General features: G+C 44.3%; 1 long non-coding RNA gene across 1 annotated transcript; it reads right to left on the minus strand.

Annotated features, from left to right (window-relative positions):
* Positions 1–9,940: 9,940 nt before the first annotated feature.
* On the minus strand, positions 9,941–36,336 carry LOC112060049 (uncharacterized). The gene is made up of 3 exons (XR_002889353.3): positions 36,205–36,336; positions 14,938–15,056; positions 9,941–10,140 (listed from the first exon to the last, which is right to left on the minus strand). It is a non-coding gene; the product is annotated as an uncharacterized LOC112060049 (long non-coding RNA).
* Positions 36,337–55,680: the final 19,344 nt, after the last annotated feature.

Consider the following 55,680-nt stretch of genomic DNA (forward strand, 5'->3'; position numbering starts at 1 on the left):
CTTACCAGATCCAGGGGTCAAGTTGGAGTCAGAGCCAAGAATCAAAGCTGAGGGTCAGAGCCGAGGTCAGATACCAAATGCCAGAGCCAAGGGTCAAGCCAGAATCAGAGCCAGTGTGGGGACTGATAAATGATAGTCAGAAGAGAGGCATAATAGCAGGTACCGGAGGTGAGGCAAGGATCAGGCATGGAGCCAGAGCACAGCGCGAGCTAGGAGCAAAGGCAGGGCTGAGGCAAGAGCCGGGAGCAGGGCAGGAGTGGAGCAGGAACCAGGAACAGGGTTGGGTGTGGAATGCAGGAAGCAGGCACAAGCAAGGTGCAATGCAGCAGCAACAGGGAATCATTTAGTGGCTCCAACAACTTCCTGTGCCTCCTTCTGGCTTAAATAGCATGGTTGGGCCAGTCAGTTGAGCTGGGCGATCCTCCAGTCAGGGCTCCCAGGAGTGGTGCTTTGGCTGAGGCTGTAGTCCTGCTAGCTCCTCAGCCTGCCAGGTTTCAGCAGATATTGGCTAGTGGGTTTAGTTCCCAGTTCTGCCACAGACTCATTATGTAACCATGGGCATGTCACTTCATATCTCTGGGCTTTGTCCCTTCATTTGTACAATGGGGTTAATAGTACTTTCTTTGTTTGTCCTATTTCAACTATTTCAACTGTCAGCTCTTTGGGAGAAGGACTGTCCTTTGCTATGTACAGTGCCTAGCACAATCGGGCTCTCATCTAGGTTGAGGCCTCTAAGCAGGACCGCAATAATAATAGGTGAAAATAGGGTATGACTATAAAGGACCCCAGAGCAGCAGCATCACCATTGACCACGGCAGTCTGCATCGTGGCAGGGCCTTGGGCCAACATTACAAGATCATGCAAGAAAAACAGAAATGTGTTAGTTAACTGCATCACTGTTTTGCAGGGGAAATTCACTGATGTTGTTCCAAAGCCCTCAAGCCAAGTGCACCTTTCAGCAATATGATCCCATACCAACTTGCTTTTATTAAAAAGAAAACAACAAATACTTTACAGGTGATACAAGGGCTGCCTTCTGCAATTTCTCCAGCATGTGAGGTTTTTTTACAATCCACATGATTGGGCACTTCTGACCTCCATTGAAGCAGGATCTGATGATTTCATAAGCAAGGGATGTCTACCAGATTCCCAGACAGCCCGCCTATATAATCCAGTCACACCTTCACCTGTACAAAGGAAAGAGTCACTCTGATCTGGTGATATGCAAAACAGGGATAATATAATATTTGAATGCAAATCAAAAGCACAGAAGGAATTGCCCAGTCACTGAATGGTGAGTGCAGATATTCCGGATAACGCCAGAGCAGGGAATTCGTTTTCCCTACAGCAACATTTTGCTACAGAATGTTAATGGAGTTAGTCATATGTATCCAAACAGGTCAACAGGCTGCCTACCTGGTTTTAACAGGTAAATACCAGCCTTCTGAACATGGAATTTCCCCTCCTGTCCCCTCACTTCACCTCTAACTCTCTCGTAAAGAAGGCAGGTTTTCTGCCTTTTTTTTAACAGCTTCCCTATCTGCATTCTATGAAGCTCAAATGATGATCACAGAAATAAATCTTGCTGTCACACGATAGAAAAAAGAACCATGACTAATTAAACATCAGAGCTAGTCAAAAACCAATCCATAGTTCTAATGGAAATTGCACGCCTGTTTGTTGAAATTCAAAATTCTACTGAAAAAATTGAAATTACATCATGCCCATGATAAAAAATGTGTTGTAGAACTACAAGATTCATATCCAGGCACAGCTGTTCTATCAAATACAGCTTCGTCCATCGCAGAAATGAAAATGACAAACATGTATTTAGGTGATAAATAAGTAATTCTGAGAGAATGCAGGGAAACTCCAATTCTGCCCCAAAGTCTGCCCATATTCTTCTGGCAGCCATGGCTGGTGACAACAGGGACCTCTGCACATGCTCAGTGAACCAGCCAAGAGAGGAGCTCTGAAGCTGCTAGTGTGGCAACTCCCGAATAGGTCGCTGGCTCCCCTTCTGTAGGCCCAAGGAGCTCCCGGCTTCACATCGCCTGCCCCCAAGTTGCTTTTCTGGTGTTTTCATTTTTCAGCTCTAATTGGAATGTATCTTGCTGGCCATCCTCTCTCTCTCTCTCTCTCTCTCACACACACACACACACTCTCCTGGAAATTTTACTTTTGTTCTTTCCTGTTGTTTTTCCTATTCTAAAATGCAACAACAATGTAGATGGAGGAGTGAGTTTGGCCCTAGTCCCTGCCCATATGATACTGCTCTGGCATCATGCAGGGGGTTGTAAAAGGAGCTGGGGGAGAACTATCCCAATGTGTAGGCAACACATGGCTGAAATAACTGGCCCTCTACTGTCCTTCTGGCAAGCACTGTCCTGGGGGTGGTGCTGGAGATGGTGCTGCGGGGGCGGGGGAGGAGGGTATCAGGACTCGGGGTGTGTCTACTCTGAAAACTCTACAGCAGCACAGCCGTAGTGCTTCAGTGCAGACACCACCTATGCTGATAGGGGGGTCCTCCCATCAGCACAGGTGAGCCACCTCCCCGAGAGGGGGTAGCTAGGTTGATGGAAGAATTCTTCTGTCGACCTAGTGCTGTCTCCATGGGGACTTAGATTGCCCTGACGATGCCGCAGAGGGGTGTGGATTTTTCACACCTCTGAGCAATGTAGTGAAACCATTTTCTAGTGTGGACAAAGCCTCAGAGGGACAATCTCTGTAACACTGAGCGTGAAGGAGATACTGGGCTGCTCCAGGCCGCGGAGCTGGCCACAGGCAGCCTGAATAAGGGGACTGTAAGCAAGAACAGCCACTGAAGTTGTTCTAGTACATGTTCAGGCCAGCCCGGCTCAATCCAGTAGAATGCGATTGTAAGATTTGTAACTTTTCAGTCATTGCTAGTATGATCATTAAGTTCTGTCACCTTTTGCAAACTTTGTAACTTGTAGTCATTGTTAGCATAGCCATTTACATTGTGTAACTTTCGCAAGCTTTGTAACCTTTTCAGTTACCACTTATATAACCTCCAAGCTTTGCAATATTCCATCACGTGATCAGGAAGAGTGTGAACAAGGGAGTGTGTGTGGGAGATAAGGGAGTGTGAACAAGGGAGCGTATGTGGGATTGGGCGGAGATGAACTGCAAGGAGAAAAGAGCTTGGAGACAGGAGACGGGTGTGTCTGATGTAATCTGCCCTGAGAAGGCAATCACTGGGTGCTGTAAAGAAAGAACCTGGTATGCATGAAAAGAACGAGGTCTGGGGATGCTTCTCGGTGATGAACACAGAAGGAAAACTCACTCTACGTCACAGGAGCCACCCAGTTCCAATAAAAGGAAGAAAGCATGCTCACAAGCTCTCTTCTTCTTGACTTGCTTGCTGGCCTAGATCTGTGACCACAGGTGGACACACCAGATCTACTATGCTTTGGCTTCTCGGCTTCCTCTGCTGTCTCCGGTAACTCTCCGCCTGCGTGAGTGTGTGGGTGCATGAATGCGATGAATGTGTGCATGAGTGAATAAGCTCCATCTCTTTTCTGTTTGATCCAATAGCGGCATTTCATAAAACCAATGTAAGTGTAACCCTGGGTTGGTTTCTAGTGAAATTGAGGCAACATTAGTGGTGGAGAAAGAGGGCAACCACCGATAGGGTACACTAGTGGAAAGGGGTGGCACAAAGCATGTAGACAAAGGAGTAGACAAAGCGTGTGCGGCACCTGTCCCCCCTTCCAGGTACACTAGTGGAAAGGGGTGGCATGGAGTACAGAGCGTGTGCAGCACCTGCTCCCCCTTCCAGGTACACTAGAGGAAAGGGGCAACACGGAGCAGAGAGCGCATATGAGTAGCCTAGGAAGCCTGGTGTGCCTGCTCCCCCTTACTCATTTTGGGCACGATGCCACTGTTCAGAAAGGGAAAGATCCCCCCCCCAATCCACAATGGAGGGGTAGGTGGCAAAATTTCCCCTCCTCCTCTTCTGGGCACATTCCAAGGGTGTTGACCCAGGAGCGGTTTCACCAGGGGACACTATGGCGGACGTAGAAAATACATGCCAGATATATTGTGAGTTTTATCATCTGGCTTCAAAGACTAAGGATCAGGCGGCGGCATGGTTGTTGTGGGAAACGTTTTGTGCTTGGCAAACTGCTAAAGCTGATTATACTTCTGAAACTATGCAAGTGAAGCAGGAGCTGGAGTGCGTAAGGGTGGAAAGGGATATGGGTTTTGATCCTTTCTGACTCCTAATAGTGATATAACAGACAGTGTCATCAATTGGCTGGTTGGCCGAGCAGGGTTGAACTGGCTCATCACAAGGTTGGATGGCTACAACTTTTAGAAATAGAGGGGTTTGAACAAGTCACCTCTGGTCTGAACACCCAACTGTCTGTGAATCTTTGTGCCAGAATTCTCGTGAAGACACAGTACTCAGGAATAGTTTTTTCATGGCCAATACTAATCCAGCCAGCAGTATCAATTAATATGTTTCTTTTTCTGAAATTAATCCATTTTATTCTTATATTTTATCAGTAGTCATTCCTTGGAATTTAGGATGTGTCGAGGCATGTGTTTCCTAATAATAAGTTTTGCTGAAATACTGAAATGCAAGAAGCCTCCCGGCCTGTAAGGTCAGGTAAGATCTGCTATATAGCAAAAAGTATAATCAGTTATGAATATGTCAGCATAAAAGCTGGCAACCTTCGGCACAGATAAGAATGGTCCCTGAACTATAGGGAACCAAAGGGAGGAACTATCCATATCACATCACAGGTTTATCCGGCATCTACAACTGGTTGGTAACCGCTGGGTACTCCACAACTAGGAGTTCATCAAGAGAGCCTCAGTTGGCAGTTTTGGAGTGAGATAATCTTTATTAATATATTTAGAAAGTGAGTGTCATAATCCACTAACCTATAGGAGAAGGGTACCCATAAATTTCTTAGTGTACGGAAATAAGATTTGGGTATAGTAGGTTGGGCCTGAATTACATAGGTCAAGATCCTATAAAATAGCTTGTAAGAGAGCTCTTTTTAGCTCTTAAGCTCTTCTAAGTTCTTGCTCTTTTAACTCCTGAAGCTTCGGTTTCTTGGAGTGCTTTTTCCAGTTCTCCTATACTCTAGAGCAGTGGTTTCCAAAGTGGGGTGCGGGGTGCGTGGCAAGAGGAGCGCCGCCGGAGCAGCGCCGCTTTTTTTTCCCCGCCTCCCTCAGCAGTTCGGCCGGGAGTCCGAGCAGCTTTTTTTTTGCTTCGACCGTTCGGCCAGGAGTAGGGGGTGCGTGCTCAAAATTTTTTTACTGATGGGGTGTGCGATCAAAAAAGTTTGGAGACCACTGCTCTCATCTATCCATCTGTTCTATCTGCTATCATGCTATCAGCTTAGCTTGTGCAGTATAGTATAACGACTCAACATTCCTTGGGGAAGCCAGCACCATCGCTTAATCGGGCATGCCAGGAGTGAGGCTGGTCCTTCACCTTCTATTACCGGGTCCTCAAGGAAGGGTGTGAGTATGTTAGGTTAAAGTACTTATAATAGAAATGTTACCACCAGGAGTTTTGGAATTCTTTTACTGTTTTGCAGTTATAAGTTTCATTGCATTTCTTATTTTTATGTTAATTTCAATAAAGTTTTATCAATTTGGTATTGTCCTCAGTGTACGCGTTCTTGCCAAGCACCCTGAGAGTCCTCTCCTGATATAGAACTCTCTGAGTTCTTGAACTCTGTAGTCAGAATTGGACAAGAACCTATAAATCTTTTGGTCGGATGCAATCAGTAGCAAGCCATAACAACTAACCCATCAAATTCAGGTCAACATTTATTTTAAACTTATGTTTTGTTTTTATTTACCCTGAATTCTATGCACGTCAACTTTTTTCAGTAAATAGGTCTCTTTTCTTAAAGACACAATAGCTGGGTTCTCACCAATTATTTTTAATTAAAAGACATGCAATCCCTTGGGGGGAAAAAAGAAAAAAAACAGATGCCCCATCAAAACTTTCATCTTAGTTAACGACAACACAGACCTTGTAACAGAAACACAGAAAGTTAAAAAGACCTTTTCAATAGATATTTTTATTTACAGATACCAAGTTTTGTTATATTTTATATCACATTTGTCCTCTCATCATTCACTGGTGGTAGATGACAGAACAAGAAACAGTGGTCTCCTGAGGTCTCATAGAATCATAGAAGATTAGGGTTGGAAGAGACCTCAGGAGGTCATCTAGTCCAACCCCCTGCTCAAAGCAGGACGAACACCCACTAAATCATCCCAGCCAGGGCTTTGTCAAGCCAGGCCTTAAAAACCTCTAAGGATGGAGATTCCACCACCTCCCTAGGTAAATGATTCCAGTGCTTCACCACCCTCCTAGTGAAATAGTGTTTCCTAATATCCAACCTAAACCTCCCCCACTGCAACTTGAGACCATTGCTCCTTGTCCTGTCATCTGCCACCAATGAGAAAAGCTGAGCTCCATCCTCTTTGGAACTCCCCTTCAGGTAGTTGAAGGCTACTATCAAATCCCCTCTCACTCTTCTCTTCTGCAGACTAAACAAGCCCAGTTCCCTCAGCCTCTCCTCATAAGTCATGTGTCCAAGCCCCCGATCATTTTCGTTGCCCTCCACTGGACTTTCTCCAATTTGTCCGCATCTCTTCTGTAGTGGGAAGCCCAAAACTGGACTCAATACTCCAGATGAGGCCTCACCAGTGCCGAACAAAGGAGAATGATCACTTCCCTCGTTCTGCTGGCAATGCTCCTACTAATACAGCCCAATATGCTGTTAGCCTTCTTGGCAACAAGGGCACACTGCTGACTCATATCCAGCTTCTCATCCACTGTAATCCCCAGGTCCTTTTCTGCAGAACCCTAATCTTCTACGATTCTATAATTCTCTAATTTAATCATTTTTTTTTTCAAATAAAAGCAGGGTTCTGTAACTTATTGTGTGGATCAGACAGTCAATAAAATGCACTAAATGGGTATCCTTTGGTTTGATAATCTTGTTTAAAACACTGTTGGATTCTCGAGCGCTTTGCACAGCATTTACCAAGGTCACCCTTGGGCAAAATTTTCTTGGATTAAGCACAGACATTGCATTGCATAACTTATGGCAATAACCATGTTTAATAAACTTTTCAGACACAGATCAGCAGACAGGGCCTGGAGCTTCCAGTTTATATCCCCTGATGTCCAATTCACATAGTAATGATACCACTGGCCTGGCACGTCTACAACACAGCCCTAGTAATCTTCAGAAAGCTTTTCCCTAAAACAGTGATCAAGGCTAACATAAACGGAAACACTTACATTAGATGCCAAAACACTTTTACACTCATGACGTGGCACAGGATCAGTTAGATCTATGCCAAAGGCCTTCCTTAAATCCATCTAGCCATCATCCTCTTCATACATGATGTCTTCTTGAACAATTTATCTTGGTGTGCAGGAAACAGAAGTTTGGCTTGATTCAGCTTCACCCTCTGATGTCCAGGGGCTCTGGATCTTCTAAAAAGGCCTTGTCAAGCTGTCAAAAGATTTTCAGAAAAGAAACAACTGTAACCCCCCCTGTTTTTTAGATTCACAGAATCCCAGGTCAATTCCTACCCCATCCTTGACCACCACTTTATTATTTTCTATTTCTTCAGCAACATCTTCTCTGTTCACCTGGTCGAACGGTAACTCCGACAACAAGCTGTGGTTGCCTTCCTCCCGGGGGCGGATGACGGGGGACTGGCGGGGGGCGGGCATTACATTTGCCATACAAGCACTTGGGCCTTGGGGATAGGTTCTGGCATATCCATCAACTGCTGGGCCAGAGGGCTCCCCTCAGCAGCTCCCTCGTCCTCCAAACTGTCACTAATGTAGCACTTTCTCCACAGGTGACGGGAGCTCACTTGGAGCTCAAACAAATTTTGTAGTTTTCACAGAGTATGAAGGAGGCCACATTTCCTCCCAATGTTTCCACAATTTCTGAAAAACACGCTCTTGAAATAAGATGGCCTCTTCCACACAGTGATAGGGGGCAGTGCTGCCAATCAGACTAGAACCTTCTGCTATACCTGTTCTGACTGGTACAGGTTTCACTTTGTTAGGGTCTATATGGCTGAAACACATTTCAGTTCATAGCAGGTAGTGGGAGGAGTTCTTAGAGAGGTCTCGTGATCCTTTTTCAGATGGGTCAACCCACCCCAGAACTGATTGGTCAAATCCTCTCTAGGGGTGGTCCTACAGGTCTGAAACCCTTTCCATTTGGTAGAGAGCAGTGGGAGGAGTTTTCAGAGGGGTGACAGGACACGACTTGCTTCCGCTCACATGTCAGTCTCATCATGGAACTTGTCCTGATTGGTCAAAGTCCTTGGGGTAGTCCTACAGGCTTGAAACATAATCTGATTGGTAGAGGGCAGTGGGAAGAGTTCTTAGAGGGGGGTCACATGCTACCCATTGTTTCTGGTCGCATGTCAATCTCAGCCCTGGAAGTAATAACCCCAGGGATGGTGTTTATTGTGACCTGTGGGCGTAGCCTCAGGGATCAAGGGATGGGATAAACATCTGATTATCATTAGACCCCTAGACTACTAAGGGCATATTAAGTAGGGTTCCACATGGACTTGTCCTGGGTCCAGTTCCAGTCAATATCTTCATAAATGACTTGGATTGGATAATAGCATAGAAAGTATACTTATCAAGTTTGTGGACAATACTGAGCTGGGAGAGGTTGCAAACACTTTGCGAAACAGGATTAGATTTCAAAATGATCTGGATGAACTGGAGGAATGGTCCGATATAAATAGGATTACATTCAATAAGGACAGCTGCAAAGTACTAAATTTAGGAAGAAATAATCAATTGAACACATAGAAAATGGGAAATGACTGCAGAAAAGGATTGGGGGATAGTGAATCACAAAGAAAATATGAATGAAAAATGTAATACTGCTGTAAAAAGGTGAACATCATTCTGGGATGTATTTGCAGGAGTGTTGTAAGCAAGACTCGAGAAGTAATTCCACCACTCTATTCAGGACTGATAAGGCCTTAACTGGGGCACTGTGTCCAGTTCTGGGCACCACACTTCAGGAATATATGTAAATGGTTGTTATAAAGAGGAGGGTGACAAATTGTTCTCCTTAACCACTGAGGTAATGGGTTTAAATTGTAGCCAGGGAGATTTACATTAGATTGAAGAAAAACACTTCCTAACTCTCAGGGTGGTTAAGCACTGGAACAAATTACCTAAGGAGCTTGTGGAATCATTGGAGGTTTTGAAGAACTGTTAGACAAACACCTGTCATGGGCCCACTTATCTCTCTTATGCCAGTACTGCATCAGTATAACTCGGTGGTAAATGGAACAAGGAGTAGAATCAGACCTCAGAGCTTAAAGTAGCTTGGCCTAATTTCTTCTGTTCTTGGTAAGGACTTGTTTTGGGGATGTCTCAGCCTCCCTGAGATCCCACAAGAAGCATGCAAAGTTTCGGGGATTTGTGCTGCCATTCTGATTCCTGCAAGGGAGCCTGCTGCACATGGCCATGTCTGGAACTGCAGGTGCAAGACAAGGGGTCCGGGTGGTGGGGAGCTTTGAGAGAACAGGGGAGCAGAGAGAGGGCTGAGGTGCCATGGAGCACCAAAGTGGGCGTTACACACCGTGCAGCCAAGCTGTGACTGAAACCAACTCCTCTCACAACAACACAAACCAAATGGATTTGTAAAAGATGTAAGGAACAGCTAAAGATTTGCCGATGTGAGCTCACTGAGGCATATAAATATGTATGCCCTCTGTCTAGGAACATCCCTGTGGGTGTGGGTTTAACACACTATAGTGGCCTTTTATTTTATTTATTTATAATTTTAAAAAGAAAGAAGAAAGGGATCTTTATGGAAAAGAAATAGCAAAATTGCCGCTCACAATCAAAACACTCACAATCATGTTTCAGCAATATGCCACCGCAACCAATTACTTTTATTAAAAGGAGAATAACAAGTTATTGTGAGTGACACAAGGCTTCCTAATGGATTTTTTTCCAACTTGTGAGATTCTTTACCACCCAGATGAAAAGGATCCAAGGATTTTAGAAGCAAGGTGTCATCTGCCAGATTCCCAGAGATCCTGCATTGGCAATCTCTGCCGACATCACCACTTTTGGAACTGCGAAAAGGAAAGAAACTCTCAGACTCTATCTTTATATCCGTTAAAACAGGGATAAAATAACATTACATTTCAAATGAAAGATAGAGCAGGAATTTCAGTTTAACTCCAAAGCTGGGAATTCATACATTCTGCTACAGAGTTATAGTGAAGATAGTCATATATATCTAAACATGTGATCTGGCTGCTTATCTGGTGTATCAGTTAAATATACCAGACTTCTGAATGTGGCTCTTCCCTCTCTTTACTCCAGCTAGAAAGAAAGAAAGAAAGAGTGGACATAAAAACAAGGAAGAACCTCCCCCGCTAGAAATTAAATATTAGAACTGCAGGAAATATGACGCAAAGTTTTCATTGAAATGTTCATCAAAATGAATAAAAAAATCTTGAAATTTGAAATTACATTGAGGGATTTAATCAAAATTGTGAATATTAAAATTTTTGACTAATTCTATTACATAGAGAAGAATAAAACCTCAAATACATAGAGCGTACAACAATATGACACATCCAGGTACAATTTTTTTATCAATCACACTTTTGCCATATCTAAAACTAAACTAACAAACACGTAATTACATGCTCAATAAGTTATTCTTAAAGAATGCCTGGAAATTCGAAGTCTGCCTCCCAGTTCAAGTAAGCCTAAAGCCTGATCATATTCTCGTGGCAGTTTCATACTTGCAGCCATGCCTCCTGGTTGCAGGGTTCTCTGAGTATGCTCGGTGAACCAGCTGAAAGAGCAGCACCACAGTTGCTAGCATGGAGAGTCCAGCTTCATTTCCCCTGCCTTCAAGCTGCCTCTCTGGTGTTACAGTGACTCTCCCTACTGCTTCTCTGGGACCTGCCTATGTTATAACATTAATTTCACCATGCTGGGCAGCCTGTATAGTTTATGGTACATGCAGCAGGTAAAAAGAAGAACAGGGACAGGAACTGCTGCAGATTTGCAGTGTGGCCAAGTTCATTTTATTGTAGGAGCCTTCATGTTCAAACCATTCAAAATAAATTCTGAGCAATGTTAACATTCAAGTCACCAAGGTTTGTAATGGCCCTGGAATTCTAAAAGGAGAAATGCAAAGGCTCAGAGTATGTACTGAGCTACCTTAAGGACTGAAAGTAGCATCATTCCTCAAAGTGGACTGTTACTTATTGAATTGCATTGAAGAGTGAGCGCTTCTGATGACATGCATCTCTCACCCACTGGGTAGTATGTGTTACACACATACCCCCCTTTGTGGAAGCTGAGAGTTCTGTTACATCCTCCTCTCATCAAAGGTGGATCCCAGCTTTCTGAACTGGTCAAGAGCTGTAAGGACTAACCATTGGGTGAGAAATACATTATTAAACAGGAAAGTACCTTGTTAATAACTACAGGCTATAGATTGTGCTTTATGTTTTCCTTTTAGCTGTAACTTTATGTTTCCAAACCTTTATACTTCCTTGTATTTGAATCTATATCTCAACCTCTGTTAGATTAACTTCAATTTGGTTTTCCTATAAACACATCTAAATGCCTGGTGCAAAGGGGGTGGTGAACTGGGGTGCACTGCAGCAGATTGGTGTACATTGCAGGTGTCTAGAAGCCTGGGGAATGGGCACTCGAGTAGAACAAAGTGCGGTATGTAAATTGCTAGCCTGCATTGGGAAAGGGCAGGGCTTGCAGAGCCCAGAGCAGTTCACGTGTGTTGCAAACTGCCGGTCGTTGGGCAGGAGTTCCCCTGGGGGACACACATAAGGCGCTTTCACTCTGTAAACAGGTGGTGGTGATTGACCTTAGGCACCTTGGATAATCCCCCAAAGTGTCACATTTATACACTGTCGCAAGTCATCCCTTAACCGTCTCTTTGTTAAGATCACTAGATTGAGTGCCTCGAATCTATCAGTATAAGGCATGGTTTTTAATCTTTTAATCATTCTCATGGCTCTTCTCTGAACCCTCTCCAATTATAAACATCCTTCTTGAATTGTGGGCACCAGAACTGGACACAGTATTCCAGCAGAAGCCACACCTGTGGCACAAACAGAGGTAAAATAATCTCTCTATTCCTATGTGATATTTCCCTGCTTATGTATCCCCAGCTCACATTATCCCTTTTGGCCACAGCAGTGGCACTGGTAGTTCATGTTCAGCTGATTATCCACCACTTCCCTCAAATCTTTTTCAGAGTCACTGCTTCCCAGGATAGAGTCCCCCATCCTGCAAGTATGACCTACATTCTTTGTTCCTAGATGTATACATTTATATTTAGCTGTATTAAAACGCATATTGTGTGCTTGCATCAAGCTTACCAAGCGATCCAGATCTGTCTTTAGTAGTGACCTCTTCATTATTTACCACTCCCCCAATTTTTGTGTCATCTGCCAACTTTACAAGTGATGATTTTATGTTTTCTTCCGCATCATTGATAAAAATGTTAAATAACATAGGGCCAAGAACCAACCCCTGCAGGACCCCATTAAAAACACACTTGCTCAATGATGATTCCCTATTTATAATTACATATTGAAATCTATCAGTTAGCCAAATTGTAATGTACTTAATATGTGCCATGTTAATGTTATATCAATGCATTTTTTTTAATCAAAATGTCATGTGGTACCAAGTCACATGCCTTACAGAAGTGTAAGTCCATTACATACATTATAGGCTACTTTTGCAAGCTTCATTTTTAAGCCATTTCCCCTTGGGTTGATCTGCCCTCATGCTTTTACATGTTCTTCTTTCCAGAGAGACTCACAGTAGGTCCTACCAGCTCCCCTCAGACTGAGGACAACAAGCCTTTCATATCCAGAATGCTTTGTTAGACGTCAACAGTTGTTATGATTGCTTGACTACAAATCAAAGAATCCCTGGTTTTGACAGAGGCCATTTCCCAGGGGGGAACTGAACTTGTGTAAAACATATTAAACAGTAGCTGTGGCTGAATGAATTTTGCTCAAACGCTTCAAGCAATATAATCCCATTGGTCCTGGAGTGAGTATGGATGTTTCCCTTAAAGAGGAGACTTTTCCAGAAATGGACAAATATGCAAGAAGATGGAATTATTATGGAAACAGACTGGGGGCTGTCCTTATTTTGAGTGCTACCAAGAAAATGCTATGACTGAATCTGTCCTCAGACTCCAACGAGAAACTGCAGAACTGGAATTCGTTTGCGAACTGGACACCATCAAATTAGGCCTGAATAAAGACTGGGAGTGGATGGGTCACTACAAAAAATTAATTTCCCCCTGCTGATACTCACACCTTGGTAACTGTTTAAAATGGGCCACCTTGATTTCATTGGCCTCCTTAGCACTACAAAAGTGATTTCCACCCCTTCTTGTCAACTGTTGAGAATAGCCCACTTCCACCTTAATTGAATTGGCTCGTTAGCACTGACCCATGCAGAAAAGGACCTAGGGGTCACAGTGGACGAGAAGCTGGATATGAGTCAACAGTGTGCTCTTGTTGCTAAGAAGGCTAATGGCATTTTGGGCTGTATAAGTAGGGGCATTGCCAGCAGATCGAGGAATGTGATCATTCCCCTTTATTCGACATTGGTGAGGCCTCATCTGGAATACTGTGTCCAGTTGTGGGCCCCACACTACAAGAAGGATGTGGAAAAATTGGAAAGAGTCCAGCGGAGGGCAACAAAAATGATTAGGGGTCTGGAGCACATGACTTATGAGGAGAGGCTGAGGGAACTGGGATTGTTTAGTCTCCAGAAGAGAAGAATGAGGGGGGATTTGATAGCAGCCTTCAACTACCTGAAGGGGGGTTCCAAAGAGGATGGAGCTCGGCTGTTCTCAGTGGTGGCAGATGACAGAACAAGGAGCAATGGTCTCAAGTTGCAGTGGGGAAGGTCCAGGTTGGATATCAGGAAAAACTATTTCACTAGGAGGGTGTTGAAACACTGGAATGCGTTACCTAGGGAAGTGGTGGAGTCTCCTTCCTTGGAGGTTTTTAAGGCCCGGCTTGACAAAGCCCTGGCTGTGATGATTTAGCTGGGAATTGGTCCTGCTTTGAGCAGGGGGTTGGACTAGATGACCTCTTGAGGTCCCTTCCAACTCTGATATTCTATGATTCTATGATTCTATGACCCCCCCACACCACACACACTTGGTAAGGCAACTCCCATCTTTTCACATGCTGTGTATTTATACCTCTCTACTGTATTTTCCACTCCATGCATCTGATGAAGTGGGTTTTAGCCCACGAAAGCTTATGCCTAAGTAAATTTGTTAGTCTCTAAGGTGCCACAAGGATTCCTCATTGTTTTTGTCCTCAGCTAGTAATTGAAAATAGGATCCTTCCATCAGACACTAGGAAAGTGACATATAAAAATCCTGAAACATTTAAAAGTATAAGCCTTGATTAGAAGCCAACAAGACACTAATTTTCTAATTGGTTTGTCATAGATTCAGTGGTCATGTATGTGGCAACCCCTCCCAGCCTCCACACACACCTGTGGTGCTGGAGATAATGTTGGGTGTTATCAGGTGTCAGCATCCAAGCACTATGGATGCTCCAAGCTGGGAACTGACCATAGGCAGCCTGGGTAAGGCAGCTGTAAGTACAAGTCAATCAAGTTGTTCTAGTATATGCGTGGCTAACCATATGCTAGGGCCAATCTTGCCCCCAGACAGTCCAGAATCAGGGCAGCACAGAGGCCTCCTTTGCCCCCCTGCCGCTGTGCTGTGCAGTATGTGCAAAGCCTCCAAGGGAATTAAACAACAGTTTGGACATATAAAGAAGAGAAACAACTATTTATAATCACAGAGACATTTTACCCTTCTGGAATCCTGCACTTACCCTCCTACAGCAAAATAACCGACCACAGCAGCGTCCAATGGAATAAGTTCCGAAGGGACACCTATAGTAGCATCGACCCCCATTTTGTATACATCGCCTGGAACAATTCTGGGTGAATCCTGCACAAAGAGAAAGGATCTTGATTTTCATTCACACAGCAGGGTAAACAAGAGCTGTGACTGCAGCAAGACGGGAATTTCCCTTTCATTGAGACCCAGCCATGTCAGCAGGGCCAGCTCTGGCTTTTTTGCCACCCCAAGCAAAAAACACCCGGCCAGCCGGGGCAGCAAAGAGGTGGGGGGAGGGGAGGAGGAAAACAAACCTGCCCCTGGCCGGAGCAGCAAGGGGGGGAACAAACTGGCCAGCCGGCCGGAGCGGCAAAGGAGAGAAAAAACAAAAACAAAAAAAATACCTGCGGGGTGGCGGGAGCGTGGGTGCAGGGGGACTCCCGGCCCTGCAGACCCCGGGCAGCGGAGTGCGCACCCCAACTAGCGGGGGCGGGAGAGAGAGAAGGGGGGCGGCCAGGGCTTCCTTAAGCGGGGTGCTTGCCACACGGCCCCTCCCGCTGCGCCGCCTGCTGGGAGGGCTCCGCGCAGCTCCGGTCGGCTGGGAGGGAAGGACGCGGGCTGCCCTGCTGGGCTTGCTGCAGGGCGCTCCCCTCCTCCACCCCCTACAGGGTGGCGGGAGCAGCAAACCAAAAAGAAAAAACCTGCAGGGGAGACCAAAGCGGTGAAGCGCAAAACAAAACAAAACAAAACAAAAAAGGATTAGATGGAATGCCGCCCCTTGGAATCTGCCGCCCCAAGCACGAGCTTGCTCGGCTGGTGCCTGGAGCCGGCCCTGCATGTCAGCCCAATTATCTTCATATACACTGTTGTACTTTATCTTTAATGGCTGTAATATGTGCACATACAATGGCTGCCCCTCAGAAGAGAACAGAATGAGAGAATTAAGCAGATGCTCGGGCTCCCTGGCTGCACACTGCAGAACCCTAGCACTGAGCATGGGTGTCCTTCACAGCCCCACACCTTTAAGGGATAGAAAAGCAGGTAGCTATCTTCATCGTTAACTTCCCTTAATGGCCGCTGCAGTGGTTTTGACTCTTTCTTACTCCTAACAGTGAAGTATCATGCAGTATCAGCAATGGGCTAGGTTGCTGCAACGTTTAGAAACAGAAGAGTATGAACAAGTCTTTTTCAGTCCTAACTGTCTGTGAGACCCTGTGCAGGCAGCCCTTGGGAATAGATTCTTCTTGACCAATTGCCAGGTTTGGACATGCCAGACGTGCCAATCCTTTTGAGAATGGAAATATTCACCTCCTTACCCTTTAGAATATTTAGATTAGAATATTTTAAAGTAGATTAGTTGTGCTTTGATTAATGTATCCACTCTGCACAGATATCAACCCAAGACCTAAACAGTATTGTCTCATTGCTTCCTTGTGCTCCACCTATCTGTCTCTGTTTTCTCACTCATCTTATATTTGAATTGTAAATTCTTTGATGCAGGGAGTGTATCTCTGTTGTACTGTAGAACAGAAACTGACACAATGGAGTCCCATTGTGGGAGTGGGGCTTCTAGGTGCTAATTCAATAATAAAGAATAATAATACAGATACATTGTCATTTCTGCAGGAACTGTTCCAGCCCTGCACAATAGCATTTCTAGTAATGAAGCCAAGCACAGATATGGAAAATTATTTCTGTGACACAGTGTAGCTAAAACATTGAGATGTAGGTCTGCCATATTAACAATCCGGGTTCTATTCCCAAACAGCCTAGACTCTTGTAGGGGCAGGAGATATTACTTAACAAAAGGGACATTAAAGCCCTGAATAATTAACTTTTATAATCACCTTTAATTTCATTAAGAACTTACCTGGAGTGCTTTGCAGCACCAAGAAGAGGACAGCAAAGAGAAGGTAGAGAATCTTCATAGTTGAAGTTTGGCTGGGAGCTCAGTGTCAGGAGAGAGAAGAGACACAAAGCTAGACAGGAGACAGAGAGTCTCTCTATTTATAGGGTGCTGGGAATTGTGATCTGTTGAAATCTCATTTTGATGTAAATCACATTAATAACATGTATGCTGCAATCTCTTTGTTATAATGATTATTATTTGTACAGCACCATAAAAGTTCAAGGGGGATTTCTGGGAAATGCAAAAGACAAGTCCCTGCCTTCAGGAAGTTACAATACACAAGTTATACCTGGAAAACATGTATTTCCTGGTTGAAAGAGCCTTGAAGCCAATGGAAAGACTCCCATTGAATTTAAATGAGGGACCTACTGCAGAGAGGAATTCCAGAACACAGCTCTATCTGGGAAGCCATTGGCAGTAGGGAGTATGTGTGTTTGTGGATTTATTTTGTACAATATTTATAAATATTTACATGTATTTAGGGAATTTTCCTAATTTCATGCATCAAAACCCATTACAAAGAGGTCAAAATCCTTTTAAAAATGAGAAATAAAGTGAATAACATTGCAAATACTGTTTGCCAGGAATGCATAGGTTTGGTTTCTTTCAGTAAATCTAAACTGAGGAATTTTTCAGTTAGTGATGGGAGAAAACAATGAATTTCCCCTTTGTTTTCCCTCCATAACAAGCATCAGCCTTAACAATAACCATCTAAAGTAGAGACATAAAATGTTAATGCATCAAACATGTGGAGGCCAATGGCATTTGCAGGTGCTAATCCCCTCTCAAGATTTGTCTCATTCTCTCAGGAAGGAGAAAACAAGAAGTGATTGGGCTTAAACTGCAGCCAGGAAAATGTAAGAAAGCTTCTAAGGGGTCTATAGAGGCGTTTGACACCTCAACGTTCCCTGAGTGATTCATTCTAACTAGGGCCCAGAACCTTACAAAATACAATCCCCACAAAAGCTTCAGAACCCCCTTGGGAATCTCCCTCCAGTCATCACCTTCCTCTCCCCCCGCCCCATTTCCACTCATTTGCAGGCACCAGATACAAAAAGATGAAGGAAGGGGACCAAGAATGACAATCCATGCAGATGAGGACAAAAACAGGGCAATGAGGAGCTCTGACAGGGCAGTGAGCTGCCCCTCTCATCCCCCAGTCAGTGCCCTCTGTTTCAACTGTCTCTCTGCTGTTGGAAGGTGTTAGTCTTCTCACCTGCCACTTTCTCCACAAAGAAAGGACAAGGAGCACTGCCCAGAGCAGACACAAGGAGAGGGCACGTCCCCCTGGCTGGCCACCTCACTCCTCTTCTTTCCCTGTCATGGTCTTGCCATACGCACAGAGACGTTAGATAAAAACAGCAATACTCTTGCAGGAAGATGGCTGGTAGAACCACAATTAATAATGGCTTTATTTTGTCCTATATGATTTATAAAGATATTGTGGTTAAGGGTACACACTGTATGTTGCTTTTATAGATTTAAAGAAAAGCTATGGAAAATTTCTTCACAACTTTGTTGTTGCCCATGGAAATCTGGAGCACTGGAAGATCTACCTCGTTATCTTTTGGACTGTAGAATTCCAAAGTGCACACTAGATTTTACCTCTCGTACACAAAACTATTTTGTCACTATCTCAAATGGTAATGTTTTTATTTTTTTCAAAGTCCTCGTCATAATGACATCAGTGGCAATTTTTGCTCGTTTAGTGTAGTGCTGAATAAGAGAGATTTTATAATATTCTGAATGACATTTTAATGTATTATATGGATGTTGCTGTTGTTTTAGATTGTGCATGTATTTCTTTTTATATTGCCAAAAGACATAATTGAATTGCAAGAAGGTAACAGTCCTTTATCTTAGAATTCAGAACAAGAATACATAAAAATGCAAAAACAGAGGGACAAAGCAAGCTGCTCCCTATAACAGAGAGACACAACTCATCCCAGATTTCTCAAAGATGGCTGGCTGACTCTACTAAGCCCAGAACACATGCTCCCTATAGAGCCCTCTAGCTTGAAAGCAGGACCAAAACAAAACCCTGAACATTTAAAGTGATAGCTCTACAATTTTAATACAGTTTTCAATACACCGCTGTTTCCCCACAGATAACAATGATCCATCTGGTCCCATCCAGCTGCTGACTGGAACTCAAAGATCTTCCCTTAATTGGCACATGGCTGTTACACTGATGACCACACCTGGCTTTGGGAAAGGCTGGAATATGTGGGTTTCACAGGTGGGGATGATTGAGATAAAAGAAACACCTCCCTTCATAAAAAAATAAAGAATGCCTCCTCTTCCCCTTCTGCTGCCAACAAACCCCACCTTGACCTCTTTTCGGAGCCAACTGCAAGTGGGAGTGAACCTTGGCTGAAGTTTAAGGAAGATTCACTTACCCACTGGCAGCCATCCATCTTACTTACCCATAGGTCTATTCCTAAGGGAAACAGGCAGTCTAAATATTCTCCTTGTATCCCATAAAACCTCATCTCCCATAGGTTTCTGATGGTGGAACCCTCTCTCCCAACACCCCTATGTTTCCTCCTTGCTTTGTGCTCTGCTCTTGAGGGAAGACCCGACCACCTCCTACCCTCCCCTGGAGCATCTTGAGGAGATGGCCCATCGCTCTGCTGACTTTCCGAGGGCAGTTGGTGGCCTATTCCTCCTCCCACTATCTTAGAGGTCTGTCCAGACCCCCCTCACAGACTGAAGTTACCAATAGCTTCTCAGGAACAGGTGCCTTCATCCTTTAGTAGCAGGATGTGGCTAATCTTTTTTACAACAACATAAAGTGATTGATTGAGCAGATCAGCTATTTTCTAATACTCTAATGCACTGTCAGTATTGAACCCAGGTTATTGCAGATTAATTTGAAAGGGGAAAATAGCACTGGGCCTCTGCTCTTTTCTGCCTTTTTATAAGGTATCAAGAGACCAGAAGGGATTTATGTTTTATAAAGTTTTGTTTTGTTTTGTTTTAATCTGCTTTGTTTTTTTCTCCTTGTTATTTACCTTAGAAGTATCAGGAAAACCAAGTCTGGTCTTCCCTCTTTTGCTAGAAGGTTCTTTGGAAACCCCACAGAAATGTCTTCTGGGTTCCTCAAACCAGAACTGAAGGGTGGGGTTCTTGAATCTTTAACAAGGAAAGTTTTTCTCTTAACTAGTTCAAAGACATTTGAATAAAATAGTTGTTATTAATAATAAAAAAACTGAATCTCAGTGAGAGTTCATTGAGCTCGGTGACATCTGTGAGTGGGGGAAAAGCCCCACAAGGCAGACCCTGGTACTGGCTCCCTGGGAGTTTTGGCAGCCAGGCCTTATGGTCCCTCTGTTTATATTTGAGGCTCTCCAGCTGTCAGGGTTGGGAGGCCTAAGCACTCAGTCACTGCTAGATCTTCCTCCATGTGGGCAGCATTTCCAGCAGTCCTCTGTTTCCATGTCTGGCTAGCCCATGCATGAGTATCTGGGGGTCTCATTTCACACAGGTCCGGCCCCGCCCTGATCTTCGGGCCATTAGCAGCTATTGAATATCTAGCTTTAAATGTGCCCCATGATGGTTGTTCACTACCTCCTGAGGGAGAGGAGGTGATGAAAGGGGGCAGCTGGCCTGACCTCAAGATCAGAGCACAAGGTGAGGGGGAAGCATGGCCTGTTGGCAAAGGGGGCTCTGTTGGGTGGGGACTATGGGACAAGAGGTTGGGAAGGGACAGGGAGAATGTTTAGACCCCGACCACCTCCCTGATGGGCTGGAGATGTGAGTGGGGAGTCAGTGAGTAACTAAAACAACTTCCCAAACTTCAGCCAAGGTTGGTTCCAACCTCAGGGAGGCTCTGAAAAGGGCCCTGGTGAGATTTTGGTGAGGAGCAGGGGTAGGGAACAGAAGGCAGGAGGCCTCTCTTATTTTTGTGCACGGGTGTGTTCCTTATACCATTAGGAGCAGTTAGCCCATCTCTAAATGTGACAGTCACATACTCCAGTTCTCCCAAAGCCAGCCATAGTCATCAGAGCTAAACCAGATCTCCACATGGTGGTGTGTGTCAGGCTATCTGGAGTGGCTCAAGACCATGAATACCAACCTCAGGGTAGACTGTTAATCAGTATGGCATAAATCCCAATTTGGGTGTGAGTCCTATTCTTAGATTTCACCAACCGAGTGTTAAGTATAAACTCCTCAAGCACTATAACAGCCTAACCATGGAGTCACAGACAGTCCCCTTGGGTATACTTCGATCTATCTTGCCAACTAGGCAAGCTTGCCTTTGTGGTAGATGGTCCCTTACACCAAAAATCACAACAATGTTCAGGTTACTCTCTGTCCCAAAGGACCTGTGACTTACCCCAGGTCAATTGCACCTTAGATCTCACATGAAAGACAATAATTGTAGATAATCCTGTAATAAACTAGCTAAAGATTTATTAACTAAGAAAAAGAAATAAAAGAATTATTTATAAGGTTAAAGCAGGTACGCAACACACAAAGGTACACAGTCAAATGGTAATAGAAGTTTTTGTAAGTAAATTCTGTATATCCCTTCGGGCTAATCCAGCAGCTGGAGATCCCTTGCATGTACCTAGAAATCTTGCCCTTACAGAACCCAAGCAGCATAGAGATACCATTTCTTCTTGCTAGGAATTTTTATTCCCTTCCCTCAAGCTGAAGGGATGAGTCTATTTGCATGTCTCCTCTTCATAGGGAAGTGTGGGAGGAGAGAAAGCAATTATCAAAGTCTTTGTTCTTTGATATTCCACAACAGCTGGTTTGGTTTCAATGGGCCTTCCTGGTGGGGAAGCACCTAACAGCTTCTGTAGGTAGCCAGAATTTTACATACATTAATATTTCTCTCCTTTCTGGTGATATACACAGTTCCAGAGGTTTACAGTGCAAATGCTTAAATGTTACCTTACAATATGGTATACAGATGTTATAAGTGAGATTAATATATGCAGCAATTTAAAAGCAGTCACACCTCTATAATCCTAATGCATATTTTAACAATACTAACACAGGTGAGCCAAACTGGTTCTAGGTATGTATTTGTTAGTGTTCAGTTGAGACACAGGGACCTTGGCATGAGCTGGCGTCTGGTTTGCCAGCATCACAGTGTCAACAGGAAAACTTGAGTGAGTGAGGGAGGCAGAATTTGCCCCTTTCAGGGGAGACTTTCATGCGATGCTGCAGTAAATGCCTTGGAATTGAAACACATTACATCTATTGCATGCTGCTGAGCCCCTAAGGTTATAACCGGTCAGGTGTGTCTGGCAAGGATTGTGCTTTCCAAACCCAAGTGGTGCGCTGGCTCATAGTTCCTTTATCCACTCTCTAGAAGTGTCATCCCCCCCTCCCTTTTACAATTTGATCTACGGGGATAGAATTTGCTTCTCAGGTAGCAATTGCCAGGATCACTCTGCTTTCCTTTTCTGTAAAGCTTGGGATTGAAGGATGGTCTCATTGTTCAGTCATGAAATTAGAACTTTGAGGGAAAACAGACACATGACTCCTGCCAGTCACTGAGGGGGTCATGATGAGTTAGCCAGGAGATGCCCAGAATCAGGAGAAAATGTGGGAAGTGTATCCCATTAAATTGCAGTATCCCTAAGTGCCCCTGGATTGTAGTCTCCAAGGGGAGTGTTTCAGTGACTCCAGACCTGGTCGGAGACGGACTTGAACTGGAAGGGGACCAGTAGGATCTGGGCTGCTCTCGTCCATAAAGTTATCTGTGGTGCCAGAATGAGGGAGTTACTGAGGCTGGCTCAGCCTGGCTCAGGATCCTTGGCCTACTGGGTACTTGTAGCTGTGGCATGACCTGGCAGGATCTGGGGCATGTCCTGGTCAGGATTAGGGTTTGGGGCTCGGGGTTATGCCTGGCTTTCATGCCCAGCTTGGACCAAGACTTGTGTCAACTTGTTCTCTGGAATCTCTAGGGCCAGGCTTCAGGCCAGGCAGGTGGAGATGGAATGGCCCAAGTGGCTGCAAATGAAGCATAGATTGGGATGTCACTGACTGTCTTTTTCTTTGGGAGTAAGTTGCTGGTAGGCAGAATCTATCTGTCTGTGCTTGTCATGTGCGAACAGGGTGCGGTAGGCACAGGCCAGGCAACTGGAACCACCCCTTCTTTCTTCATGCCGCTCACACCACTGATTCTCAGATCGTTCAGTCAGCTCAATAAAGAGTGCACTTGCAGCTGCAGTAGGAACTGGAGGCAACACTGATTTGTAAACCAGCGGAATGTCTCGTGGCGCCCACTGAAACGTTCTGGTAATGGAGTCTGTTCCCAGATTTGCCCGTTACTTTGGGGTATGCTCATTTATTCGGGTTACTCTCCTGGGGGGAGAGGGGGTTTCTGTAATTCTATCATGTACTGCTTGTGTCACGTGTGTTTTCATATGGCGCTCTACTTCTCCCTTCTGCAAGTCCTCTCCCAGTGGAGCTATCCTGCAGGACCTAGGTTCCCTAGGGCTGGGTTCCTCCAGCCCCAGAGCCGGATGAACACACCCACACATACATTAACAGAGCAAGTCTGAGCGGACCAGGTCAATCAGCACTTTTAAGCTGACTCCTTATATGTCTCTGGACTCACTGGCCTGGATGAAGCAGCACTTTCAAGCTGCCCCCCCTTATATGCCCCTGGGCTCCGTGGACTGGGTCAAGCAGCACTTTCAAGCTGGTACCCTTATGCGTCCCAGATTCAGCACGTCCCTGTCCCCACCCGCACATCACAATTTTACTGGTAGTAACCTACTTGATGAGCAAACCCCACAGTATTTTCGGCGCTGCAGGGATCTTTAGCTTAGGTAAAAGAAGCGTTGCTGTAAAGTAAATGGGGGAAGCTAAAAACACAGAAGAGTAAAATTCAGCAAGAGAGAGAGAAGCAACCAACTTAACCATACAAGTTATTTATTGAATAACAGTGATAACTATTGGCTTAACCAACATAACATACATTATTAAAGGTTAATACCTAAGGTAGAAAGGAAAACAGAGAGAGAGAGAAAGAGTGATCTCACCCACTCCATGAGGCTTGAACGGGTCAGGGTTCCCAGATGATGGTGGTAGCTCAGGGTCCTGAGTGCTGGAGACAGGCAGAGCCCCCAGCATGATCAATCAGGAGAAGATGGAGTCCTAGTGGAACTTATGCATAGTTTGGATCTAAGCATCAGAACACTTACTGGAGGGTGAGTAGGGATTTTTGTAGCGAAAATACAATGGTTCAAGAGAGAACACTAGATTTGTTTATAGGTAAACCGATGACTTAAGGGTTTTCTTTAGGCTAGACAATAGGAGCTGATCACTCTTGGCTATAGGTGGTGTTTCCTTCCAGGGAGCTCACAATGCAACTAGGCTGCTTCAGTATTTTGGATATCAATCAAGGATTCACTACTAGAATTGGTCTGATAACTGCTGAGCTGGGTGTGGGCAGGTGTAGGTTCATTAGCATCTGGAGCAGAGATTCCCATGATGCAGTGCTTCCCTGCTTTTCCTGGTCCCAGAGTTCAGTGCGGTTTTCTGTTCTCTATTCTGTATGCAAATTGAGATGTCTCCCTGTCCCATCTTTCATGCAGATGAGGCTAGGGGAGTTGTCTCTGTTCTTCATTCTGTATGCTAATGGAGATGTCTTAATCTTGTCACACTTGTCAGGAGGGGTCTAGGTGTCTCTCCCATCCGCCCTTCATTGCTCTCTGTAAGTCTTTTCCTCTGATGGGTTTTGGTTTAAGCAGAGGCTGGGGGTGGGGTGGGGGGAGGTGTCTTTCATGAGGCAGGCTGGATACTACACTCTGGTTCCCCAAGAACACAGAGCTGACTGCTATCAAGTCACAAGTCCCTGCTCCAGGGGCACTGCAGCAGGTGGGATCCGGGGGCCAACATGCTGTGTGTGGAGTTGAAGAGCCTGCAGGCATAGCACCTGATTCTCTGCAGTCAACTTGGTAAGATGGACCTGCGCTGCCTGGAAGACCACCTGGAGGCAGGCTCCCTACTCGGGTTTTCCAGTTCCCTTTGGGAAGGAAAGGTGAGCCCTGCTGGTTCCATTCGGCAGGGCCCTTCCGAAGGGAAGTGGTCTGAGCAAGCTGTTAGGTCCTGGGACATAGGTGGTCTGGCATAGAGGTCAGAGAAGTCAGGCATCCAACTTAGGGAATGAAGTGGAGGGTCATAACCAGAAACAACTACTGATTACCAGAGCCAGGGGTGAAAGCTGAGGGTTCGAGCTGGGATCAAATGCCTGAGCCAAGGATCAAGCCAGAGTCAGTCAGAAATCAGAGCTAGAAGTAGTAACCAATAGTTGGAATAGAGGCATAAGGGCAGGAACCGGAGGTGAGGCAAGGATCAGCATGCAGTGGGAGCATGGTGGGAACTAGGAATGAAGGCAGGGGTGAGGCAGGAGCTAGGAGCAGGTTGGGATGGAGCGGGAACCGGGAATAGGGTTGGGTGTGGAATTCAGGAAACAGGAACACGCAGCAGTAACAGGGAATCACCTCTAAGCACAAACCATAATAATAACAGGTGAAAATAGGATTTGACTCTAAAGGACCCCAGAGTGGCGTAATAATCACCATTGACCATGACCAGTTAATGAAACAACAGCTGGGATAAAAAAGGAGAATAATAAATATTTCTGCTCACACTGTAATGTCTCCCATCGGGAATCCTAAACCGACTTTTGTTTTGCACAGCAATAGCTCCTTCAACTGCAGCATCCAATCAGTATAGTGTGATGGGGGATGGGGGAGGGAGGAGGGTTGACAGGCATTATGGTAACAATTACCTCCCAAATGTGTACATTACAAGGTGTCTCTGGCACCCTGGGTGAATCCCGCAGAAAGAGAAAGAGTCGAATTTTCATTCACAGAGCAGCGTAAATAAGAGTTGTGATTGTAGCATGATGGGCATTTCCCCTTCACTCAGACTTAGCCAAGTCAGCCCAACTGTCTTCCCGTGCACCATTTCACGGCAGCTTGAATACGTCAGAAATGGCCGTGATTCAGTACGAATTCAACGGCCACCCCTTAGAAGAGAACAGAGTGAGGTTAAACAGACAGGTATGTTGGCTCGCTTGCTGCAGAGCTGAGCATCACAGATGTGAGCATAAGTGTCTGTCACCTCCCCATGCCTTTTAGGGATGGAAAGCAGGTAGCTGCCTGCATCACCAACTTCCCTTCATGGCTGCTGTTTTGATCCGTTCTGCCTCCTAACAGTGATATACACCTCTACCCCAATAAAACGCGACCCAATATAACACGAATTTGGATATAACGCGGTAAAGCAGTACTCCGGGGGTGGGGCTGCGCACTCCGGCAGATCAAAGCAAGTTTGATATAACGCAGTTTCACCTATAACATGGTAAGATTTTTTGGCTCCCAAGGACAGCGTTATATAGGGGTAGATGTGTACCAGGCAGCATCATAAATGCTGATTGGCTGAGCAGGACTGAACTGGCTCAACACAGTGTTGGATGGCTACAACTTTTAAAAAGAGAAAGGTTTGAACAAGGCACTTCCGGTCACACACCCGATGGTCTGTGACTCTGTGAAGATGTTCTTGTGAAGATTCAGCTCTCAGGAATAGTTTCTTTATGGCCAATTTCCAGTTATAGATGTAAGCAGAGTCAGAATAAGTTCCACCCTGACATCTGGTGGTGAGCTGTGGAAAAGGATTTCTGGGGCTGATCTCGTTTGCATGGGCACACCCACCCTGCCTAGCATGATGGGACTGCTTGCCCAAATGGTCACTTGGCTGCCGTGGGACCCCCAGTCTCTTTGTTATTGGGGTAGGAGTAATAAAGTGTTGTTATCCTGGGTATATGAATCAAGGACAGTAGAACTGTATTTGGCATTTTATGATGGAAGGACTCGCCCTCAGCTAAGTAGCTCTTGCTAGGCAAGAGACATGGGTTCCAAAGTCCAATGAATAGAGAGATATGCTGGTGATGAGTATGTGTAGGCTGTTTCTGAAGGTCTGAAATACCACTTTGACCTTTTATTTTCCCACAGTATAATAGCTGAGCTAATTTTGACTCTGTTAGGAGTCTTGTTACATGCTGTAAAGCTGAAATCAAAGTCAAGGCATTACTTTAAACAATACTTGGGCTAGTGGTTCTGAGTGTGCCAGCACTCAGGCTCCCTACTAACAGCTGGAATCAATTAGAGCTGTGTTAAGAGGTGGGTGCTGATGGTATATTGGTGAGCAGCTAGCAGGATGGCTGGTGGAGAGGCATGAGTGGTGGTGAAGACTACAGCAGAACCCCCTGGAGAGGAGTGGCAGTTGCCTGTTGACCCGAGCAATGGGACATGTAAGGTACCCCCATACGTCTCCACCCTTCCACTCAGGCTGGGACGTAAACTCTGCAGATGAACTTCTGAACTCTGGGGCTGCACTGACCAAGGATAGAAACTGTAGGTGGGGTGACTGTTGGGTTGCTGGACTTAAGACCCTAAGGGGAAAAGGACACTGCCAAACTTATTTGGGGGTGGGTCTTTTGCTCCTGGTTTTTGTTATGAATCCTGTTTGTGGTGTTTCTCCACATAATGCCACATTGTTTCCCTCCTTTATTAAAAGGCTTTTACTACACTCAGACTCTGTGCTTGCGAGAGGGGAAGTATTGCCTCCTAGAGGTGCCCGGGGGGGTGGCATGTAATTGTCCCAGGTCACTGGGTGGGGGCTTGAGCCGGTTTTGCATTGTGTTATTGAAATGGAACCCCTAGATACTGAACCCGGCCCTTGTTGCTGCCAACTTTGACGGGCAGAAGGGTTACATAGGGATGCCAGAAAGGCTGATCCTTGTGAGAATGTGGCTCGAATGTCCATCTCTTCACCCTTTAGGTAGGTAGGTTAGAATATTTTAAACTAGATGTGAGCTGTGCTGTCATTAACATCTGAACAGTGGCCACAGCCCAGGAGTGAGCTGAATTTATATCACATACAAAGGTTGCTCAAGACAGTCGGCCACCCTAGGCAGAACGTCAGTGTGTCGTCCCTTTGGTATGAACTCCTTACAGCAGCATTCTCCTCCATCAACAGGCTCCCCTGTAAAGCCCCCCACTGGGGTCCCCCACACCGAGGAACCAGCTACCTTTCCCAACCCCACATTAGGGATTGAGCACCATAGGCTGGGACTCGCAGTGTGGGGCTCCATCTGCCCCCCCCCCCCGTTGGATCTGTCCCCCACCATCCAAAGCAAATATCTCTGGGTGTCCATCTGAAGGGGACCCTAGGGTGGAGGAGTAGCTGCACCAGGCCAGGCTGGGGAGGACACAGGTGACAGCTAGCATGATGTTCAAGATGCAGTGGAGGATGGATGACCTTGCACGCACACATACACACACCTCTGAGGTGTAATTAAGCTCAAAACTCTTAGACTTTTCTTTTTTGTGTTCTACAATTTAAAGTTCTAAACACTGTTATCTAAGATACACTAGCTAACATACATATCTATTAAACATTAAGAACACATTAAAATCTAGCAGTTACAGAGCATAAATCTGTCTGTACGTTCGTTCACTTATTCTAAGCATCCCAAGACCTTCCATTACCTAAGGTAAGCTTTGGCTTAAGTAGATTGGAAAACAGTTAGTATCAGGACATATAATTGTTTCCTTATAGTAACAGAAAGGGTGTTGCCCTCACAAACCTATTTATTGTGGTAAAGACCTAGGAGGTGTCTTCATGCACCTTAGTACCTGGAATGCATGTACCCAAAACAAAGATAAAGGTGCATCGTGACCTGGAATGCATGGTTGGCTCAGAACAAAGCTAAGGGGTACACCATGGTACCAAAGCAAAAGAAACAAAAGCTAATTGGTTGAATCTACTTTCCAATGACGTATATGTTACCTTTTACAGGTAAAGTAGGGTGGCTTTAGAGGCTTAACTTTGGTGGAGCACACCTGCATAAGGTGAATGTAACATGATTGCATGGGACGACTCTTCAGAGACTGGTTCGTAAAGAACCTTTTTTCTGTACCTTATTAATACACCTGACTGACATTGGTTATTTGGACTCAAGTATATTTCATAACAAACCAAAGTGTGGTCAAGCAATCGAATATACAATTTATCAACAACACACTGCCTATCTACCGAGAGCAGCCATTTTGTTCTCAGAGTTGCTGCAGACTGATTCTGAGGTGAAACACAGCCTGCACAATGTCCTGGGGATTTTCCTTTGAATCTTCCTTGTTGCTTTCTCTATTCTAAACAATGTAGACAATGTAAACAATGTAGAACCCCCCCCCCCATGTGTCCCGATATTTTCTTCCCCTCATCTGGTCACCCTACCCCAGTGACATTGCAATAGAGAGCTGTGAGCTTGGATGAATTCTGTATAAATAATGAACCTTCATTATACTTCAGCAAATCAGGGTAAATAATAATTGCTATTTTAGCATAAGGAGCATTTCCCATTTACTGTTTTTTTCCCCCCCATTAGTGAGACTTGGCATCCTAAACTGTATTATTCCATTCAGCCTCTAGGTGGTGCTGTGTATCACCTTATTTAAGCTAACCTCCACCATACCTGGCAGACTATTAAAGGATCTTACAGTGAACACATCTGGCTTGTATCTCTCTGAGAAGGAAGCTCTGTGGCCAGTCCATATCTGGTACAGAAGCCTGACCTGCTAGTAGCAGCCCTGCAACCTACTGTTTACAAGAACTACAGGGCACGGTATCAGAAGTAAATTAGTGGTGCCGGAGGAGAACAGAAACAGAAGGAACAAAACAACAAAGGGGCCGGACAGGAAAGAAAAAAGCAACAAACGTTGCAGTATCTCATAAACATGCCCGCAGAGAACTTCAGCTTTGATAAACCTTCACAATGGACAGACTGGAAACAGTATTTTGCAAGATTTCAAATGGCTACAAAATGCCATAAGGAAACTAAAGTTATATAGGTATGTTCTTTAATTTATGCTGTGGGGAACCAGGCAAAGCATATGCTTACATCTTTTGACTTTCCTGAAGACAGTCACAAAGATGACTACAAAAGCGTTCTGGCTATCTCTGGTGCATACTTTATACCTCAAGAGACGAGTCGATGTATAACAAAAGAACTCTTTTATTAAAAGGAGAGGGAACACAGCATTTATTTGGGAAAACACGACAACAAATATTCAGAAGTATGCAAATAATAAATAAACACCCGACCTACAGTTTGCTGGGTAGTATCCTTTGCCTCAGTTTCCCCCCTGGCAGTGTGAAAGTCTGACGGATGAATATTCCCCTAACATGCCATTTAACTTTCCTTCCACTGCACCCGCACTCACAGTGAAGTTATCCAAAGTCAGAGGAGTCCTAGAATTCAGGGATGAGTTCACCTGGGTTCCCCCTAAAGGGAGGGAGGGGTCAAATAATGTCTTTGTGGTTGGCTTCTGTCTCTGCTGCTGCTTGCTACTCACTGCCACTGTTATCTCAACCACTGTTTACTGCTACGTTCTAAGGGTCCACGACTTCCCTCAGTTCTTTGTGATTTCAGCTGTTAGTTATCTCACTGAGGGACCCTCACTGCTACTGTAACCTCTGCCATGTCTCTCACTACAACACTATCACTTTAGTATAGCTAAGGCTCAATTTCTAGATCTGCTCATCAGCAATTTCATCTGTAATAATCACTAAGCAGAAATAAGGACTCTGAACTGAATCTGATCAGCTCCCTCTTTAAACACTGAGGAGAAAAGGATCAATTCATATCTAGAACATCCATACTACCACACAAAAACAGCTGTTCCTAAGACCATCTGACTTTGACTCAACATTGGTATCGCTACCCCCTGCTTAGTGGGTGAGGTTGCTTTTAGGGTGACCCCTTCAACTAGGGCATGCTAAAAACAGTGCTGCTGCCCTTTTATTATTCACTAAGGATAACAACATTTCATTACCCCTGCATTGTACACCAATGTAAGTTTTCACCCAGACCAGCTGGGTCTGAACAATCTCTGCCCTGACACCTAGTGACAAACTGGTGGAAAAGATATCAGGAGCAGACTGTATTTGGATAAATGCAACCACTCTGCCTAGGGGATCAGCAGACAGGCGTATGTTTCCAAACTGATCAATTTTGGCTGTTTTGGGTTAAAATTCACTTGAGTATGCTAATAACTAAACTGTATCATTACTTTTATTAATCTAAATTTGGGTTATTGCTGATTATGTACTATATGTATTGTATGACTTTTAAACCAACCTTTGTACTTTGGGACAATTTAAGCACTATACCCAGATGGACAGACATTCTTTCCTTAACCTGTGTATTATGTAATTTTAACATTAGCTTTAATAAAAAATTCTTTTTGAGTGCAAGAGTAATGAAATGTTTTTATCCTTATTGTACAAGGATAGGGAAGAAGCCCTAATTGAGGAGGTTGCTCTAACTTGAACATCACTTGCTAAGTAGTGCAGTGAGTCAAATCCAAGAGAGGATTAGAGAGAGGTTTTTCATCCTGGGGAATCTGGGTCATTTTAAGGAGTTAAGAGGCTATTTAACTCCCCCCCAGTGTTTAAAGAGAGAGCTGAGTAGCCTCGTTTGAGAGTCCTGATTCTTCCTCAGTGATCACTAGACCTGAACTTGCTGATAAGCTCATCTAAGGGGACTGGATCTTAGATGTGATATGGAGAGAGCATTTTGGTGAAAAGACAATGTGGAAGAGACAGCTGTAGGGAGGTTTTCCACTACCCAGTGAAAACACTGAGAATTGGGCTAAATGGTGGAACCTCAGAATGCAAGTTGTGGAGAAAGAAGGGAGTGATGGTAACTGCAGAGACAGAGACAGAGATGAGCAGAGGTGGAGACATCACTCACCCACCATCTCCCCTCAGGAGCAGGAGACAAACCCACCCAAAAACATGCCTGGACTTTGGTCCATTGCTGCTCTGTGACAACAAATGGTGAGTGTGGTGCAGTGGAGGGAAAAGGGGAGTGGCATGTTCAGTAGACATTCCTTCCATGGACTTTCATACCACATGGTGGGAAATTGAGAAAAGGGACACTGATTAAGATAATGTGGGATGTCTGTTTTACTTATTGGTTGCATACTTTCAAATCCTTGTTGCAATGTTTTCATAAATTACTGGCTGTGTTTTCTTTTGTAATAAAAGATTGTGGGGGTATTTTTTTGGTTATAGATAGACTTAGCGGTTGTAATTGGGGAAGTAGTGCCTCTTTGAGGCACCCAGGGGTGGTTATTTTTCCTAGATTGTCGGGTGGGGGCTTGGTCCAGTACTGTTTCATATTGGTAGGAGGACCTCCTAGATATTGAACCTGGCCTTTTTTGCTGCCTACGCCATGTGGCAGAAGGGTTTCATGGCCAAAACTGATCACTTTGGCAAAGCAAGGCTGTTTGATGATTACCCAGGCAAAATTGGTGTGTCTATGCAGATACAATGTTCTCCTGAGATCTTTTCCCATGTGGGTTTGGAGAGAACTAACCTTGCCAGGCACACCTGACTTTCTTTCTTTTTTTAATAGAATGATATACTTGTGGCTGAGCAGCATACGATAAATGTAATGTGTTTGAATTTCTCCAGAGAATTTAGTCCACTCAAAAGGACATTGTCCATTGACTGCAATGGACTTTGAACCAGGCTGTAGGTATTTACCAGGTATATTCAAAGTGTAAATTACATAAGAGAGGGACTTGTGAGATGTCATTTATTTAAAAGAAAATATGGAATGAAATACTATTAATAATGTCATACGCATCCATGAATAGGCCAGAATCCTTGGCATAATTTAGGCCTAAACCTTTAAAACATGTCAAATTACAGAGGCTGCTTCTGATTTTCATGGTAGGCTTAGACTAAGAAACAGCAACAGTTGCTAGCTAAGCTGACCACACACTCTTGTTAAAATGGGAAATGGCTTCCTCCTTTATCTTTTTTCTTCCAGATTATGTACTTTATAACAAGAAATCCATAATAGAGATACAGTAGATCCAGCTCTTACTTGATAAGGCAGGATAATGCATAAATGTTTTAATAGGAAAAGGGAGGTATAAAGGTTGTCAATAAAAGTTTAAGGAACTATATCGAAATTTGAAAGCTATAATGGGGTTTCTGTAACCAGGGTGTGCAGTTTGAGGTAGTTTTTATTACCAAGGTCCTGCTGGTAGGCGAGTGACACTATATGTGAAAGAAAGCGTAGAATTAAATGAAGTAAAAAGCTTAAATGAACCAAACTGTACCACAGAATCTCTATGGATAGCAATTCTATGCTCGAATAATAAGAATATAGCAGTAGGGATATATTACTGACCACCTGACCAGGATGGTGATAGTGACTGTGAAATGCTCAGGGAGATTAGACTATTAAAATAAAAAACTCAATAACAATGGGGGATTTCAACTATCCCCATATTCATTGGCTAAATATCACCTCAGGACGGGATGCAGAGATAAAGTTTCTTGACACCTTAAATGACTGCATCTTGGAACAGCTAGTCCTGGAACCCACAAGTGGAGAGGCAATTCTTGATTTAGTCCTAAGTGGAGCACAGGATCTGGTCCAAGAGGTGAATATAGCGGAACTGTTTGATAATAGTGACCATAATATAAGTAAATTTAACATCGGCTGGCAGGGAAAACACCAGCAGTCCATCACATTAGCATTTAATTTCAGAAAGGGGAACTACACAAAAATGAGGAAGTTAGTTAAACAGAAATTAAAAGGTACAGCGCCAACAGTGAAATCTCTGCAAGCTGCGTGGAAACTTTTTAAAGACACCATAATAGAGGCTCAACTTAAATGTATACCCCAAATTAAAAAACCATAGTAACAGAACCAAAAAAGTGCCACCATGGCTAAAAGTAAAAGAAGCAGTGAAAGGCAAAAAAGCATCCTTTAAAAAGTGGAAGTTAAATCCTAGTGAGGACAATAGAAAGGATCATAAACTCTGGCAAATGAAGTGTAAAAATATAACTAGGAAGTCCAAAAAAGAATTTGAAGGACAGCTAGCCAAAGACTTAAAAGGTAATAGCAATTTTTTTTAAAGTACATCGAAAGCAAATAACCAATGGGGCCATTGGCCAATCGAGATGCTAAAGGAGCACTCAAGGATGATGTGACCAGAGTCCCAGGGGAGCCAACTGAAGTCACTCAATTAGGCTGAACTGCAAAGAATGGGGCAGACAATCCCCAAAGCTGGTGGAAATTCCAATACTTAGATTTACCAAACCAGCATAAAACAGCTTCTTTATTACCTTCCTGGTTACCCAGAAGCCAACAACACAGTTCCCTTAAAGTAACCCAGCCTCAGGCCTCCACCCAGACACCCAAGTCAAATATGATGAGGATTACTGAAAATCTTATTCATCATATAAAAAGTTCTACCAATCCCAAAGGATTGGATACATTACCTCCCAGGTGAATAAATATTCCAGTTCTTACCCATATACAAGCTACAGCCAATTCTTCTTAACTAAACTAAAAGTGATTATAAAACAAAAGAGAGCGAGAGAGAGTATTGGTTAAAAGATCAGTATACATACAGACATGAGTAAAATCTTGAAATTCAGATTCATAGCAGAGCTGGTGAGCTTTGTAGTTGCAAAGAGTTTATTTAGAATTTAGTCCATAGATTATAGTCCAATGTCCAAAATCATAATCAGGATGTTCCATTTTAGGACTGGAATCTCAATCTTATGACTCAAATTTCCCCTGATGAAGCTTAAGCAGATCTGAGATGACAGGATCAGGACCCAAAGGTCTTTTATTGAGTTTTCTAGCAGCCACTTGACCATACAGTCCTGGGTGAACAATAGGCTTTTGATGTAACCTTCTGTTTACCTAACCCTCACTGGTAATTAACTCAATGAATAAATATAAGATAATTTATCCATTAAGCAGTTTATCACAAATGTTAAAGAGAGACCTCAGGAGATCATCTAGTCCAACCCCTTGCTCAAAGCAGGACCAATCCCCAGACAGATTTTTGCCCCAGATCCCTAAATGGCCCCCTAAAGGATTGAACTCACAAACCTAGGTTTAAGCACACCAATGCTCAAACCACTGAGCTATCCCTCCCCACTACAAGGTGATATTCCTGATATTCATCTAGTGACGAACCAGGGGAAAAGCTCTCAGGAGACGATTAGTTGCATAGACTCTCCTATTTTATAGCGAGAGTCCCTATATTTGGGGCTTTTTTGTATATAGGCAACTATTACCTCCAACCCAATCCCAACTTTTCATACTTGCTATCTCATCACCCTGTTCAGCAGTGAAGAGAAGTCCTTGGTTACCTGATTTCCAGCTGACACACCCATGACCTCAAAACCCACCTGAGTCCTCCACTCATGGATGAGATGAGCCCCTGACTCCCACCTCCCCAAGTATCACACCCTCCCTGCCTCATCAGACAGGACTTGAGAATTTCCCACTTCCCACCTCCCTCTTACCTCCACCTCTATTTCCTCTTAATGCCAATGTGCCCAGTTCAATGTGGGAGGTAAGAAGTTCTGTAATCTGGGGGAGGGAGAGATTATGGGCTCCTCATTAAGGGAAGGGTGGGGGAGGTGGAATCTATCTACATTTCTAATGTGCCCATGAATGCTTATTTTGCTTCAGAGCCTTTGGTGAGGGACCTTGTCAAAGGCTTTCTGAAAGTCTAATTACACTATATCCCCTGGATCACCCTTGTCCACATGTTTGTTCGCCCCCTCCAAAAATTCTAGTAGCTAAGTGAGGCATGATTTCCCTTTGCAAAAAACATGTTGACTCTTCCTCTGCTCATCGTGTTCATCTATGTGTTTGATAATTCTGTTCTTTACTATCGTTTCAACCAATTTGCCTGGTACTGAAGTACTTTTGTTATCATCTAGTCAGAAGGGACTTCCTCAGAATATTTCTTAGAGTATATCTTTTAGGGGAAAAACAACAACAATCCTTCTTGATTTAAAAACTGTCAGTGATGGAGAATACATTGGTAAAATGTTCCAATGGTTAATTACGTTCACTGTTAACAATTTACATCTGATTTCCAGTCTGAATTTGTTTAGCTTCAACTTCCAATCATTAGATCACAAAATACCTTTATTGACTTGATATATATTAACCCTTTTAGCAATTTTCAGCTGATTATCCATCCACAATCCCCAAAACTTTTTTCAGAGTCACTGCTTCCCAAAGTGGAGACCCTCATCCTATAACTGTGGCCAACCTTCTTTGTTCCTAGATCCATACATTTAGATTTAGCTGTATGATTGTTAACTTGTTCCCAGTTTATCAAGTGGTCCAAATCCCTACCTATGAGTGCCCTGTCCCTTAATTTTGGTCACCTGCTAACTTTATCGATGATGATTTTATGTGATTTCATGTTTTTTTTCAGCTCCTTTTATAATCCCCCACTCATTTCATTAAGATCTTACCTGGAGCGCTTTGCAGCACCAGGAAAAAGACAGCAAAGAGCAGGTAAAGAATCTTCATGGCTGAAGTTTGGCTGGGAACTCAACGTTGCTGGAGAGAAGAGACTGCGAGATAGACAGGAGACAGAGAGTCTCTATTTATGGGCTATGAGGGATTGTGAAATACTGATCTGTTGAAATCTTTTTTGAAGCATGTCACATTTACTAAATTTGTGCTACAATCTGTTTATAATTATCATCATAATTATAATTCGTACAGCATCATAAACATTCCCGGAGAATTTCAGGGAAACACAGTAGCCAAGTTCCTCTCTTGTGGAAGTTACAATATGAATATTTACAACTAGCAAACATCTACTGCCTGATCAAAAGCCCTCTGAAAAAATAGAAAGCCTCCTATTAAATTGAAATGAGGGTCCTTTTGCAGAGAAGAATTTCAGAATACAGCTGTACCTTGGAAGTACTGACAGTAGGGCATGTGCATTTATATATTTGTTTTGTACAATATTTAAGAAATATTTTACCTGTATTTAAGGAAATTTACTAATTTCATGCATTAAAACCCATTCCAAAGAGGTTAAAAATCCTTTTTAAGAGAGATTTATGAAAAATAAAGTGAATAACATTATATATACTGTGTGCCAGGAATCCAGGGAATTTTTTCTGTATATCTAAATTGAGGAATTTTACATTTAGTGATGGTAGAAAACCATGAGTTTTCCCTCCCCCACCCCATAACAAGCATCAGCCTTAACGTTAACTATCTAAAGTAGAGACATAAAATGTTGATGCATCAAAGAAGGGGAAGCCAGTGGCATTTGCAGGTGCCAAGCACCTCTCAGGATTAGTCTCATTCTTTCAGGACAGAGAGAACAAGAAGTGATTGGGATTAAACTGCAGCCAGGGAAATGTAAGAACATTTCTAAGGGTTCTATAGAGCTGTATGACACCTCCAAGTTCCCTGGCGGATTCGTTCTAACCAGGGTTCAGATCCTACAAAATACAACCCCCCGCACAAACCTTCACAGACCCCTTCGCAGACCCCCTCCTATTCCCCTTCTTCCTCTTTCCCTCCATTTCCTCCCGTTTGGAAGCACCAAATAGAAAAGTTGAGGGGAGTAAATGAAGAATGAGAATCCATGGGGAGGAGGACATCCATAGGGCAACAGGGAGCTGTGACAGGGCAGTGAGCTGTCCCTGTCATCTCCCAGTCAGTGCCTCTATTTCAACTGTCTCTGTTGTTGGAAGGTGCTGGTCTTCTCACCTGCTACGTTCTCCACAGAGAAAGGTCAAGGGGCACTGGATTTTTCTCTGCCGAGGGGGGACACAAGGAGCAGGCACATCACCCTGATGGCCACCTCACGCCTACTATTTCCCTGCTATGTTCTTGCCATTCACACAGAGAAGTTAGACAAAAACAGTTAGAGCCACAATTGATAATGGCTTTAATTTCTCCTCTATGATTTATAAATATACTGTGGTTAAGGTACACACTGTATGCTCCTATTAGAGTTTTAAAGATGGTATTTGATTCTATTGATCTAGACAATCTTTGGGCAAAATTAAGAAGGATGGGTATCAATCTAAGACTTCTGAACATTTTGGAGGCTCTGCACCAGAGTGCTGTGGGTCGGGTAAAGGCAATGGAGAATGTTTTCTCAGTGGCTTGGGGAGAACACCAGGGATGCCTTCTAGCACCTCTTGTTATTAATGTATATATTAATGATGTGGTGGATGTTTAAAGGAAAATAAATTTTCTCCACCACACATAAAGGGTAGATTTATCTCGCTGTTACTATACACCGAAGAAATGGCTGTTTTATCGCAAACTCCAAGAGGCTTCTCCTGAAATGATTTTTTCCTCTTATTTTAACTTGCAAGACCTGGTTCTCATTTATAATGAGACTAAGTCATGATTTCTGGGAAGAACCCTCCGCAAATTGAGTGGAAGAGGGACAGCCACCCTGTAGAACAAGTCTCTGCTTTGACTTATTTTGGGATAAAGTTTCATGATTGAGGCAGCTGGTCCCCTTATCATAAAGATTTAAAACAAAAGGCCCTTAGCTCTGTTCAAGGGGTGCTGTGTTTTACATGCTGCTATGGTGGGAGCAGAGTTGCCCCAGTGGCAAGAATTTTTAATACTAAAATAATATTGCAGATGCTCTAGGACTATGTCTACACTGTAAAAAAAGGAAAACTGGGGCTGTCCCATGGCAGCTGACTCAGGCTCGTGGGGTTCGGGCTGTGGTGGTTTCATTGCTGTGTAGACTTCTGGGTCCGGCTGCAGCCCAAGCTTTGGGACCGTTCCACCTCACAGAGTCCTAGAGCCCAGGCTGCAGCCCCAGCACACACATCTACACAGCAGTGAAACAGCCCCATAGCCTGAGGCCAACCACCGGTGTCATGTTGCTGTGTAGACATTCCCTCTGAGGTCACATTTGGATTACGCATCAAATTTCAGCCTTAGAGATCAGCTATGCTGCTGTAGTTCTTGTAGTGTAGACATACCCTAAGTATGGCAGCGTCTAGCCGTTAATACTCACAGATCTGCTTCACTGGGTAAAAAACTAACCGTTATCAGAGGTACAGTTGTTCTACCTCATTGATCCTACTTGGGCTCTCAGTGAGCACTGACTCCATTACAGAAGTTTGGAAATTTCCTTCTGTTTCCCTGGCTACCGCTGTAGCCCAGTCACTTCTCATTCTCTTTATCAGTGATCATTTATATAGTATACCAAGGCATTTGTTTGTAATAAGGAAGCTGATACACTCTGTTGATATGTTGTGAAACCAATGGAAAGTGAAAACCTGTAAAGTGAAGCCCATTGAAATCTCATAAGTGCTATTTGGCCATTTTGACTGATGAACCCTTTGACTGGCATTTCTGAAGAGATCTCATAACATAGGTAGCCATCCTTCTAAGTAGCAGATGAAGTGTAGAGAATAACCAGGTAAGGGTACAGAGAGGAGAGCTGTTTTCTTTTACTGTGCCATTAATGTTGCAGCATGATGAGCTATGATCTCTCTCTCTCTCTCTCTTTATATATATATATATGTTTTCTCTTTAATATTCACCAATCCCTACCAGACCCCACCAGACATATACCCCATCAATGATGCCTTGTTTACAATTACATTTTGAGACCTACCAGTTAACCAGCTTTTAATCCATTTAATGTATGCCATGTTAGTTTTATATAATTCATTTTTTAAATCCAAATGTCCAGTGGTACCAAGTTAAATATCTTTCAGATGACTACGTATATTATATCAACAACATTATCTTCATAACACAAACTGGTATTCTCATAAAATATATTAAGTTAGTTTGACCAGACCTCTTTTCCATAAACCCATTTGATTGGCATTAATTCTGTCACCCGCCTTTAATACTGTATTAATCCAGTCTATATCAACTACTCCGTTATCTTTCCTGCGATTGATGTCAGACTGACAAGCCTATAATAACCCAGGGCTTCCTGTTCACTTGTTTTAAGTTCTGGCTCAATAATAGCTGTCTACCAGTCTTCTGCAACTTCCCCAGTGTTCAAGACTTATTGAAAACCAACATTAATGGTCCAGCCAGCTTCTCAGCCAACTGCTTTAAAATACACAACTTTCTCCCAAATACTCTCAGTACTCTTTCTAGTGAGATCACCTGGGTAATGAAACTTCCCCAAACTGCAGGGTTCTGTTTTCCTATATAGGTCTATATTTTTGTATATAGTTTCTAAAATGGACATTATGCTGCCACATCAAGTCCCAGCTTGATCTTGTCTATCTCTTATGGACTTCTAGGAATAAAGCAAATAATACAGAAGAAACTGATAAAAGGTGAAATTACTTCACAAGTGAGTGAGAGTTTGTGGTTAGCTCCACTAGCAACTGTTGCTGTTACTCAATCTAACTCCTCTGTGAGCCACAGATGCAACATCTGCTATTAGACATGTTTTAAGGGCTTAGCCCTAAGTTCTGCAAAGGATTCTTGCTCATCCCTGGACATATATGACACTATTAAAAATACTAATAACTTGGGACCAAACTCTATGTGTATGTGTGTGTGTATTACTTGTGCATCTTTTTCATACAGTATTGATTAATATTCTTAGTGTATGTTTTTTTATTTTTCCTATTTTTATGTATCCATCCCATTACAGAGATGTTTCAAATCCTTGGAAAATCACAGAATATACTTCATAATATTGAGGATGCTTTGAGTCACGAATATGCGTGTGAGGTGGGGGCATCATGTGGTGTATAAGAATTGAGTATTATTCTTTTAAACCATTGGGATCAGGTAGCCATCAAAATTGTTTGAGCAGAAGTCTCCATGGAAAACCAGACCTAGTATTTTTGTGCCCAGTAATATACACAGTTCTGTGGCATGCAGCGGGGCCTGTGTGGTTTTCCTGTAGCCTTTGTGTGTCATAGAGAGCAAGGGCACAACAGGTCCCTCTAAAATGACTTTGACAGTCTTTGCCATGACAAAGCCGGGATCTGAACATGACCATAGATGATGGAGCTCCCCGCAAGTCAGCAGAGCTGGCTCCAGGAGAGCTCAGTCTTCATGCAGGGTTGGGCCCTGTCCTTCCCCCTGAAAATCCATCAGTTTCTCTGTGGATTGGGAGGGCAGTGGCCTCCATTGGCAGCCTTCTGAAGAGTGTAGATGGGCACAACCTGGAGGCCTGAAGACAGAGGAGAGGGAGAGGCCATTGGGGCCCCTCTGAAAACACCTCTGAGGTGTGAGGCAGGGGAGATTTGAGGTCTGGGGATTGGGAGTTAGAGTAACATGAGGCAGCGTTGAAGGAAAAGAAGGAGGGGGTGTGATGAAGAGGAATGGGACATGTGATGGGATCAGGAGGGTCAGAGGCACATGGTGTGGAAAGTAGAGGGGATAGAGTGACATGGGGGAGGATCTGGGAAATTGGGACATGTGGGGTGGGACTGGGGGGACTCAGAGGCACACGGAAGGAATTTGGGGTTTGAGGTCCACTGGCAGCAGACACCTCAGGGGGTTGAGAATGCTGCAGGCCTCACTCCCTGACATGGACCACGTTGGCAATGACCAGGACCATTCTGTGGGGTGGAGTAGGGAGCCATTGTCTGAGTCAGGCAGTAGTTTGGGTGGAGTGAGGATGTGAGTGCTGGGGATTTGGGGGGTGCCAAACTGAGTTGAGCCCTTGTTTGGGGAATATATTGGGGAGCTGGGGCTTGAAGTGTGTGTGTGTTGCTGGGGAGGGAGGGCGATTGTTCTGAAGAGGGAAATAGGTGCCAGGCATTAGAATTGGGAAATCAGATACTGATGGGAGCTGTTTGCATTAGGACTAGGTCTGTGCCATTTCCTGACTAGGCATAGAAGAGAGGGGGGATAGGAGGTAGTAAAGGGGATGGACTTGGTGGGTTTACTGGGAGGGAGGGGACATCCCCTGAAAACATGGAAACCCCATATTTCCCCTGAGCTTGCCAATAGGAGAACTTAAAACTAAACTTTACTTAGTCTCAAGCACTTACACACGTCCGCAACAGGTTAGTAAAACACCCCCAACCCTCGCTAATTACCAAAGCCGAGTGTGGCTCATGAGTGTCAGAGCGGCTGCCGGTGGGGAGCAGAAGATGTATCCAGAAGGAGAGTCCAGTCCTGAAGAGTCCCATTACCGCAAACGTTTCCCCCTTATTTTATACATTAGTAACACAATGACATGTCCCTTAAAGAAAACTTGGTAAGCAAGCAGTTTCAGTGGTCAAACAAGAGGTTTTCTTCTGATTGTTGATTAACCAGGTGTGTTTTTTTCCCCGAGTTTGCAGTCTTGAGAGCCTAACAGACACATTCCTGAGGGCACATCCTGCTCTTCTAAAATCCAGGTATCAGCAACTTCAACCTAATTCTTATCAGGAAGGATGCAGGGTCAAGCTGCCCTTCCTCTGGCACCCAAAACCCCCTCCCCTCCTTCCTTGGATAAGCTAAGCCTGCTGACTTGGCTGCTTTTAGCAATAAGCAGTAGTGGGTTCAGGCACTTTACTGGTTTGCTGACATCTCCCCGTACATCACTGCTTTACTGTATGGTAATTAGAGCAGCTTAGTTCTAGCAGGACAATGGTTCTGTGCTTATAAAATCTGCACATGACACCAAGCTGAGAGGAGTTGCAAGCACTTTGGAGGATGGGATTAGAATATAAAAGGACCTTGCTAAAATGAAGCATTGCTCTTAATAAAATATAGTGCAAAGTTCTTCACTTAAGAAGGCAAAATTAAATGCCCAACTGTAAAATGGGGAATAACTGGCTAGGTGGTTGTACTGCTGAAAAGGATCTAGGGGCTATAGTGGATTACAACTTGAATATGAGTCAACAATGTGATGCAGTTGTAAAAAAGGTTAATATAACTCTGCGGTGTATTAACACAAGGATCATACGTAAGACATTGGAGGTAATTGTCCTCCTCTGCCCAGCACTTTCGAGGCCACATCTTGAGTGCTGTGTCCAATTCTGGGTGCCACACTTAAGGAAAGATGTGGCCAAATTGGAGAGAGTCCAGAGGAGAGCAACAAAATTGATCGAATGTTTAGAAAACTTGACCTGGGAGGAAAGATGAAGATACCTGGGCATGTTTAGTCTTTTGGAAAGAAGACAGAGGGGATGACCTAATAACAGTCTTCAAATACGTAAAGGGCTGTGATAATACGGATGGTAATCAACTGTTTTCTAGGTCCACTGAAGGTAGGACAAGAAGCAATGGGCTTCATTTTCAGGAAGTGGGTTAGCTTAGATATTAGGAAAACTCTCTAACTAAATTAAACTCTGGAATAGGCTTCCAAGGGAGGTTGTGGAATCCCCGTCATTAGAAATATTTAAGAACAGGTGGGGCGAATACAGAGTCATACCATGTTGACCAAGGAACACAAGACGGGGAGGTGATCAAGAAGTGTCCTCCAGAAGTAAGTTGCTGACCTGAGCTAAACCAATAAATGTTCGTTATATGTCCCAAGATGTTTTGCACAAACCACTGTGGCCTAACGTGTCCTATGCAAACTGGGATGACACAAGATGTTTTGCACAAAGATGATGGAATTTCCCAGAGACAAAGTTGCAATAATTCCAACATTCAAATTGAAGTTGGACATTTCAAATCTTCAATAGAATCATGGGTCACTTTCTGATTGCCCCCTCACAGTTTTACCAAGTAGAAACCAAGCCTTCAGAATCTGTATAAAACAGTCTGTTTTGGTTAAACTGTCAGTCACTGAAGCAAAAATATCTGGCTAAGAGAGACAGCAAGTTGGGCTGTTATTATCTGGCTACCAACAGGCCCCCTTGTCAGGCAACTGCTAAAGTCACATCATAAAGTCAGATAACCCCACTGTAACGGGGCGGCCTGGCTCCCAGGCGCCCCTGGAAGGGACGAGCCAGAACAGCCGCCAGAGTGGGCGGAGCCACCGCCGCCTGTCTCCGCCCCCCGGAAGTCAAGGGGCGGGACAGGAAGTATAAAGGCCAAGCCACAGCGCTCAGTAGCTGGCTGGCAGCGGGAGAGGACAGACGCTGGTGCCCGAGCTCCCGCGGGCCTGAGCCTGCCGAGAGCCCGGTATCCTGAGGAGGACTGGCCCAGCCTGCCGAGAGCCCGGTATCCAGAGGAGGACTGGCCCAGCCTGCCGAGAGCCCGGTATTCAGAGGAGGACTGGCCGAGCCTGCCGAGAGCCCGGTATCCTGAGGAGCGGTCTGAGCTTCTCCCCGCCGAGGGCCCAGAGGGAGCGACAAACCTACCCGGTGCTCGGGGCCCGGAAGAGCCCATGATCTGGGACACGGCAGACGAGACTCAGGATGGACAGATACCCATGGAGGAGGAGATGGGAAGTGGCCCGGGGATAGCAGACCCCGAACCCATGTCAGTGTGTTGCGGTCAGGATCCCCACTGACCGCGTGGCAGGCGGACTGCTGCGCATAGGGCCCCGGGCTGGAACACAGTGGAGTGGGTGGGCCTGTGTTCCCCCCTGCCACCCCGCGCTGGGTGGCAGTCTCTCCTCCTCCTTGTCCAAGGGGCCTGGGCCTCTGACAGACTATTTGTTTGCTGCCCCGCCCTAACCTAGGGCCTGGGCTACCACAAACTGACCCAGCCCCTGCGACAAGGCCTGGGCCGCTGACTGACTATTGGTGTGCTGCCCCGCCCTGATCTAGGGCCGGGGCTGTTACTTGTGTGCTCACTCCCTGCACAAGGGCCTGAGCTCTGAACTGTTACTTGTGTGCTCACTCCCTGCACAAGGGCCTGAGCCCTGAACTGTTACTTGTGTGCTCACTCCCTGCACAAGGGCCTGAGCCCTGAACTGTTACTTGTGTGCTCACTCCCTGCACAAGGGCCTGAGCCCTGAACTGGTAATTGTGCGCTCACTCCCTGCAAAGGGCCTGAACCTTAAACTGTTATTAGCTTTGTAGCGGGGCGGCCTGGCTCCCAGGCGCCCCTGGAAGGGACGAGCCCCACCCCGGAACTACTACACCCACTAATAACTGTTCCTTTAAAGTACTGTCTAAAGTCACATCATGAAGTCAGATAATCCCCCTAATAACTCTTCTTTTAAAGTCGTATCTAGGGAGATGCCTGTGAGATCCAGAAAGAGAAGAACACAGCTGTCATAACCCCTTGAGTCAATGAACTACCTGAATGATCTTTTTAGCTATCTTCAGAAACCGCTCAGGGCTCCAGTGAAGCTATGCTGGGGAACCGGCCTTCCTGCCAATTTTAATGGATAAGTAGCACTAATACATGTGATTTATTTGTCCAAATGAAAATGTGGTAATTTTAAAACTACCTGAGTTAAAATCAATTTACAGGATAATTCCAGTAATCCAAATTCCCTTTATCCAGACATGCTAGTTATCCAAATGAACAGTGTGTGTCCCCTGTAGTGTTCTGTTAGTTAATCACCTGGAAATTAACTACAATTATGGTTGTGGGAACTTCAGTTTGGGAGGATTTCTGGAATTAGGGATGAGGACAGCAAGAAAAGGGGGGAAGAATGAAGGAGAAGTTAGGGGAGGAGAGAAAAGATGAGACATGGAAGAGAGCGAATAGATAAGAAAAAATAGGGGTTAAGATGAAGACTGAAGGGAGAAGTGTTTAGGGAGAGAAAGGAGAGGGGGAGACAGGAGAGCAGAGCAGGGAGTTGGGGAAGGAATGGCAGCAGAGAAGAGGGTAAAGGAGAGAAAAGGAAAGAAGGAGGGAAGAGCACAGGGAATTTGGTCGGCTCTTTTATTAACATTCCCCTTGTGCTGACCCACAGACCCTGTATTTTTCACTTCATGCATCCGATGAAGTGGGTTCTAGCCCATGAAAGCTTATGCCCAAATAAATGTGTTAGTCTCTAAGGTGCGACAAGGACTCCTAGTTGTTTTTGCTCATACAGACTAACACGGCTACCCCTCTGAAACCTGTCAGAGCATGTGTGTCTCTCACATCCCTTTCCCCCCCAGGAGCCGACTTCGTACCTCAGTCTATGGAGACTCCTGTATATCACTCTGGAGGTCTCTGCTTTTATTTGGTGATCAAGAGAGCTGTTTTCACACCTATTGTATGGCCCTTCAGTCCAGGAAACTCTTACAGGTGATATATGTACTCCATTGTGCTTCTTTCCAGATACAGAGCAGCAATATTTATTGAACACGTCTGTCCTTTCTGTATCATTATTATTATTTTACCATCTCCACGGAGTAATGGGCCCGTACCAGTGTTAGAATCTCTTTTGTTCCTGAAATACTTAAATAAAACCTCTTTGTTCTCCTTGGCCCTACCACCAGGGAGTCTTTCCCTGATCTCTTGAGCTTCAATTATATTTCTGCAGTTCATTACTTCTAATTTCTATGACTTGATATCTACTTCTGCTCCTCCCAATTTTTTTGTTCTACATTTTGCCTACATTTTCTGTGCAGACTGGTACCGGGGACACAAACACACTGCACTCTCTTCTGGGGAATCTGCAACATCACAAGCACAGTCTGCTGCACTTTATTGGCAATAAAACAAAGAGAATCACTGAAAGACCACAGCCTCTGCCTAGTTAAGGCTGTGATAAGCTAAAAGATTGTAGGGTCCAGGCACGAGATGCCCCCAATCCAAAAGGGGAAGCCTGGGTCCCATGCCTAATCCTGTGCCCCCTGACCATGAAGTAGTGGTGGGGTGAGTGTTCCCCTTTACAATCCTCCACATCTAAAGGTTAGATTTGAATTATAACCCCCCAATCTGTGTGAAATTTCTGAGGCATGGTCCAATGGCAGAGGTTAATTTCAGGGAGTCTTTCGGGTGGCGTTGGATAAGGCTTTTGGTAGATCACTCAGGGTTCATTCTTCATCTTAGTTCTTAACATCATCACATCCCCACATGCCTTTCCTTGCTCTCCTTTCCGGAGAGATTTTGAAATTCTACAGATTCCAGGTCCTACCAACTCCGTTCGGACAGAGGAGAGCAGGCCCTTCATACCCAGCAGGCTTTCTTAGCAGCCTAGACTTCCCATGATTGCTGGACAACGAGTCCGAGAATTCAAGGGGTTCATTCATCTGGGTTCACCCTAAAAGCAGGGAGGGAGGGGGTGGGTGGGTTATGTAATGTCTTTGTTGCTGCCTGCTGTCTCTGCCACCACTTGCTGCTCTCTGCTACTGTTACACTGGTCTACAATTTTTGAGAAGTCGTCTGCTTCAGAGATAAAATGTGCTATTTATGATGTATTTTGATGTGCTGAATTCAAATATGACAATTAAAACAACTGATTGGCTACTGTTTCTAAGATATTTATATTTTTACATTTTATGTCTATGTATATTGTGTAGATAGTAGAGTTTTAATCATAAATTGTAAACCTAGGTCTTTTCATGTGTTTATGGTTGCTTTACATGATAATATTTCATCTGTTCTGTTTATGTAACACTTTAAAAATCAGCAAAAGGGTTATATCAATAAAATTTATTATGAAACAAAAGGCAAAAAACTATTATGTACATAGTTTAGTCCTATTCAGTGTCTACTCGGCGTTTCTTGGCTTGTCTCTTGTATTCATTAAATGGAGCATCTCTTGTCACTGTCCAGCAATAGTCTGCAAGCATTGATGGGCTCCATTTGCCCTGATAGCGTTTCTCCATTGTTGCAATGTCCTGGTGAAATTGCTCGCCGTGCTCGTCGCTCACTGCTCCGCAGTTCAGTGGAAAAAATTCTAGATGAGAGTGCAAAAAATGTCTCTTTAGTGACATGTTGCAACCAAGGCTTTTGTATGCCTTGAGGAGGTTTTCCACCAACAACCTGTAGTTGTCTGCCTTGTTGTTTCCAAGAAAATTTATTGCCACTAAATGGAAGGCTTTCCATGCCGTCTTTTCCTTGCCACTCAGTTCATGGTCAAATGCATCATCTCGAAGAAGTTCACGAATCTGAGGACCAACAAAGACACCTTCCTTTATCTTAGCTTCACTTAACCTTGGAAATTTTCCACGGAGGTACTTGAAAGCTGCTTGTGTTTTGTCAATAGCCTTGACAAAGTTCTTCATCAGACCTAGCTTGATGTGTAAGGGTGGTAACAAAATCTTCCTTGATTCAACAAGTGGTGGATGCTGAACACTTTTCGTCCCAGGCTCCAATGACTGTCGGAGTGGCCAATCTTTCTTGATGTAGTGGGAATCTCTTGCACGACTATCCCATTCGCAGAGAAAACAGCAGTACTTTGTGTATCCAGTCTGCAGACCAAGCAAGAGAGCAACAACCTTCAAATCATCACAAAGCTGCCACTGATATTGGTCATAGTTTATGCACCTCAAAAGTTGTTTCATGTTATAGGTTTCCTTCATATGGACTGCATGACCAACTGGAATTGATGGCAAAACATTGCCATTATGCAGTAAAACAGCTTTAAGACTCGTCTTCGATGAATCAATGAACACTCTCCACTCATCTGGATCGTGAACAATGTGAGGGCTGCCATCACACCATCGATGTTGTTGCAGGCTACAAGATCACCTTCCATGAAGAAGAATGGGACAAGATTCTTTTGACAGTCACGGAATATGGAAACCCTAACATCACCTGCCAGGAGATTCCACTGCTGTAGTCTGGAGCCCAACAGCTCTGCCTTACTCTTGGGTAGTTCCAAATCCCTGACAAGGTCATTCAGTTCACCTTGTGTTATGAGGTGTGGTTCAGAGGAGGAGGATGGGAGAAAATCTGGGTCCTGTGACATTGATGGTTCAGGACCAGAAGTTTCATCCTCTTCCTCTTCCTCGTCTGACTCAAGTGAGAATGATTCTGGTGCATCAGGAACCGTCTGTCCTTCTCCGTGGGGTACTGGGCGTATAGCTGATGGAATGTTTGGATAATGCACAGTCCACTTTTTCTTCTGTGACACACCTTTCCCAACTGGAGGCACCATGCAGAAGTAACAATTACTGGTATGATGTGTTGGAATCTCCAAATCATTGGCACTGCAAAGGCATAGATTTCCTTTTCCTGTTCAACCACTGGCGAAGATTTGTTGCACAAGTGTTGCAGCATATGTGTGGGGCCCACCTCTTGTCCTGATCTCCAATTTTGCAGCCAAAATAAAGGTGATAGGCTTCCTTAACCATAGTCGTTATACTGCGCTTTTGTGATGCAAAAGTCACTTCACCACAAACATAGCAGAAGTTATCTGCACTGTTCACACAAGTACGAGGCATCTCTGCTCACTTTGGCTAAACAGAAATGTATCCGTTTGCAAAATCAAACACTGACAAATAAGGGAGCACGACACTGTATGATTTCTAGAGCTGATATAGGGCAATTTGCATCATCCATGACTTCTAGGAATAATATGATGCAATTCATATCATGTATGACGCAATACCAGCTTCAGATTGCATCATTCATTGTTTTGCCTAAAAAGCAAGTACTGTCCAAACCCAGTCATAGATTTATTCATAGAGCCAGTCAAAGATGTATTTTAGTCATTTCTGGTTTAAATTGAGATTCCTTCCCTTTATAACTCACTTATCCTCCGCCATTCCCAAGTCAAGGGTCGTATATACTAACCCAAAAGCATATCTTGAAAACTAGAGCCAATCAACAATTTTAAGCATCATTTTCGTTCTCAGTGACCCAGAATTAGTAAAGTTTGACTACATTTATTTCAGAAGCATTTTGGCTGTAGAGCAGTGTTATCTGAGGAAAGGTTTGCTGCTGCATTCTAAGATTCCATTGCATACCTCAGCTCTTAGCGATTTCACTGGGTAGCCTGCAGGGCCAGCTCCAGGCACCAGCGAAGGAAGCAGGTGCTTGGGGTGGCTAATACAAAGGGGCGGCACTCCGTCCGCTATTGGGGCAGCACGTCCGGGTCTTCGGCGGGAATTCGGCGGCGGGTCCCTCAGTCCCTCTCTTCCTCTTTGAGCTGTCGCCGAAGTGCCGCCGAAGAATGAGTGGCGCGATTGAGCTGCTGCCAAAGTGCTGATCAGCGTTTTTTTTTTTTCCCACCACTTGGGGCGGCAGAAAACCTGGAGCCGGCCCTGGTAGCCTGGAACCTTGTTACAACTGCAGCCTATGCCTTGTCTCCCAGCACCACACTGTCCCTGGGCTATAGCTAAGCCTCCATCTCTAGATCTGCTCATAAATGATTTCATCTCTAGTGATCACTGAGAATTAATAATTGAATTGAATCTTTTCAACTCTGTCTTTAAACACCAGGGAGAAAAGGATCCATTAGTAACGAGCACTGTTTATACACTGTCCATACTACTCAACAGAAACAACTGTCCCAGGGGCTCCTGACTTTTTCATAGATTTGGCATCGCTCCCCGCTCCTTAGTGAGTGACGTTACTGTTACCCATTCAACTAGGGCATGCTAAGAACCGTTCTGCTGCCGTTTCTTTATGCAATAAGGATAACAAGATTTTATTACCCCTGTGTTACCTGTCAGTCCTGTGTTCTCGGGGAACCAGGGCACAGTACCCAGCCTGTCTGACACATGAAAGACCTTCCCCCCGCAGCCTCTGCTTGAACCAAAGCCAATCAGAAGAAAGACTCAAAAAAAGCAATGAAAAGGTGGTGGGAGACACACCTAAACCCCTCCGGACACCGGTGACAGGATTAAGGAAACTCCCCTAGCCTCATTTGCATCGAAGATGGGACAGGGAGGCACCTACATTAGCATACAGAATGGAGAACAGAGATTCCAAGGCAAGAACCGCACGGAACTCTGGGACCAGAAAAGCAGGGAAGCACTGCATGATGGGGGATCTCTGCTCCAGATGTTAATGAACCCACGTCTGCACACACCCAGCTCAGTGGGTATCAGACCAATTCTAGTAATGAATCCTTTATTGGTATCCTATATACTGAAGCTGCCTAATTGCATTGTGAGCTCCCTGGAAGGAACACCGCCCAGAGCCAGGAATGATCAGCTACTATTGTCTAGCCTGAAGAAGACAACTTTGGTATACTCCCTTGAGCCATCAGTTTACCCATAAACCATTGACCCATAAACCAAGTGTCTCCCTTGAACCATTGTTCTTTCCCTACAAAAACCCCTACCCATGCTCAAGTAAGTGTTCTGATGCCTGTGTCCAACACCTGCATCAGTTCCATTGGGACTTCATCTTCTCCTGACTGATCATGCTGGGGGCTCTGCCTGTCTTCAGCACTCCGGACTCTCAGCTACCACCACCACCTGGCACCCCCAATCGATTCAAACTTGAGAACCCACCTCTCTCTCTCTCTCTCTCTCTCTCTCTCTGTCTCTCGGTATAGCCTTCCTACCCTGACTTGTGTGATCAGTTATAGTTTTCTAAATCAAATTTAAGTTAGATTGAATATTATAGCAGTTTTGTTTGTTTGTCTCCCCTTGTATAGTTATTACCTGGCAATAAATAACTTTCATAGTTAAGCTGGCTGCTTCTCTCTCCCCGCTCCCCCCCGGGTGGGTGTTTTTTGGCTTCCCCATTTGTTCTCCAGCAACGCTCCTCATACCTAAGCTAAATATCTGTGCGTCACCCCCAAATCTGGTGGGGTTTGCTCATCAAGTGGGTTACTATCGGGACAATTGTAACTTGAAAGTGGGGATAGGGACGTGCTGAACCTGCGACATATAAGGGTGGCAGCTTGGAAGTGCTGCTCGACCCAGCCTGCTCAGGTGTGCTCTATTCCGGTGTGTTGCCCATGGCATATTAGAGTGACAGCTTGGAGGTGCTGTTCAACACAGCCTGCTGAGTCCAAGGGCCTATGAAGGTGACAGCTTGGAAATGCAGCCCGACCCAGCCTTTTTAGTCCAGCGATATATAAGAGGTCAGCTTGGGAGTACTGATTAACTTGGTCCTCTCAGACGTGCTCTTTTAATGTGTGTGTTTGTCTGACTCTGGGGCTGGAAGATACCAGCCCTGGGGAACCTAGGTCCTGCAGGATAGCTCCATTGGGAGAGAACTTGCAGCAGGGAGAAGTAGAGCTCTGTATGAGAACACACATGACACAAGCAGTACATTGATAGAAGTACAGACACCCCCCGCCCCAAAAGAGTAACCCTAAAAAATGAGCATACCCCCAAAGTAACGGGCAAAGCTGGTAACACCTGCATTCACCCAAACCAGCTGTAAGCCGGATCTGAATGAACTCTCCTCTAACACCTAGTGACAGACTGGTGGAAAAAGACCTCAGGAACAGACTGTATTTGCATACACACGTGAATCTGTCTAGGGGCTGAGCACACAGATCTGTATTGCCAAACTCATCAGTTTTGACTGTTTAGGGTTAAAATTAACTTTAGTGTTGAATGGAAAGTTTATGAAATGTTTTTATTCTTAGTGTTTATGTAAAGGGAAGCGGAACTATACTTAACAAGCCCAAACCTAGGGGTTTATCCTAACTTGAACTTCACTTGCTAAGTAGTGGGTAGTGATGCCAAATCCGAGTAAGTGTTGGGGACAGATGCTTCTTTCTAGGGAATGGGGCTAGTTTAAAGAGGCTTAGCAGCAATTTGACTTTCTCTTCTGTGTTTAAAGACAGAGGTAAGTAGCCTTTTTTGAGTGTCATGGTTCTTCTTCAGTAATCACTAGATCTGAATTTACTGAGAAACTCATTTAAGGGCACGGGATGTTAGAAGTGATAAGGAGATAGCATTTTGTTTAAAAGCAGTGCAGAAAAGACAGCTGCAGAGAGGTTCTCTGCTAGCTAGTGGAAACACAGAGACTTGAGCTAAGTGGTGAAACCTCAGAATATAATGCTGTGGAGAGAAGTGGCAGTAATGGAGACTGCAGAGACCCTGATGAGCAGAGGTGGAAGCATCACTCAACCACCATTTCTCTTCAGGGGCGGAAGGGAAACCCACCCAAAAACACAGCTGGATTCTGGGGACATTGCTGATCTCAGACAACAAACTATGAGTAGGAGGCAGTGGAAGGAAAAAGGGATTGGCATGTTAAAGAGACATTTGTTCCTTGGGGTTTCACAGTTGTCTTTTGTTCTAGACACTCAGTTCTTGCGAGAGGGGAAGTATTGCCTCTTAGTGGCACCCAGGGCTAGTGCTTATTTTTCTTAGATTGGTGGGTGTGGTCTGAAGCTGATTCTCTTTTGTATTGTTAAGAAGAAGCCCTTGGTATTGAACCTGGAATTTGTTGCTGCCTAAATTACCCGGAAGAAGGGTTACATGGCCAAAATTGATCACTTTTGACAAAGCAGGGCTGTCTGCTGATTACCTAGGCAGAAGAGATGTGTCTATTGGAATACAGTCTTCTCCTGAGATCTTTTCCCCTATTGGTTTGGAGAGAACTAGCCTTGCCAGGCATGCCTGACTTTCTTTATTTTTTTGATCGAATGATATACTTATTTGCTGAGCCATCCGTGCGAAATATAATGTGCTTGAATTTCTCTAGAGAATTTAATCCAGTCAAAGGGACATTGTCCAGTGACTTCAATGGGCTTTGAACCAGTCTCTAGGTCTTTACCAGGTATTTTCAAAGTGTAACTTGTGTAAGACAGACCCTTGTTAGTTGTCATTATTAGTAGGAAAACATAAAATGTACTACTAATAATAATGTCATGTACAACTATGAACAGGCCAGAATCCTTGGCATAATTTAGACTTAAACCGTTAAAATATGTCAAATTAGAGAGGCTGCTTCTGATTTTCATGGAAGAGTTAAACTAAGAAGCAGGGACAGTTGCCTGCTAAGCTGACCACACACTCTCGTTAGAATGGGAAATGGCTTCCTCCTTTATCTTTTTTCCTTCCAGATTATATACTTTATGCCAAGAAATCCATAATAGAGATACAATAGATCCAGGTCTTACTTGATATGGCAATATCAGGTACAAATGTTTTAATGGGAAAAGAGAGATATAAAGGCTGTCAATAAAATGTGTAAGAAACTATATCGAAATTTGAAAGCTCTAATGAGGAATCTGTAACCAGGGTGTGCAGTTTGAGGAAGTTTTATTACCAAGGAGAGCTGACCTCAAAGAGGATTGCAAATACGTCCAACAATGTTATCTATTTTAAATACAATTGTGATAATGTAATATATATTTATGTCCCACAGAGAATCCATAAAGAGGAAAAGGCCTTTGTTTTATTTTGTAGAAGGTGATACATTCAGCTGATATGTTGAGAAGTGAAAATCTCTAGAAATGAATCCAAATGAAATGTGATAAAGTCTAAACAACCAAAAGGCCTGGTCAGCTGTTTGTTGACAATTCAAGAGAAATAGCTTAATTTATGAAGTGAACCTACTTTAAGGAGGGTGGGAATGAACTATCTCCTGGCATGTAGTGATGAACTCGGGGAAAAGATCTCAGGAGAAGACTGTAAATGCATAGACACACCTATTTTATGCAGACAGTCCTGATATTCAGGGCTTTTTCTTATTACCCCCCACACCATCTTAATTTTTCACACTTGCTATCCGGTTACCCTGTTCACCAGTGAAGACAACACATCGGTTAACTGATTTCCAGCTGACACACCTACAGCCTCAAAACTCACCTAACTCCTCCCTCTCCACATGGATGAGACAAGCCCCTGACTCCCACCGCCCCAACTATCAAGCCCTCCCTGCCTCATCAGACAGGAGTCGAGCACTTCCCACTGTCCAACCCCCAACCTCCATTTCCTCCTGTCAGGGCTGTATTCCCACTTTGAACTTTAGGGTACAAATGTAGGGGCCTGCATGAAAACTTCTAAGCTTAACTACCAGCTTAGCTCTGGTCCGCTGCCACCATCCCAAGAATTCCCATCCCTGGGAAGCCTTGAGAAACCTTCACCAATTCCCTGGTGAATACAGATCCAAACCCCTTGGATCTTAAAACAAGGAGAAATTAACCATCCCCCCTCCTTCCTCCCACAAACTTCTGGTGAATACAGATCCAACCCCCTTGGATTTAAAACAAGGAAAAATCAATCAGGTTCTTAAAAAGAAGGCTTTTAATTAAAGAAAAAGGTAAAGATCATCTCTGTAAAATCAGTATGGAAATTAACCTTACAGGGTAATCAAACTTAAAGAGCTCAGAGGACTCCCCTCTAGTCTTAGGTTCAAAGTACAGCAAACAAAAATAAACACTCTAGTAAAAGGTACATTTACAAGTTGAGAAAAGAAAGGAAAACTGTCACGCCTTGCCTGGCTATTTACTTACAAGTTTGAAATAGGAGAGACTTGTTTAGAAAGATGTGGAGAACCTGGATTGATGTCTGGTCCCTCTCAGTCCCGAGAGCGAACGCACTCACCAACAAAGAACACAAACAAAAGCCTTCCCCCCCCAAGATTTGAAAGTATCTTGTCCCCTTATTGGTCCTTTGGTCAGATGCCAGCCAGGTTACCTGAGCTTCTTAACCCTTTACAGGGAAAAGGATTTTGGAGTCTCTGGCCAGGAGGGATTTTATAGTACTGTACACAGGACAGCTGTTACCCTTCCCTTTATAGTTATGACATCTCCTAATGCCAATTTGCTCTATTCAGTGTGGGGTTTGAGAAGTTCTATACATATGGGGAAGGGAGAGATTACCATCTCCTCATTAAGGGAAGGGTGGGGGAGTCGGAATCTATCTACATTTCTAATGTGCCTTTTAGTTACCATCTGACTGTGAGTGCTGTGCGCTAACCATTAGACTAGGGTGACAGAAGTGGTGTTTCTCCATATGGAATGTCAGCCTGGGAGTGGGAACCAGCACAATCATGGAACGGGGTAGCCTCTACTTAGTTAAATCTATGATTAGACATTCTGTTTACAGCCCCATTTCTGAATTTTGTCATGTGATCCAGTGGAAGAGGTTAATTTCTGACCACCATTGATCTGACATTATCAAGGATGCAAGAGCAAATATTGCAATGCACAGGAAAGACAGAAGTGTGGTAAGAGACCATCCTGGCTTAACCAGGAGAGCTCCAATTACTTGAAATTCAAAAAAGACTCACACCAAAAGTAGAAACTAGATCAAATTAAAAATGAAGAACATATAGAATTTCAGCCTCTAATGTTGCTCATGAAAGGAGCTAGCTAATAT

Source organism: Chrysemys picta, chromosome 3 (assembly GCF_011386835.1).
Source record: "Chrysemys picta bellii isolate R12L10 chromosome 3, ASM1138683v2, whole genome shotgun sequence".
NCBI lineage: Eukaryota > Metazoa > Chordata > Testudines > Emydidae > Chrysemys > Chrysemys picta.